The sequence below is a fragment of the Zea mays genome, chromosome 1, assembly GCF_902167145.1.
Source record: "Zea mays cultivar B73 chromosome 1, Zm-B73-REFERENCE-NAM-5.0, whole genome shotgun sequence".
Taxonomy (NCBI): Eukaryota; Viridiplantae; Streptophyta; class Magnoliopsida; order Poales; family Poaceae; genus Zea; species Zea mays.
The window spans coordinates 110514-182602 of record NC_050096.1 but is presented as its reverse complement, the minus strand read 5'-3'; the positions used below and the strand labels follow the sequence as shown (position 1 = coordinate 182602).

General features: G+C 47.0%; 2 long non-coding RNA genes across 4 annotated transcripts; one reads left to right on the top strand and one right to left on the bottom strand.

Moving 5' to 3' along the window:
* Positions 1-9038: 9038 nt before the first annotated feature.
* Positions 9039-11805, bottom strand: LOC103630159 (uncharacterized). Its single transcript, XR_554886.3, has 4 exons — positions 11329-11805; positions 10950-11244; positions 10673-10758; positions 9039-9411 (listed from the first exon to the last, which is right to left on the bottom strand). It is a non-coding gene; the product is annotated as an uncharacterized lncRNA (long non-coding RNA).
* Positions 11806-36810: 25005 nt separating this feature from the next.
* LOC109942621 (uncharacterized) lies at positions 36811-53836 on the top strand. Of its 3 annotated transcripts, XR_004852475.1 has the most exons (6): positions 36815-37192; positions 38026-38202; positions 38286-38451; positions 52655-52785; positions 52929-53266; positions 53549-53811. It is a non-coding gene; the product is annotated as an uncharacterized lncRNA (long non-coding RNA). The 3 variants fall into 3 exon arrangements; XR_002265323.2 differs by lacking the exon at positions 52929-53266 and having other exon boundaries at positions 36811-37192; positions 53549-53836; XR_004852474.1 differs by lacking the exon at positions 52929-53266 and having other exon boundaries at positions 36829-37192; positions 37474-38202; positions 53549-53836.
* Positions 53837-72089: the final 18253 nt, after the last annotated feature.

Sequence of the window (72089 nt, the reverse complement as noted above, 5' to 3'; positions counted from 1 at the left end):
TTTCTGTTGCAGGAGAAGTATTCTTTCTTTTGCGACCCAATACCGGATAGTGATAGTCAGGGTAGACAAACCCGACTGCGTCAAATACCCGGTTGAGTCTTTTCTTCTTTCGGCCTCCGAAGGCTGCTGATAATGCAGTGTTCTCGGCCTTCGAATATGCCCCAAGCAGTTCGTCACTTAATGTTTCAATGCTTTTCAACCAGTCGTCATCAGGTTCAACAAATTTATCCCCGTATTTGAATGTGTATTTTAGTCTGACAAGTCCGCCTTCGTCGGACTCTTTGATGGTCTCCTTCGGCATTTCCCACTTTCCTGCAAGTGGCCACACCCTGAAGGCAATATGTTCTTGAATCAAGTCCCTTGTCCCAATAAAAGAGCAGACTACGCCGAAGGCTCTTTGGCATTCCTCGGCTGCTTCATCCATTTTAACCTTCGGCCTTCGAAGTCCGAAGCGTTGCCAGATGGGGCGCATAATGATACTCTTGACATCTTCTTGCGCTGTTAGGTCATTCTTTACATAGAACCATTCAGTCATCCAGGCTCCGGGCCATCTCTTCCGAAAGGTCGGCACGGGGCAGCTTGACCCGGAGCGGGCAACGAAGCTGTAACACCCAAAGTTGTTGTGATATTGTTCTTTCCCTCAGGGCTTCGTCTCATATAACAACTCATGAATGTTGCAAAAGCTTTTGGCATTTGGTTCTAAACCTTGGCTTCTCGCAGCCCAGACAAACATCCCCGTCCTTATGATAGCTTCGGGAGTAATTTGATGAAGGTAGATTTGAAATGTTTTCAGAACTTCAACAACAAAGTTGCTTAGGGGGAATCGAAGCCCAGCCTTGAGAAAGTTTCGGAAGATTACGACTTCATCTTCTTCGGGGGTGGGAGAAGTTTTTTCTCCAGCGTCAGCTCTCACAATAGATATATCTCGAAAATACCGCCCCCTCATATTATCAATATGACTCTGCTTAATGGTGGTTTTCCCGAAAACTGCGTGACTTGGCCGCCATGGCCGATCTTCGGACTCTTCCCCACCACTTTCTACATCGTAACTGTCGCTGTCACCAGTATCTTCAGACAAGGCTTCCAGGATCTCCTTGGTGATTTTTTCCGTATTGGTCTCCGCCATCGCTATAAGGAACCCCAGGTTCTTCTCTTCAGAGAGACTCAGCTTCATCTCGGGACCGGCCTTTTTGTCTTCAGACATCTTCGGAAATGCTAAAAACTGTTTTCAATGCCGAAGCTTCAAAACTAAAAGCTCAGTAAATTTTTGCGCGCAAGAGCTAAAATTGAGTAAGCGGGGGCAGATGGCAAGTGTGCGTACCAAAATGAGTTTGTGGTATGATCTTATTTATACGCCCAGTGCGTTGAAAATTGAAAGACCCGCTTGTCAGTGAATGTTGCTATTCTAGCAAAGGGAAGGTGTTTTTTCGGACCTTCGGCTTAAGGCCTTCGTCCATATCGCAATCTAAATTTATCACTAACAAATTAATATTGCGAGGGGCTACTGTTGGGGGCCTTCGTCCTCCGAAGGTCCTCAAAAACATGATTTGACAATATTTTCCAAGTGAAATGTATGAACAGGTATCTTCGGACTCAGATTATGAACATGAAGTACGATCAGGACGAAGCTTAAGCTAGACGAAGGAGGATTGAGATGAAGGACGGGCTGATCACCAAGCTGTACGAAGGATGGTGCATAGCCGAAGCTATGCGCAGGGGAGCTTCGGCATGGTGGCAGAAAGGGGAACCGACTTAAAGATGAAAAGACTACTTAGGCCTTGACAGATCCCCATAAGTCATTAGCAAATGTAGTGGACATGAATGTAATTTTACATGGGCTGCGTCCCACGTCTATAAATAGATGAACAGTACTCCCGTACTGTTCATGCTGACTTGGCATTTGCTTTTGCGTCACACTTGTATTTTCATCTCCTTCCAAGTCGAAGGTACATTTGTAATTCGATATTGTCTCTATTTTTCTATGATGATATAATAAAGTTAAATTGATGATGTTATATGATTATTCATGCTATCTTTTATGTTTCATATGCTTCGTCTTTCATTAATGTATACTGTGATGATGAAGGTTCATCCTTCATGACCTTCGTCTGAAGATCGTTATATCCTAAGGGAAATAATGCTTCAAAGGACGAAGGACTTTATCGTTTAACATTCTCTGTGTTGCCTTGTTCTTAACTCATAGCATTTGAGAACAAGTCCCCAACATTGGCGCCCACCGTCGGTGAACTCACTTCCACTTCGAGTTTTTTGAACACCTTCGGAAGCCATAGACCCTCGCTATGGCACCGAAGAAAGCTTCAGCGACTGGGGCTGCAGCTCTGCAACCGCTGGACCCTAACCAGGAAACTGTCTCTCTTCGGGAGGCCCGAAGCCAGAAGAGGAAGGCCGTCAGCCTGACGCTTCAGGAGGATGAGCTAGACCAAGAAATCAGGGATATGGAGATGCTACATCAACAGGTGCAGAGGAAGAAGGAGAAGATGGCCCGACTAGCTGAGTTGCAAAGGCAGATAGACGAAGCCTCTGAGGAAGTTCGCCATCTTTCTCACGATGAGCAGAACCGAAGGCCTCAGCAGAAAGACCTTCATCAGGAGGGCTTCGTCAACGAAGATGACTGGTATGACAATTTCCATCAGGGAAATTTTGTTTTCGATGATGCTTCTCCTCTGTCTGCTGAACTGCAGGCTACACCTTGGCCCCCGTCCTATAAGCCACCCCAACTTCCCATCTTCGACGGCCATTCAGACCCGAAGCAGTTCTTGATGAGCTACGAAGCAACAGTGTCTTCGTATGGTGCCAATGCTGCAGTCATGGCAAAATCTTTTGTTATGGCTGTCAGGAGTGTTGCTCAGACCTGGTATTCCTCCCTTCGACCAGGAACAATCACTTCATGGCAGGAGCTGAAGGATATGTTGTTAACCAGCTTTCAAGGGTTTCAGACGAAGCCGGTCACTGCTCAAGCCTTGTTCCAGTGCACTCAGGATCATGAAGAATACCTTCAGGCGTATGTCAGAAGGTTCTTGCGTTTGAGGGCGCAGGCACCAACGGTGCCCAATGAAATTGTCATCGAGGCCATGATCAAGGGGCTTCGTCCTGGACCTGCAGCTCAATATTTTGCTAGGAAGCCTCCTCAGACTCTGGAGAAGCTGCTCCAAAAGATGGACGAGTACATTCGTGCCGACAATGATTTTCGCCAAAGAAGGGAGGAGGCTTTCAGATTTTCTGAGATGACCAGGGGCTTTGGAGGAAGATCCTATCCGAGGCATGTCAGGTCCATCCATAACTCTACTCAAAGTGATGATAAGGGGAGTCAGCAGCACAGGCCGCAGCCCTCCTCACAGGCTTCGGGGCAACAACAAAGCTTCTTCCGGCCACCAGCTCCAAGAGGTAGAGGCGCCAGGGGCTTTGGCGGAAGATTTGGAGATCAACCAAGGAGAATATTTTGCTTGTTTTGCGGTGAAAACAAGGGCCATACCACCAGGATGTGCCATGTTACCATCCAAAAGCAAAAGGAGATAGCCGAAGCTGCAGCACAACAAGCTCAGCCGAAGCAGGTCATGCATACTGCTTCGTACCATGTGCCTTACATCCCAGAATACGGAGGTAACCACCCTGCAGTTTCTGTTGCTTCGGCAAGTCAACCTCAAGCTTCCTGGCAACAACCTCCGCCTCCACCACCGCTGCAACAAGGCCAACAGCCAGAAGGGAGCCAATATGCTCCACACCAAAGGGACTTCAGAGAGCAGTCCGAAGCTCGTACAGTCAACAGCATCGTGCCGGAGTCAAAGCACATTTATTGACAAGTATCCTACCTTGATAGCAGTCTTTTCCATTTAGTTCTATTTTCTGTATAATAAAGAACATTTCGATTTTCATGTAATAGTTTTGTGGTTGGTTATAAGGGAAATATATTTTCTCCGAAGGCTTAAGTTGCTGAAGCTTGAAAGTTTGCGGAGGATCTTCGAATTATTAAAAATCCTTCGAAGTAACAAAAAGCCGTTCCAAAGGGAGCGCAGTGTAAGTTTTTTGCTCCAAAGACGTTCCTAAGGGAATGCAGAGCATACAGCGAAAAGTCAACGCTGATACCGCCTAAGTAAAAGGCGAAGAAGCTCCAAAGACGTTCCTAAGGGAATGCAGAGCTTATACCGCCTAAGTAAAAGGTGAAGAAGCTCCAAAGTCGTTCCTAAGGGAATGCAGAGCTTACAACGAAAAGTCAGCGCTGATACAAAAATATTGTGTGGGGATATGTGTGTATCTTTCGGAACAAATGTCATCTACATAACATATCATCACATCATTTTGCATAGCATAAGCATCATACATCATGTTGCATATGGCATAAGAAGGGGACACAATATTGATCTTCGGAAGTATGCTTTGAAAGAGTGAAAATCGTGTTAAGTCACAAGGAGACACAATCTTCATCTTTGGAGTATAGCTTCGTAGAATGTTTTCACGAAGCTTGGATATTCTTCATCAGAGCACTATGGACATTGTTGTGATACATAAAAATTTTTCTTCACGAAGCATGAAAAGAAGGGAAGGTGTTTTTTCGCCAAAGGCTCAAAAGCGGTACGTATGTAAAGTTTCATGCATCGTAAAGAATTGAATAATGAAAAGAGACTTGTATATTACATTCAAATGTACAAAATATTACATAAATCACACTTCAAATGTTTTTCCTAATAACACCTAGTCTTCTCTTAATACTACTTCGGCAGCCTCATTTAGAAGCTGTTCAACAACTTTAGCCACGATAGTTTCGGCCATTTGTTTAATTTCGTCATCCCCTTTTGTGTGAGGGTCAGCAGACGATCCAGCAGGTTCTGAGGGAAGAGGATATTTTTGCATTACTATTACAAACCGCGAGCAAAGTTTGAAATAAAAATTACAACACGATATAAACTATTAATTAATACCTAATTGACCTTCGGGCTCTGCGCTCTTTTCAGCAGCCTTAGCCACTTCTCTAGCATCGTGAATGCCCTTTTCACTTCTTTGAATAATTTCTCCTGCCATTTCTCGGCCACCATTATCCCAGACGTCGGTGAAAAATTTTCCACCAACTTGGCTAGCTTCGGTCGAGGGGTCTTTAATATCTTCAGCGGATAAAGTGGCTTCGGATTGCGCAAGCAGCTTAATATGATCACAACCTTTCTTCTCTAGAACAGTAGCAACTCCTCTGGCGCCCGAAAATGCGCAGATATCACCGCGGCTGCTCAGGATTTCCTCGAAAGCTTCTGCTTCATGACTAATCCATTCCAATGGACCTTCGGGATTGCCTCTGGAAAAACTTTCTTCACTAGAAAATGCGCCAACGCTGGCGAAGCTGGATTTTATCTTTTTGACGCATTCTATAGATTTAACATAGCATTTCCTCTGGGATGCACGAAGCTCCTGAGCACTTAACTCTAAATGATTAACCAACTGATCACTAAGCTCTCGTTTTGTTTCTTCAAGCACACGTTCCTCTTTAGCTCTAGCTAGCTGTTTCTGAAGATCTTTAATCTCACGTTTTTGGGCTTCGACCTGGATCTTTGAGGCAGCTTCGTCCTTTTTTACCTTGTCTATCAATGTAAGCAGAATTTTATCCTTTTCCAGAGCTTCGTTTCTCAGTTTAATAACTTCTGACCGAAGGTTGTTGAACGCAATTTCATAGCTCTCATCTTCGGCACTCTTTTGTGCTCTTAATGCGTTGCTTAGGATTAAACCCTATATGTAAAGACTTGGTATAAGAATAAAAGAATGAATTACGTATTGTAAAATTTTTTCAAAACGTCTAATTCCCATACCTTTAGGCTGTTATACGCAAGACTGTCCGCGAGATCCTCCTTCGTCATAGCACATAATCCAGCTTCGAGCTTCGGGAACCCCATACTTCTAGCCATCTCCCGGCAGACAGATAATTCTTTGTTATCAGGGAGGCAATATAAGAAGTCATCCTCATTTGTCCCATTGAACACCACTGCTCCCTTTGGATATTTTAACTCTCTGGCATAGTGATTGGCTTCATAAGTCTCTTCTTCAGATAATTTTTTCCCCGAAGCATGTCGTATGATATAATCGCATGTGCTGGCAGGAGCTTCGGGGACGGCAGTGTCAATCTCCTCAACCAAAACTGGTTCTGATGTTTTTTCGGTTTCCAAAGATCGTTCCTTGGTGGGCTCTGAAGGCCCAGCTTCAGCTTCAGCTTGTTGCTTCGAAGCTTCAGTAGACGCTTCAGCAAGTTCAACAGTCTTCTTTGGAGTTGTGCTTGAAGACATAATTGTCTCCAAGACATCTAATACGTTCACCATTCTTTTTCTTTTTGGGGTCACCAATGGGCCCTTTTGGGTTTTTCTTGTTTCGACATTTGCTGAAGGACTTAAGATTTCCAATATTTTTTGTCCTTCAATTCTCGGTTTTTCCGCCTTCTCTGCTAAAGGCGCTTCAGATTTCTCTTCTATCTTCGGCACTGGAGCTGGTTCTGTAGCTTCAGAGGCCAAGGAAACTTCACCAATAAATTCTGGCACTGTGGCCGGCTCAATAAAGCGCGCTCGGTGGGTGAGCACCTTCATCTTTTTCCTTTGCGGCGCTGGCTCATTAGTGGCACTTGTGGTAGTTTCTGTTGCAGGAGAAGTATTCTTTCTTTTGCGACCCAATACCGGATAGTGATAGTCAGGGTAGACAAACCCGACTGCGTCAAATACCCGGTTGAGTCTTTTCTTCTTTCGGCCTCCGAAGGCTGCTGATAATGCAGTGTTCTCGGCCTTCGAATATGCCCCAAGCAGTTCGTCACTTAATGTTTCAATGCTTTTCAACCAGTCGTCATCAGGTTCAACAAATTTATCCCCGTATTTGAATGTGTATTTTAGTCTGACAAGTCCGCCTTCGTCGGACTCTTTGATGGTCTCCTTCGGCATTTCCCACTTTCCTGCAAGTGGCCACACCCTGAAGGCAATATGTTCTTGAATCAAGTCCCTTGTCCCAATAAAAGAGCAGACTACGCCGAAGGCTCTTTGGCATTCCTCGGCTGCTTCATCCATTTTAACCTTCGGCCTTCGAAGTCCGAAGCGTTGCCAGATGGGGCGCATAATGATACTCTTGACATCTTCTTGCGCTGTTAGGTCATTCTTTACATAGAACCATTCAGTCATCCAGGCTCCGGGCCATCTCTTCCGAAAGGTCGGCACGGGGCAGCTTGACCCGGAGCGGGCAACGAAGCTGTAACACCCAAAGTTGTTGTGATATTGTTCTTTCCCCCAGGGCTTCGTCTCATATAACAACTCATGAATGTTGCAAAAGCTTTTGGCATTTGGTTCTAAACCTTGGCTTCTCGCAGCCCAGATAAACATCCCCGTCCTTATGATAGCTTCGGGAGTAATTTGATGAAGGTAGATTTGAAATGTTTTCAGAACTTCAACAACAAAGTTGCTTAGGGGGAATCGAAGCCCAGCCTTGAGAAAGTTTCGGAAGATTACAACTTCATCTTCTTCGGGGGTGGGAGAAGTTTTTTCTCCAGCGTCAGCTCTCACAATAGATATATCTCGAAAATACCGCCCCCTCATATTATCAATATGACTCTGCTTAATGGTGGTTTTCCCGAAAACTGCGTGACTTGGCCGCCATGGCCGATCTTCGGACTCTTCCCCACCACTTTCTACATCGTAACTGTCGCTGTCACCAGTATCTTCAGACAAGCCTTCCAGGATCTCCTTGGTGATTTTTTCCGTATTGGTCTCCGCCATCGCTATAAGGAACCCCAGGTTCTTCTCTTCAGAGAGACTCAGCTTCATCTCGGGACCGGCCTTTTTGTCTTCAGACATCTTCGGAAATGCTAAAAACTGTTTTCAATGCCGAAGCTTCAAAACTAAAAGCTCAGTAAATTTTTGCGCGCAAGAGCTAAAATTGAGTAAGCGGGGGCAGATGGCAAGTGTGCGTACCAAAATGAGTTTGTGGTATGATCTTATTTATACGCCCAGTGCGTTGAAAATTGAAAGACCCGCTTGTCAGTGAATGTTGCTATTCTAGCAAAGGGAAGGTGTTTTTTCGGACCTTCGGCTTAAGGCCTTCGTCCATATCGCAATCTAAATTTATCACTAACAAATTAATATTGCGAGGGGCTACTGTTGGGGGCCTTCGTCCTCCGAAGGTCCTCAAAAACATGATTTGACAATATTTTCCAAGTGAAATGTATGAACAGGTATCTTCGGACTCAGATTATGAACATGAAGTACGATCAGGACGAAGCTTAAGCTAGACGAAGGAGGATTGAGATGAAGGACGGGCTGATCACCAAGCTGTACGAAGGATGGTGCATAGCCGAAGCTATGCGCAGGGGAGCTTCGGCATGGTGGCAGAAAGGGGAACCGACTTAAAGATGAAAAGACTACTTAGGCCTTGACAGATCCCCATAAGTCATTAGCAAATGTAGTGGACATGAATGTAATTTTACATGGGCTGCGTCCCACGTCTATAAATAGATGAACAGTACTCCCGTACTGTTCACGCTGACTTGGCATTTGCTTTTGCGTCACACTTGTATTTTCATCTCCTTCCAAGTCGAAGGTACATTTGTAATTCGATATTGTCTCTATTTTTCTATGATGATATAATAAAGTTAAATTGATGATGTTATATGATTATTCATGCTATCTTTTATGTTTCATATGCTTCGTCTTTCATTAATGTATACTGTGATGATGAAGGTTCATCCTTCATGACCTTCGTCTGAAGATCGTTATATCCTAAGGGAAATAATGCTTCAAAGGACGAAGGACTTTATCGTTTAACATTCTCTGTGTTGCCTTGTTCTTAACTCATAGCATTTGAGAACAAGTCCCCAACAATAAATCACGGTGATCTTGTTGTTTTATAATGTTTGGCATGGTCTGCAAGCGTATATTACAATTGAAGAAATCGTAAAATCCTAACAGCGTTAGCGTAAGAATCATGATATTCAGTGACACGTGAGTTTCTACCATTGGATTCCCGATATTTTACACAGTCATTTTGTAAAAAATAAATAAATAATGATTTTACACTTAAAACTGGAAATATTTATACTCATCCTACAATGGTTTTACACCGTTGGAAAGCACTAGCTAGAGGCAAACTCCTTTCGTTGACAGAGCATAAAAAGATATGTTCGCAGTCACAAATTCTCTTCATTGTAATACTCATAGGTTTTGAAGGACCGATCATATATTTCTTCACATTTGCTGTACAATTTGGCTCTCCACATAGCTTGCAAAAAATGGTATAATAAATGTAGATGAACACCAAGCCATTGAACCACTTCATCTCAGCGGAACCATGCCAGAAGAGAAAGTCGCTGTCGCCGAGCCCTGTCCTATGTTGCCTCCATGGCCGCTGCTCGTTCATCATCACCTTGTCAGTTAATCATCTGTAGTACTGTGATAGAAATGATTGTATAATGAATTGGTATGAAAAATAATTAACTATACATTGCCAGTTAATCATTGGATACACAAAAAAGAGTTTGGTACTGCATAAACATCTACTGTTAATTGCCAGACTGCATCAAAATCAAAGGATAATAGTGCAATGATGGACATAAAAAGGGCATTGATATGCATAAATAGTGCAATGGTAGGCATAAAACAGTGCAATGGTGTGCATAAATAGTGCAATGATAGTCATAAATCGTGCAATGGTAGGTATAAAGGTGTTTTGTAGGACTGCTAAAGTAACTAGCATGTAAATTAACAAGAAGAAAAAAACATAATTCTACAAAAATGAAAGTATAACAACATTGAAAGTATAAAAAAACTCTGGGTCAATCATAAAAAAGTTAAATTGTTTTTTCTGAAATTTGAAAAGGATAGTGCCAAGATTGCTAATCAGCTTCTCTAGAACTCACATGACCATGCATAGAAACCATACATTAACATAGATGTCAAAGGAAGGGGAGAGACGAGTCATCCGAAGTAGTGAGCTGTTAGTATAGAAACAAAGCAAGCAAGAGCAATCTTGGATCCAAAAAAGAAAACGTGACCACGATATAAAAACCTATATCCGAGAGAATAGTAACGTCTATGGTTCTTTTTTTCCAAGGAATCTACAACGTCAAAATTGAACCAAACAGGTCTGTCTGTTCTAGTTCCGTCGAGTTATCAACATATAAGATGTATGGGTCAAGTATAAAAACAACCAAACATGCTAACGTATAAAAACCCAATGGCATGATCTTATCTCAAATGAGCTTTCCACCTTTTTTGAATTATGGTACTATCAAATCATCACCAGCTTAAAGCATATGGGCATAAACAACATTGAGGGCAATTATAGAACTAGCACAATTCTTAACAAGCTAGTCCACAATTCGATAAGGGTAGAAACCATTGAAACAAATGTTCTGCAAGTATAGAAACATGATATCACTATCATGATAATTATTTATTCGAAAAATAACCTTCAACAATCTAGCATGCTAATTATCGGTTGACGAGTTTTCACGAGTATAGGAATATAACCTTCAACAATCTAGCATGCTAACCTTCAACGTTGGACCAGGGCTTCTTCTAACTATTGAGAGTCTAGGGCTCCTAATATACAACCTATATTAACTTGGAGCATGAATTGATCAATCCGAGCAAGTGATAATGGTTCAAACTAGGACAACATGAAGGGGATGAAGAAGAGGTAGCCTTACTGTTTGCAATGGCAGGACTATCGCATAGACGCGCCGACGATCAAATGTCTTCTATGCTTCTCGCGGTTCCATTCCCACCACCCAACCTTGCAACAAAAAGGGCATAAAAGGCTATGAGGAAAATCATAGAAATTGATTTTTTTTTCAATTTTATCACCCAGATAGGCGGCAGCGGGTAGGCGGATTCGAATGCCGATTGGGGGATAGCGGTTTGAGGTTGATATAAATCAATACAATCGTAAAATGCAGGTTGAGTATGGGGAGAGAGGTAACTTACAATCGTCCGGCTTATGCAGACGACAAGGTGTGGAGAATGGTGACTGCCGTCGAAATGGGGTACTACAATTTATGCACAGGTCTACGAGGACACAAAACAAATTCGGTGGGAGTGAATCGTTTGACGCTCCTGTACTTGGGAATTCAGATCGAGCACCGTCCGAATAGCTTGAGATCGAACGAAATAAAACAAACAGGCGAACGAAATAGCTTGAGATCAAACGAATTCAGAACTACCCCGTTGAATCCATCCTGGCAATACCTCAGTCAAAATAAAACAAACAGGTGAATGGATCCTGTAAAACAAAATCTTTAACTTCAGATCTAGCAAATATTGTTGTATATACACACAAACGCATCAGAATATATTTATTGCTCACCTTCACCACATCTCAGGCAGGGTCGAGGTACCACGTCGGGCTGGAGTCGTACGCTGGGAATCAAACCCCCATGCCAGCCATGGGCGAGGACAGATGGGGCGACGCTGAACGCAACGCTTGGCGATGGAGGGAGGTCGGGGCTACGGTCTGCGTCTGGCCGATGGATCTCGGCGTTGGCGGTGACATGGGGATCTCCATCGCAGGATCCATGATTGGAGATGGCTGGGGAACGGGACAGGAGATCGAGGGAGGCGTCACGGGAGGAGATGCTGGGGCTAGCGTCGGGGCCGAACGAGGAGGCAGGGTAGCCGAAGGCTACCCCTAGCGCGGGTGCCGGGGTTGTTGGGGGCGCCGGCGTGACAGGCAGTTTCAGGTGAGCACGGCGGTGCACGCGTGCGGTGATTGGATTGAGAAACTGCAGTTTGGAAAGACGGAGGAGAAAATGGCACCGCGAATAATGGAACGAGCAATTAAGGAGGTTGCGAGACGTGGTGTAGGTCCATCAGATATGTGAACTGGTTGCAGACCAGTCTATTATGTGGAACCGGATCGCACCTTTTGGACCAGGGCTTCCTTTGTTTGTTGGAAGCCCAGGGCTCTAAATATTTTTTTTTCTCGAAAAACGCAGGAGAGCTGCGCATCATTATATTAAGAAGGGGAAATTAAGGTCCAAGAGGACCAGTACAAAAAACCACCCTATGGTGGCCAGCAACAAGCATAAATAAAACTATCCATAGGACTAGGATACAAAAAGACGACCAAGGAAAAAATTAGGTCGGGCCTGCTGCGCCTAGAGCAGCAGCAAGCCCAAGGCTTCCGAGGTGTTTGGCACCAGCCAGCACCCATAAGGATAGCTCGTCGATGAAACTTCTATGCACCTTGCCAATGGTTGGTAACTCTCCATCGAAAATAACTCTGTTTCTATGCAACCAAAGGCACCATGCTCCCAAAATAATGGCACTGTTGACTCCCTTTCTCTTGCTTCTGTGCACCTGAATGGTCACTAGTCCCCACCAATCTGCAAAATTAGTATCTTCTGGTCCTGGAGTTAAGTGGCCCATACCAAAGGGGGAGAGGATGCTATGCCAAAACTGCCTGGCGAAGACACAACCAGTCATCAGATGCTGAACTGTTTCTTGCTCTTGATCACATAAAGGGCATGCTTCCGGATGGGGAAGACCTCTTTTTTGCAGCCTGTCAGCTGTCCAACACTTATTCTGTATAAACTATATATATATATGTGTGTGTGTGTGTGTATATATATATGTGTGTGTGTGTGTATATATATATATGTGTGTGTGTGTGTGTGTGCCAAAACTGTCGGTGTTTGGTACCGACCGCGCACTACAGGGTATCCCACGTAGTGCTTTTGGAGGATGGCGACGTCGATCGCTGCTCGATGGTACGTGCAGGGCATGTCAGAACACAGGGAATTTAGACAGGTTCGGGCCGCTCGATCGCGTAATACCCTACGTCCTGCGGGTTTGTGGTGGTTGTATTGCTCTGGGTTTGAGTATTACAAGCGATTACTGGAGGTTGAAGATGACAGTGGCCGATGATTCTAGCTGGGTCTAACCTTTTTGTAGAGATGCCCCTTCAGCCTTATATAGCCGACTGAGGAGATATCCCTGAACAGACCGGAGCACTTACGTGGGTTTATCCACTACCTGCTACAATTGTGTCGAGCCCTTCGGTATTAGGTTGGCCTTTTACGCAAGGCCCCGCCCGTCCGCATGCGCCGACCGAGTCTTGCGGAATTCAGTTGGTTTCCGTTACGAGCCCTACGCATGACCATGTGCACGTGCCGCGTCTCTTGGAAATCCTTCCGATCCGGCGCGTGGGCACATTAGTCGGCTTTGATTGCCTCCTGTCGAAGCCCACAATGTGTCTCATGAGTCATGAATGACTCACTGGGGGCCTTACGGGCGGCCCATGAAGCATATTCGCGTCTTGGTGATCCAGGGGATATCCGTCCCCCATAAAAACATCTTATAGTTTGGAATGAAGGGAGTATTTTTTTATTTATTATTGTTATTGTTTATTGCAGCTGATAGTACAATTAATCCCATAAGTTGTATGCTCCCTTGAAGTGTGGCCTGTTATAGTGACGCTGAATAATTTCATACATTATGTACCATCTCCTCAGAAGGTCTCAAGGTTAACAATCACAGTCATCTTGTTCCAGTGCTGGCTACATGTATCAAGGTGATTTGGATAGCATGAGAAACTTTTTTTCTGATTTTTTGATTTGCAACAAATCAATTGCGTGTACATATCTTCCAGTGCGGCAACGATGGGAAAGGTGCCATCGTTGTGGGCGGGTTCGTGGCACCAGCAGTTCCACACACGCACCATGACCCACGTCGACGACCTCCAGGAGGTCTTCTTGGGCAGGGGCAGAACCAAAATTACGGCATAGGAGGGCCGGACAATTCAACAGTACTATAAAGTGAAAAAATACTGTAGGATATTTTCACATGCGTATACTAATTTGCGTATGGCATAGATAATAAGTTTATAAAAAAACTAGCACCATATAATTATATATTAATTAACTCCAACAAAGATCAAAATAAGTTGCCTCTATGATGATCGGCCAAATTAAAAACTTCGATTATATCATAAGAGTTGATCTTAGTTGTCAATTCTATCTAAATACAGATGATCAAGTATCTTCACATCTCCTATTTTATTTCGTAGATGTGTTTTAATAAGTTGTATATATCAAGGTGATAATTCGTTAGTTTGCGTAGGTATAGGACAAATTCGTTGCGCACGCAACAACTATCCGGTGACAACTTTGGACTAAAATTCATCGATTTCATTAATTAACGACGAATTTAATGCTTCAAAAAATATGTCAAATTTTTACTAAGATAGACAAGTTTATTTTAACCAAAGGAAATTACATGATTCATATTGTGTGTCTATATATATATATATATATATATATATATATATATATATATATATATATATATATATATATATATATATATAATTTATGTATTAGGAGCCCTGGGCTTCCAATAAGTATAGGAAGCCCTAGTCAATTGAACCGAACCGCAATCCGAACCCACGTTTTCCCCCCACGCCCCACCCGGTCGATTCACCATTGACCTAGTACACGTACGCGCAGATCCGTCCGCTCCCATTCCCCGTCCCCATCATCTCGCGGCACCCTCGCCCCGCCCCAACTGCCTGACGCGTCGTCATGCGGAAGAAGCGAGTCGCTGGTCGCGGAGCTCCTCGCCGACGGCGCCTTCTCACGCAAAGCATCTCCACGAGCGCTGGTGTCAGGAGCACCGATGTCAACATGAAGCATTCTGTTGTCAGAGCGAACACAGGAGATGAGGCGCTGCATCGCGGTAGCAGGCCGAGGAGTCGTAATGTCAGGATAGCTGGGCCGGAGTGGGCTTAGGCGTGAGTGGGTTCGTGGCCCATGTGGCTTACTGTATTAAGGCGTTGCCTGATGAGAAATAGGGAAGCAAGAACAGAATACGCAAACACCTTCTTCCTTTCCAAGTCTTCTTCGTTCTTCCTTGTTCTTCCAATCTCCTTCCTATTCCTCTGTTAGGGTAGCCAGTAGCTAACAAGTGGTATCAGAGGCAGCGATCCTTGGCGGTGGAGTCCTGGAGTCTTCGATTCACCACACTCATCTGACTCGTTTCCGCCGACGCCAAATCCTCATGAATCCGGATACTCAGGTGATTTTTGGAAGAAATGGCGCGGCGATTCGCGGAGAGTGACGCGAAGTGGGATCGGCGTATGGCAGAGCAAGAAGCCCGCTGGGATGCGTCGTTCGCTGAATCTTCCAAAAGTCGTGTTCAAGCACCGGAGAAGAACGCTGGCCAGATCGAGGACTGGCATGCTTCCATGGAAGGGGTGGTGGATGATCTTCGTTTGGAAGTGGGCAAGATCTCCAAAAATTGGGAACGTGCCGTGGTGGATAATTCGACTACCATGACGGGCGTTCTCGCACCTTCTCCACCGGCTGTCGCACGCCCATCTGCCGGAGTCACAGCCGATCTGCCCCACGGGCACCGCGTCGAGCTTATCACCGGGGAGGATGGATTTGGGTCGGTCACCACCCTTCTCCATCCCCCGGTCAAGGGTACGTACTCTACTGCATCCCAGCATCAGTTGTGTGCGGGTTCTAAATTCCATTTGCCGGGTGCTGCTCATGTCAAGGGTGATTTTACTCGGGTTGATGGTTCTGGAGGAGAGATTAGAGGTCGTTTGCCTAAGTTAAACTTCCCTACGTTTGATGGAGAAAACCCCAAGCTGTGGATTAAACGCAGTAGAGATTATTTTGACATGTATGCAGTAGAGCCGCAAGTGTGGGTGCGCGTCTCAACCATGAATTTTGTGGGAGCGGCTGCTTGGTGGTTGTCTTCCATAGAAGAGTCATCCCAATTGGCTAGTTGGTCTATTTTTTGTCAAGCTTTACTGGAGAGATTTGGTAGGGATGAGCATACGGTGTTTATTCGCCAGTTGTTCAGTATTCGGCAAACCTCATCGGTTGCTGAGTATGTGGAGCGCTTCTCGCAGCTGCGTGATAACTTGGTGGCGTATGGTCGACCGATGGATCCCCTCTACTTTGTTCAGCGTTTTGTTGATGGCTTACGCGCCGACATTCGTGCGGCCGTGTTTGTGCAATGTTCGTCTTCCTTCGATACTGCTTGTGTTTTGGCATCGTTGCAGGAGGAGGTGTCGGGGCCGCTGAAGCGCCTGGAAGGTGTTCGATCGTCGTTCTCGGTGGTGCCCAAGGCGCCGGTGTGGGGGCCCTTGCCGCTGCCACTACCACCGAAGATGGATCCGATGGGTGGCAGAACCGAAGAAGCCCAACGAGGCGATCCGTTTCGTCCTCGTGTAATCGATGATAAGCTCGTAGCGCTTCGGGCCTACCGTCGTGCTCGCGGCTTATGCCAGAAGTGTGCTGAAAAAGTGTCCAAGGACCACCAGTGCCCTCCGACAGTGCAGTTACATGCGCTGCAAGAAGTGTGGGATCTTTGTCAATTGGATGAGGAGCAGTTGTCTGTTACTATGGATGTCGAATCTCCTGTTGATGGTCAGTTGTGCTTGGCAGTTTCAGTTGCTGCAATACAAGGCAGTCCTGCTGTTTACACCATGAAGTTGCAAGGTACTATTCAAGGCCAGCCAGTACTCATTCTTGTTGATTCAGGTAGTTCTCATTCGTTTGTGAGTTCAAGAGTGGCAGCTAGGCTATCTGGTGTTTCAGAGATGCAATGCCCAATGATGGTGCAAGTGGCAGATGGAGGAAGACTTTTGTGTTCTCGTCAGCTCTTGGGGGTCACTTGGTCTGTGCAGAACTGTGAGTTCCTTTCGGATTTTCAGGTCCTGGATATTGCAGCGTATGACCAGATTCTTGGTGTCGATTGGTTGGCTCAATATAGTCCTATGAAGGTACACTGGCTACAACAATGGTTGTTGATTCCTTATCGAGGTTCATCTATTCTGCTGCAAGGTTGTTCAGTTTCCTCTCCACAACATACTGTGGTAGTGAAGTCTGGATCTAAATCTCTGGTTGTTTCTGTCGCTGGAATGGGACTTCCAGAGCCTATGGAAACTTTATTATCTGAGTTCAGTTCGGTGTTTGACCCACCATCTGGCCTTCCACCGTCGAGGGATTGTGATCATGCCATTCTGTTGGTGGCTGGGGCGTCTCCGGTGCATGTGCGACCCTATCGTTATCCTCCACTTATTAAAGATGAAGTTGAGCGACAGATAGCTGTCATGTTAAAATAAGGTATTATCCAACTGAGCACCAGTCCATTTTCTTCATCAGTATTATTGGTTAAAAAGAAAGATCATTCTTGGCGCTTCTGTGTGGACTTCCGTCATTTGAATGCAATCACTGTCAAAACTGTGTTTCCGGTTCCTGTGATAGAAGAACTATTGGATGAGCTTGGTCAGGCGTCCTGGTTCACTAGCTTGGACCTGACGGCCGGTTACCACCAGATTTTGTTACGTCCAGAGGACACATACAAGACGGCGTTTCAAACTCATTCCGGTCACTATGAATTTTGTGTCATGGCATTCGGTCTCACAGGTGCACCGGCCACGTTCCAAAAGGCGACGAATGCTACTCTATCTTCCTTGCTGCGCCGTTGTGCCTTGGTTTTTTTTGACGACATCTTAATTTACAGCTCTAGTTTTGAAGACCATTTGCAGCATGTGCGTGCCGTTCTGGAACTCTTGGTCCGGGATCATTGGCAAGTAAAATTGTCCAAGTGTTCTTTCATGCAGCAGCAATTGTCTTATCTTGGGCAAGTTATTTCGGCAGCAGGAGTGGCCACGGACCCGGCTAAAATCAAGGCTGTGGCAACGTGGTCGATGCCACGTTCAGTAAAGGAATTGAGGAGCTTCTTGGGGCTAGCCTGGTATTACCGTCGATTTGTGAAACACTTTGGCATTATCGCTAAGCCCCTGACAGCTTTGCTCAAGAAAGGATCCGTGTTTGTGTGGACTGCTCATCATGCAGAAGCTTTTCAAGCTCTGAAGGATGCTCTTGTGTCAGCTCCGGTTCTAGCACTGCCAAATTTTTCCCAGCCGTTTTGCTTAGAAACGGATGCTAGCAATTTGGGTGTGGGTGCAGTATTAATGCAAGCGGGGCATCCGGTCGCTTATTTGAGTAAGGCACTGGGACCAAAATTGCAAGGGTTGTCCACGTACGAGAAAGAGTATTTGGCGATTTTGATTGCGGTTGATCATTGGCGTCATTACTTGCAACTCAAGGAATTTCACATACTCACAGATCATCGTAGCCTCGCCCAGTTGGATGAGCAAAGGCTGCACACCCCATGGCAGAAGAAGATGTTTTCCAGGTTGCTGGGCCTTCAGTACCATATTGTGTATAAAAAGGGAACTGACAACAGTGCCGCTGATGCTTTGTCTCGCCATCCTCAATTGTCGCAGTCATGTTATGCAGTGTCTTCTTGCACACCTCAGTGGCTCACTGACATTGTGGACTCTTATTCTCAAGATGTTGCAGCTGCGGATATGATATCTAAGCTGGCTGTGGACGCGGCAGCAATTCCTCATTTTACATGGAAGGATGGTCTCCTACGTTACAAGAATCATATATGGGTAGGCCAGTCTCATTCTTTGCAGACCCGGTTGATATCAGCGTTCCATTCTTCTGTCATTGGTGGACATTCTGGGGTGCCAGTGACCTATGCTCGCTTGAAGCAGTTGTTTGCTTGGAGGGGCATGAAACATTCAGTTCAGCAGTTCGTCAGCCATTGTCTGGTATGTCAGTAGGCTAAGGCCGATCGCTCTCGATTGCCGGGGCTTCTCCAACCGCTACTAGTGCCTGAGTCCTTGTGGCAGATAATTTCAATGGACTTCATTGAAGCGTTACCGCGATCACAGTCATACACTTGCATCTTGGTGGTTGTCGATTTGTTTACAAAATATGCTAATTTCCTTCCACTTCGGCACCCGTTTACAACTCTGACAGTGGCGAAGCTTTTTCATGACCAAGTCTACAAACATCACGGCCTGCCTCAGTCGATTGTGTCTGACCGTGACCGTGTGTTCCTAAGTAACTTGAGGAGGGAGTTGTTCCGTTTGGCCGATGTCCAGCTTCGTATGAGTTCCGCTTATCATCCTCAAACGGACGGCCAAACGGAACGCATCAATCAGTGTTTGGAAACCTTTTTGCGCTGCTTTGTTGATGCGTGCCCAAACCAATGGAGTCTCTGGCTGTCTGTTGCACAGTTCTGGTACAACTCGTCTCCTCATTCAGCGATTGGACGTTCGCCTTTTGAGGCTCTATATGGGTGTCGTCCAAGGCATTTTGGTATTGATTCTGATGCTGTTATCAGTTCGGCTGATCTGGCTTCCTGGTTGCATGAGTGGCAGTTGATGTCCGATGTGATTCGTTTGCATTTAGAGCGAGCCAAGTTACGCATGAAGTGTCAATCTGATAAAGGTCGTTCGGAACGCCAGTTTGAAGTTGGAGATTGGGTGTTTCTCAAGTTGCAGCCTTATGTGCAATGCACTGTTGCTACTCGGGCAAATCAAAAGCTGGCATTCAATTTTTTGGTCCCTTTTAGGTTATACAACGGATCGGTGCTGTGGCCTATAAATTGCAGCTGCCATCTTATTTAAAGGTTCACCCGGTTTTTCATGTTTCGCAATTGAAGAAGGCGTTGGGAGATGGAATGGTTGTTTCTCCATCTTTACCTACTGACAAGTATATGCTTAGTGTGCCTGAAACCATTTTGCAGCGACGCACGGTCTTGCGAGGAACCAAATCATGTGAGCAGGTTTTGGTGCGATGGTCATTCATGCCTGACGTGCTGGCCACCTGGGAGGATGCCATCGACTTGAAGCAACAATTTTCGGAAGCTGCTGTTTGGGGACAACCAGCTCCTTTAGCAGGGGGAATGTCAGGAGCACCGATGTCAACATGAAGCATTCTGTTGTCAGAGCGAACACAGGATATGAGGCGCTGCGTCGCGGTAGCAGGCCAAGGAGTCATAATGTCAGGATAGTTGGGCCGGAGTGGGCTTAGGCGTGAGTGGGTTCATGGCCCATGTGGCTTACTGTATTAAGGCGTTGCCTAATGAGAAACAAGGAAGCAAGAACAGAATACGCAAACACCTTCTTCCTTTCCAAGTCTTCTTCGTTCTTGTTGGAGGCTCCTTAACTTACAGGAGTACCGCCAGGAACTGCTGACCTGCTGTTTGGGGACAGAATTTTTGAATAAAATCTGGTCTTTCCCCTCACATATTCAAATAACTATTGTAGTGTTGCTGTGGAGGTGGTGGTCAGCAAGGAACGAAGCCAATGCTGGTGAGAAAAAATTAACAGGTCCTGAAGTTATTTTTGTTGTAAACTTTTATGTTCAGGACTTTGCAAAGCTGCAGAAGAGATCTGAGAAGGGACAAACAACCCAAATTTCAAGATGGGAACCTCCACCGCATGGAGTCTACAAAATTAACTCTGATGCAACTTTCTCAACTGAAACAAATAAAGGAGGGTGGGGTTTTGTGGCTAGAGACAATGCTGGAAATTATCTTGATGGTGGTTGTGGTAACCTTCAACGGGTGGCCAGTGTTAGAGTATATGGATTAGGCCCATGTGGCTAGGCCCATGAGGCCCATGTATGAACTATATACAGCCACCCTCACTAGGGTTGGCCCAATTAATCATTCTCTCCAACATGGTATCCAGCTAGGGTTTGGTCTTCTCCCACCCGGCCGCCGCCCCTGGTCTTCTCCCACCCGGCCGCCGCCCCTGGTCTTCCCTCTCCCTCCCCTGTTCTCGAGCGCGCCGCCAGGGACCTCCCCAAGCCCACCGCGCCAGGCAGAGGAGTGGTCGCACGCCCTGCGCCCAGGAGCCGCGCCAGGACCGCCTGCCCCCGCCGGCCGCGACGCCCACGCGCTGCCAGCCCCGCGCCAGGCCACGGTGCGGTCGGGCCGACCGAGCGCCCTCTGCGCCCAGGTGCCGCGCCAGGACTGCCCTTCCCCAGCGGCTGTGACGCCCGCACGCTGGCCGCCCCGACCGGCGCCCGCGACCCCTGCCTGCGTGCTCCGCACCGGCCGCTCCGCCCACTGCCCGCGCCCCACGCGCCTGGAGCCGTGCTGCCGCCTGCAACCCAGTGCGCCGCGACGCGCCAGGACCCGCGCGGGGCCCTCCATGGCCGGCGAGCAGCAGCCTCCTTGAAAGGGAATTAGGCTTACACCTAGTTCCTAAATAATTTTGGTGGTTGAATTGCCCAACACAAATAATTGGACTAACTAGTTTGCCCAAGTGTGTAGATTATACAGGTGTAAAAGGTTCACCCTCAGCCAATAAAAAGACCAAGTTTTGGATTCAATAAAGGAGCAAAGGGGCAACCGAAGGCACCCCTGGTCTGGCGCACCGGACTGTCCGGTGTGCCACCGGACAGTGAACAGTACCTGTCCGGTGCACCAGGGGACTCAGACTCAAACTCTTCACTCTCGGGATTTCTCGGAAGCCGGCGCGCTATAATTCACCGGACTGTCCGGTGTGCACCGGACATGTCCGGTGCTCCAAGGAAGCGCGGTCTCCGGAACTCGCCAGCCTCGGGTTCGCGTGGCAGCCGCTCCACTAAAATTCACCGGACTGTCCGGTGTGCACCGGACTGTCCGGTGTACCAGCGGAGCAACGGCTCTTTTCGGCGCCAACGGCTCCCTGCGGTGCATTTAATGCGCGCACAGCGCGCGCAGACGTCAGACATGCCCATACCGGTGCACCGGACATCAAACAGTACATGTCCGGTGTGCACCGGACACCCAGGAGGGCCCACAAGTCAGAAGCTCCAACGGTCAGAATCCAACGGCAGTGATGACGTGGCAGGGGCACCGGACTGTCCGGTGTGCACCGGACTGTCCGGTGCGCCATCGAGCAGACGCCTCCAGCCAGCGGTCAAGTTTGGTGGTTGGGGCTATAAATACCCCAACCACCCCACCATTCATTGCATCCAAGTTTTCCACTTCTCAACTACTACAAGAGCTAGGCATTCAATTCTAGACACATTCAAAGAGATCAAATCCTCTCCAATTCCACACAAAGCCCTAGTGATTAGTGAGAGTGATTTGCCGTGTTCATTTGAGCTCTTGCGCTTGGATTGCTTCTTTTCTTTCTCACTTGTTCTTGAGATCACAACTCCATTGTAATCAAGGCAAGAGGCACCAATTGTGTGGTGGCCCTTGCGGGGAAGTTTTGTTCCCGACTTTGATTTGAGAAGAGAAGCTCACTCGGTCCGAGGGACCGTTTGAGAGAGGGAAGGGTTGAAAGAGACCCGGCCTTTGTGGCCTCCTCAACGGGGAGTAGGTTTGCAAAAATCGAACCTCGGTAAAACAAATCTCCGTGTCTCACTTGCTTATTCGCTTGGGATTTGTTTTGCGCCCTCTCTCTCGGACTCGTTTATATTTCTAACGCTAACCCGGCTTGTAGTTGTGTTTATATTTGTAAATTTCAGTTTCGCCCTATTCACCCCCCCTCTAGGCGACTATCAATTGGTATCAGAGGCAGGTTCTTCATTAGAGCCTAACCGCTCGAAGTGATGTCGGGAGATCACGCCAAGAAGGAGATGGAGACCGGCGAAAAGCCCACTACAAGCCACGGGAGCACTTCATCGGAAGAGTCCCGCACCAAAAGGAGGGAGAAGAAGAAGATCTCCTCCAACAAAGGGAAGGAGAAGAAATCTTCTTCTCACCACAAAGAGAAGAAGGAAAAATCTTCTTCCCACAAGCCGCATCGGAAAGGCGACAAGCACAAGAGGATGAGGAAGGTGGTCTACTACGAGACCGACACTTCATCAACATCGACCTCCGACTCCGATGCACCCTCCGTCACTTCTAAGCGCCAAGAGCGCAAGAAGTATAGTAAGATCCCCCTACGCTATCCTCGCATTTCCAAACATACACCTTTACTTTCCGTCCCATTAGGCAAACCACCAACTTTTGATGGTGAAGATTACGCTAGGTGGAGCGATTTAATGAGATTTCATCTAACCTCGCTCCACAAAAGCATATGGGATGTTGTTGAGTTTGGCGCGCAGGTACCATCCGTAGGGGATGAGGACTATGATGAGGATGAGGTGGCCCAAATCGAGCACTTTAACTCTCAAGCAACAACAATACTCCTCGCTTCTCTAAGTAGAGAGGAGTATAACAAAGTACAAGGGTTGAAGAGCGCAAGGAGATTTGGGATTTACTCAAGACCGCGCATGAAGGTGATGAGCTCACCAAGATCACCAAGCGGGAAACGATTGAGGGGGAGCTCGGTCGGTTCCGGCTTCGCAAAGGGGAGGAGCCACAAAACATGTACAATCGGCTCAAAACCTTGGTGAACCAAGCACGCAACCTCGGGAGCGTAAAGTGGGATGACCACGAGGTGGTTAAGGTTATTCTAAGATCACTCATTTTCCTTAACCCTACTCAAGTTCAATTAATTCGTGGTAATCCTAAATATACTAAAATGACCCCCGAGGAAGTTATCGGGAATTTTGTAAGTTTTGAGTGCATGATCGAAGGCTCGAGGAAGATCAACGAGCTTGATGATGCCACCACATCCGAAGCTCAACCCGTTGCATTCAAGGCAACGGAGGAGAAGAAGGAGGAGTCTACACCAAGTCGACAACCCATAGACGCCTCCAAGCTCGACAATGAGGAAATGGCGCTCGTCATCAAAAGCTTCCGCCAAATCCTCAAGCAAAGGAGGGGGAAAGACTACAAGTCCCGCTCCAAGAAGGTTTGCTACAAATGTGGTAAGCCCGGTCATTTTATTGCTAAATGTCCTATATCTAGTGACAGTGACCGAGGCGACGACAAGAAGGGGAGAAGAAAGGAGAAGAAGAGGTACTACAAGAAGAAGGGCGGCGATGCCCATGTTTGTCGGGAATGGGATTCCGACGAGAGCTCAAGCGACTCCTCCGACGACGAGGACGCCGCCAACATCGCCGTCACCAAGGGACTCCTCTTCCCCAACGTCGGCCACAAGTGCCTCATGACAAGGGACGGCAAAAAGAAGGTTAAATCTAAATCCTCCACTAAATATGAATCCTCTAGTGATGACAATGCTAGTGATGAGGAAGATAATCTGCGCTCCCTTTTTGCCAACCTTAACATAGCTCAAAAAGAAAAATTGAATGAATTGGTTAGTGCTATTCATGAAAAGGATGACCTTTTGGATTCCCAAGAGGATTGTCTAATTAAAGAAAACAAAAAACATGTTAAGGTTAAAAAGGCTTATGCTCTTGAAATTGAGAAATGTGAAAAATTATCTAGTGAGCTAAGCACTTGTCGTGAGATGATTGACAACCTTAGAAATGAAAATGCTATCTTAAATGATAAGGTTGATTCACATGTTTGTAATGTTTCAATTCCCAATCTTAGAGATGATAATGTTGACTTGCTTGCTAAGATTGATGAATTGAATATATCTCTTGCTAGCCTTAGATTAGAGAATGAAAATTTAATTGCTAAGGCTAAAGATTTTGATGTTTGCAAAGTTACAATTTCCAATCTTAAAGATAAAAATGATATTCTTCATGCTAAGATTGTGGAACTTGATTCTTGCAAACCCTCTACATCTACCATTGAGCATGTCACCATTTGTGCTAGATGTAGAGATATTGATGTTAATGCTATTCATGATCACATGGCTTTAATTAAACAACAAAATGATCATATAGCAAAACTAGATGCTAAAATTGCCGAGCACAACCTAGAGAATGAGAAATTTAAATTTGCTCGTAGCATGCTCTATAATGGGAGACGCCCTGGCATTAAGGATGGCATTGGCTTCCAAAGGGGAGACAATGTCAAAATTAATGCCCCTCCTAAAAATTTGTCTAACTTTGTTAAGGGCAAGGCTCCCATGCCTCAGGATAACGAGGGTTACATTTTGTACCCTGCCAGTTATCCCGAGAGCAAAATTAGGAGAATTCACTCTAGGAAGTCTCACTCTGGCCCTAACCATGCTTTTATGTATAGGGGTGAGACATCTAGCTCTAGGCAACCAACCCGTGCCAAGTTGCCTAGAAAGAAAACTCCCAATGCATCAAATAATCATGCTATTTCATTTAAAACTTTTGATGCTTCTTATGTGTTGACTAACAAATCCGGCAAAGTAGTTGCCAAATATGTTGGGGGCAAGCACAAGGGGTCAAGGACTTGTGTTTGGGTACCCAAAGTTCTTGTGTCTAATGCCAAAGGACCCAAAACCATTTGGGTACCTAAAGTCAAGAACTAAAATTGTTTTGTAGGTTTATGCATCCGGGGGCTCAAGTTGGATACTCGACAGCGGGTGCACAAACCACATGACAGGGGAGAAAAGAATGTTCTCCTCATATGAGAAAAACCAAGATCCCCAACGAGCTATCACATTCGGGGATGGAAATCAAGGTTTGGTCAAAGGATTGGGTAAAATTGCTATATCTCCTGACCATTCTATTTCCAATGTTTTTCTGGTAGATTCTTTAGATTACAACTTGCTTTCTGTTTCCCAATTATGTCAAATGGGCTACAACTGTCTATTCACTGATGTAGGTGTCACTGTCTTTAGAAGAAGTGATGATTCAATAGCATTTAAGGGAGTGTTAGAGGGTCAGCTATACTTGGTAGATTTTGATAGAGCTGAACTCGACACTTGCTTAATTGCTAAGACTAACATGGGTTGGCTCTGGCACCGCCGACTAGCCCATGTTGGGATGAAGAATCTTCATAAGCTTCTAAAGGGAGAGCACATTTTAGGATTAACAAATGTTCATTTTGAGAAAGACAGGATTTGTAGCGCATGCCAGGCAGGGAAGCAAGTTGGAGTCCATCATCCACACAAGAACATCATGACGACCGACAGGCCGCTTGAGCTACTCCACATGGATCTATTCGGCCCGATTGCTTACATAAGCATCGGCGGGAGTAAGTATTGTCTTGTAATAGTGGATGATTATTCTCGCTTCACTTGGGTATTCTTTTTACAGGAAAAATCTCAAACCCAAGAGACTTTAAAGGGATTCTTGAGACACGCTCAAAATGAGTTCGGCTTAAGGATCAAGAAAATAAGAAGCGACAACGGGACGGAGTTCAAGAACTCACAAATTGAAGGCTTCCTTGAGGAGGAGGGCATCAAGCATGAGTTCTCTTCTCCCTACACTCCACAACAAAATGGTGTAGTGGAGAGGAAGAATCGAACTCTATTGGACATGGCAAGAACCATGCTTGATGAGTACAAGACACCGGACCGGTTTTGGGCCGAAGCGGTCAACACCGCCTGCTACGCCATCAACCGGTTATATCTTCACCGAGTCCTCAAGAAGACATCATATGAACTCCTAACCGGTAAAAAGCCCAACATTTCATATTTTAGAGTTTTTGGTAGCAAATGCTTTATTCTTGTTAAAAGAGGTAGAAAATCTAAATTTGCTCCTAAAACTGTAGAAGGCTTTTTACTTGGTTATGACTCAAACACAAGGGCATATAGGGTCTTTAACAAGTCCACTGGACTAGTTGAAGTCTCATGTGACGTTGTGTTTGATGAAACTAACGGCTCTCAAGTAGAGCAAGTTGATCTTGATGAAATAGGTAATGAAGAGGCTCCATGCATCGCGCTCAGGAACATGTCCATTGGGGATGTGTGTCCTAAGGAATCCGAAGAGCCTCCAAATGCACAAGATCAACCATCCTCCTCCATGCAAACATCTCCACCAACTCAAAATGAGGATGAGGCTCAAGTTGATGAAGGGCAAAATCAAGAAGATGAGCCACCTCAAGATAATGGCAATGATCAAGGGGGAGATGAAAATAATCAAGAAAAGGAGGATGAGGAAGAACCAAGACCGCCACACCCAAGAGTCCACCAAGCAATACAACGAGATCACCCCGTCGACACCATCCTCGGCGACATTCATAAGGGGGTAACCACTCGATCTCGTGTTGCACATTTTTGTGAACATTACTCTTTTGTTTCCTCTATTGAGCCACACAGGGTAGAGGAAGCTCTCCAAGATTCGGATTGGGTGGTGGCGATGCAAGAGGAGCTCAACAATTTCACAAGGAACGAGGTATGACATTTAGTTCCACGTCCTAACCAAAATGTTGTAGGAACCAAATGGGTCTTCTGCAACAAGCAAGATGAGCATGGTGTGGTGACAAGGAACAAAGCTCGACTCGTGGCCAAAGGGTATTCACAAGTCGAAGGTTTGGATTTCGGTGAAACCTATGCACCCGTAGCTAGGCTTGAGTCAATTCGCATATTATTGGCCTATGCTACTTACCATGGCTTTAAGCTCTATCAAATGGACGTGAAAAGTGCCTTCCTCAACGGACCAATCAAGGAAGAGGTCTATGTTGAGCAACCTCCCGGCTTTGAAGACAGTGAGTATCCTAACCATGTTTATAGGCTCTCTAAGGCGCTTTATGGGCTCAAGCAAGCCCCAAGAGCATGGTATGAATGCCTAAGAGATTTCCTTATTGCTAATGGCTTCAAAGTCGGCAAGGCCGATCCTACACTCTTTACTAAAACTCTTGAAAATGACTTGTTTGTATGCCAAATTTATGTTGATGATATTATATTTGGGTCTACTAACGAGTCCACATGTGAAGAGTTTAGTAGGATCATGACACAGAAATTCGAGATGTCGATGATGGGGGAGTTGAAGTATTTTCTAGGATTCCAAGTCAAGCAACTCCAAGAGGGCACCTTCATTAGCCAAACGAAGTACACTCAAGACATTCTAACCAAGTTTGGGATGAAGGATGCCAAACCCATCAAGACACCCATGGGAACTAATGGGCATCTCGACCTCGACACGGGAGGTAAGTCCGTGGATCAAAAGGTATACCGGTCGATGATTGGTTCATTGCTTTATTTATGTGCATCTCGACCGGACATTATGCTTTCCGTTTGCATGTGTGCAAGATTCCAATCCGACCCTAAGGAATCCCACCTTACGGCCGTAAAACGAATCTTGAGATACTTGGCTTATACACCTAAGTTTGGGCTTTGGTACCCTCGGGGATCCACATTTGATTTGATTGGTTATTCGGATGCCGATTGGGCGGGGTGTAAAATCAATAGAAAGAGCACATCGGGGACTTGCCAGTTCTTGGGAAGATCCTTGGTGTCTTGGGCTTCAAAGAAACAAAATTCGGTTGCTCTTTCCACCGCCGAAGCCGAGTACATTGCCGCAGGACATTGTTGCGCGCAATTGCTTTGGATGAGGCAAACCCTGCGGGACTACGGTTACAAATTAACCAAAGTCCCTTTGCTATGTGATAATGAGAGTGCAATTAAAATGGCCGACAATCCCGTCGAGCATAGCCGCACTAAGCACATAGCCATTCGGTATCATTTTCTTAGGGATCACCAACAAAAGGGAGATATCGAGATTTCTTACATTAACACTAAAGATCAATTAGCCGATATCTTTACCAAGCCACTTGATGAACAATCTTTTACCAGACTTAGGCATGAGCTCAATATTCTTGATTCTAGAAATTTCTTTTGCTAGCTTGCACACATAGCTCATTTGAATACCTTTGATCATATCTCTTTTATATGCTATGACTAATGTGTTTTCAAGTCTATTTCAAACCAAGTCATAGGTATATTGAAAGGGAATTGGAGTCTTCGGCGAAGAAAAAAAGGCTTCCACTCCGTAACTCATACTTCGCCATCACTCCGAGCAACTCTCTATTCTTTGGGGGAGAAATGAGCATCAAAGAAAAGGACTTCATCCTTGGGGGAGAGAGTAAAAGCTCAAAAGCAAAAGGACCGGACTTCGTCTTTGGTATAATCTTAACTCATTTACTTATGACCAAAGGGGAAGAAATTACTTCGAGGGCTCTAATGATTCCGTTTTTGGCGATTCATGCCAAAAAGGGGGAGAAATGAGCCCAAAGCAAAAGGACCGCACCACCACCTAATTCAAAAACTTAGTGCTTTCCAAAAGTATTTATCATTTAGTATCCTATTGTGTTCAAAAGGGGGAGAAAGTAGTATTTCAAAAATGGTATATCAAAACCCTCTTGAACACTAAGAGGTGGATCTCTTTTAGGGGGAGTTTCGTTTAGTCAAAGGAAAAGCATTTGAAACAGGGGGAGAAAATTTCAAATCTTGAAAAAGCTTTGCAAACTCTTATTCATTTACCTTTGACTATTTGCAAAAGATCTTTGAAATGAATTTACAAAAATTTTTGCAAAAACAAAACATGTGGTGCAAGAGTGGTCCAAAATACTAAATAAGAAAGAAACATTCCATGCATATCTTGTAAGTAGTTATATCTGGCTCAATTCCAAGCAACCTTTACACTTACATTATGCAAACTAGTTCAATCATACACTTCTCTATTTGCTTTGGTTTGTGTTGGCATCAATCACCAAAAAGGGGAGATTGAAAGGGAATTAGGCTTACACCTAGTTCCTAAATAATTTTGGTGGTTGAATTGCCCAACACAAATAATTGGACTAACTAGTTTGCCCAAGTGTGTAGATTATACAGGTGTAAAAGGTTCACCCTCAGCCAATAAAAAGACCAAGTTTTGGATTCAATAAAGGAGCAAAGGGGCAACCGAAGGCACCCCTGGTCTGGCGCACCGGACTGTCCGGTGTGCCACCGGACAGTGAACAGTACCTGTCCGGTGCACCAGGGGACTCAGACTCAAACTCTTCACTCTCGGGATTTCTCGGAAGCCGGCGCGCTATAATTCACCGGACTGTCCGGTGTGCACCGGACATGTCCGGTGCTCCAAGGAAGCGCGGTCTCCGGAACTCGCCAGCCTCGGGTTCGCGTGGCAGCCGCTCCACTAAAATTCACCGGACTGTCCGGTGTGCACCGGACTGTCCGGTGTACCAGCGGAGCAACGGCTCTTTTCGGCGCCAACGGCTCCCTGCGGTGCATTTAATGCGCGCACAGCGCGCGCAGACGTCAGACATGCCCATACCGGTGCACCGGACATCAAACAGTACATGTCCGGTGTGCACCGGACACCCAGGAGGGCCCACAAGTCAGAAGCTCCAACGGTCAGAATCCAACGGCAGTGATGACGTGGCAGGGGCACCGGACTGTCCGGTGTGCACCGGACTGTCCGGTGCGCCATCGAGCAGACGCCTCCAGCTAGCGGTCAAGTTTGGTGGTTGGGGCTATAAATACCCCAACCACCCCACCATTCATTGCATCCAAGTTTTCCACTTCTCAACTACTACAAGAGCTAGGCATTCAATTCTAGACACATTCAAAGAGATCAAATCCTCTCCAATTCCACACAAAGCCCTAGTGATTAGTGAGAGTGATTTGCCGTGTTCATTTGAGCTCTTGCGCTTGGATTGCTTCTTTTCTTTCTCACTTGTTCTTGAGATCACAACTCCATTGTAATCAAGGCAAGAGGCACCAATTGTGTGGTGGCCCTTGCGGGGAAGTTTTGTTCCCGACTTTGATTTGAGAAGAGAAGCTCACTCGGTCCGAGGGACCGTTTGAGAGAGGGAAGGGTTGAAAGAGACCCGGCCTTTGTGGCCTCCTCAACGGGGAGTAGGTTTGCAAAAATCGAACCTCGGTAAAACAAATCTCCGTGTCTCACTTGCTTATTCGCTTGGGATTTGTTTTGCGCCCTCTCTCTCGGACTCGTTTATATTTCTAACGCTAACCCGGCTTGTAGTTGTGTTTATATTTGTAAATTTCAGTTTCGCCCTATTCACCCCCCCTCTAGGCGACTATCACTCCTCCTCCCCCTTCCTATTTCCAGGTGTTTCCTCCCCTCACCTCTTCCTCCTGGGTACGCGCAGCAGCCCCTGTCGCTCGTGCCGCGGCAGCTCTGCCCAGCGCCGGATCTCCCTCAGTTGCTGGGGCCAGTGCTGCCGCCGGTGGGGGCGCCCTCTCCGTCGCGCGCGCGCCGTGCGCCCCCCCGGCCGCCTCGTTCCCTCCCCACCTCCTCCCAGCCGCTGCCGCCTACCCTGCGGGCGCGCCGGCGCTGGTGGCAGGGGTGTGGGGGACGGGAGCCGCCGCCACCTCCCCTGCGCTCGGGCCGGCGTGGGGGGCAGGGACTCACGCCGTCGGTGGGGGAGGTACCCTCACCGCCGCGAGCGCCGCCTCTGCCCTTGCTACTGTGGCCGGCGAGGCTCCCGCGGGGGTTGAGGGTCAGGAGGACCTTCCCCCTCCGGTCCCCCCTCCGCCGGTCGTCGATCCGCCTCCTGTCGTTGATCCGCCGCCTCCTCCACCTCCTACATCGGTCTCCCAGCAGGAGTACACCGTCGCTGCCCTCGCCGCTGCCCGCGCGGAGCACGCGGCGCGACAGGCCCGCTTGCGGGAGGCGGCCCTCATGTGGGAGCGCGAGCGCGAGGCCACCGACGCTATCGCTGCTCAAATTGCCGCGGCGGAGCAGCTCCTCACCTCACCAGCGGCCCACGACGGCGGGGCCACCTCCTCCCATACCGCGGGTGTCGTGTACGGCGTCCCGACTGCGCCGGCCGTCGAAGCCGGACACCGCACCACCTCCGCCACCACGGTGCACTGGCACGACCCGGCCGACCCGCTCGTGGCTCAGCTACACCTTCAGGCTGGGAGTGTCCAGAACATTCGCCTGATGGTCCCCGTCGTCCTGGAGCCAGAGTCGCCGTCCTACGCTCGCTGGCGGGACCTGCTCCTCCTCACCCTTCGTCGCTACGCCCTGGACGACCACGTCCTCTGCGACCCCACCGGCGTGGCGCCGACCGCCGCTGGGTGCGCCTCGACATCATCGTGCTCGCCTGGATCGTGGGGACGATCTCCATCGACCTCCACAGCCTCCTCCGGAACCTTCCTCGCGCTCGGGCTGCCTGGCTGGCCATCGAGGGCCAGTTCTTGGGCAACGCTGAGGCCCAGGCTCTCCGTCTCGACGCGACCTTCCGCACCTTCGTCCAGGGGGACCTCAGCGTCAGTGAGTACTGCCGCAAGATGAAGACCATGGCGGACTCACTTGGCGATCTTGGTTGTCCCGTGGAGGATCGCGCCCTCGTCCTCAACGTCCTCCGCGGCCTCAGCGATCGCTACACCCACCTCCGGTCGTTGATCATGCGCCAGCGCCCCTTCCCCACCTTCCACCAGGTCCACGACGACCTTGCCCTCGAGGAGATCACTCTGGGTGCTCAGGCTGCATCGATCTCTGGCCCGGGGTCCTCGTCTTCCTCGACTGCGCTGGCGGCAACCGCCCCGACCCGTGCACCCGGCCCGGTCGGGGGCCGTGGTGGTAGAGGCGGGGGCGGTGGAAGCCGTCGCCGCCGTGGTGGCCGCGGTGGCGGTGGCGGTTCCGGCGGGGGCGGTGCTGGCGGTGGTGCCCGTGGCAACGCTCCGACGCCGGGACCCCAGCAGGGTGCGCCTTGGCCCACTTTCCACCACCCGTGGTCCGGGCGCATCTCCATGTGGCCGTTCCAGGGGTCAGGTTCTGAGGCTCGTCCCTCGGCGGCCATGTTCGCCGGTGCGCAGCCGGGGTTCACCTCGTCGCCGGGGTTCGGTTTCGCCCCTCCGTCGCCCTGGACCTTGACGCCTGCCGCTTCGCCGTGGCCCACGTCGCCGGCTGCTCCACCGTCCGGGCACGTTGGTTGGGACGCGGCCGCCCTGGCTGCTGCCTTCCCGACTCCCACTCTGACTCCGCCGATGGGTCCCGAGTGGATCGCGGACACCGGTGCTACCTACCACATCACCCCCGACCATGGTATACTCACCTCTGTTCGCCCTCCGTCTTCCTCTCTTCCTTCGTCCATCATCTTGGCGAATGGCTCGTGTCTTCCTGTCACATCTGTGGGTGCCGCCGGCACTCCCGGCTCTTTTCGCATTCCCGATGTTCTTGTCGCTCCTTCTTTGGTCCACAATCTTCTTTCTATTCGCCGTTTACCACTGATAATTCTTGTTCTGTCGAGTTTGACTCTTCTGGTCTTACTGTGAAGGACTCGGCAACTCGGCGCCCCCTCCTCAGATGTGACAACACCGGCCCCCTCTACACCCTTCGGCTTCCGCATGCCACCTCGTCTTGGTCTTCGTCGCCTGACACAGCTGCTGTTTTTGCTGCCACCACACCTTCTACTACCTGGCATCGTCGCCTTGGTCACCCCGGACGCGATGCCTTGGTGCAACTTACTCGTAGTGCCACTATCCCATGTACTACTAGATCTCATGATGAGCATCTTTGTCATGCGTGCCAGTTAGGCCGCCATGTTCGTCTTCCTTTTCCTTCTTCTTCTTCGCATGCTACCCATGCATTTGATCTTGTACACTGCGATTTGTGGACTTCACCTATTACCAGTATGTCCGGCTACAAATACTATCTTGTGGTGCTTGATGATTTTTCTCATTATGTGTGGACTTTTCCTTTGCGTGCCAAGTCTGAGGCTTTCCCCACCCTCCGCCACTTCTTCGCCTGGGTGTCCACTCAGTTCAGCCTCACCATTAAGGCCGTTCAGTGTGACAATGGTCGGGAGTTCGATAACTCCACCTCCCGTGACTTCTTTCTCTCCCACGGGATGCAGTTGCGGATGTCTTGCCCGTATACCTCCTCCCAGAACGGCAAGGCTGAGCGCATGATCCGCACGACCAACGACACCATCCGCACTCTTCTTCTCCAGGCACACCTACCGGCACGCTTCTGGGCCGAGGGCCTCCACACCTCTACCTACCTCCTCAACCGTCTCCCTTCCACTGCGTGCCCGGCCCCTACTCCTCACCAGGCACTCTTCGGTACCCCTCCGCGCTATGACCACCTTCGTGTCTTCGGGTGTGCTTGCTACCCGAACACCGCTGCCACTGCTCCTCACAAGCTCGCCCCCCGTTCCACCCTCTGTGTGTTTCTCGGGTACTCCCCGGACCACAAGGGCTACCGCTGCTTTGACCTCTCCTCTCGTCGGGTCCTCATCTCTCGCCATGTGGTGTTTGATGAGTCTGCGTTTCCCTACTCCACCACCACCACTCCACCCTCCTCCGACCCTGACCTTGACCTCTTCACTCTCTTTCCGACTGACGAGGTGGTCACGCCACCTATACTTCCTCTCTCTGCGGGTACTCGCTCGCTGCCTGTCGGTTTTACTCCCGGCCCGGTGCCTTGCCCGGGTCCGGTGGTGTCGCCTCTCCGCCGGGCCCCGTCTCCGTCCGCCCCCGGACCGAGCGAGGGTGGCGGGACTGCTCCGCCTGCGGGACCGTCGGTATCGACCCCTCCGTCCCGCTTCGCACAGCCGATGCGGGTCTACCAGCGCCGGCCCCCGGTGACCACGTCGCCGGCCGCGGGACCACCGACGCCGGTTCCTCCGGCACGCTTCGCCCAGCCGGTGCGCGTCTACCAGCGCCGGCCGCCGCCGCCGGGGTTCGCACCACCTCCGGCGCCGTCGCCACCATCGTCGCCGTCCCCACCGGTGCCCTCTCCTCCGGCGGCGCCGACGGTGGACCAGTCCCCGCCAGGGACACCTACACCTCCGCCGCGGCCACCCGCGGCATGTGTCGAGACGCCGGTGTACCACCCACCGCTCCTTCACCGCGACCCGCGGCACGTCCACCCGATGGTGACGCGGCACGCGGCTGGTACCCTGCCGCCCCGGGTCCTGGCGGCCACGCCCGGGGACTCGCAGGTTTCTCCGGTACCCTCCTCCGTCCGCAGCGCCCTGCTGGACTCCCACTGGCGTCGGGCGATGGAGGAGGAGTACGCGGCGCTCGTCGCCAACCAGACGTGGGATCTGGTGCCCCGTCCCCCCGGCGCCAACGTCGTCACCGGCAAGTGGATCTGGACGCACAAGCGGCGGGCCGATGGGACCCTGGAGCGGTACAAGGCTCGCTGGGTTCTTCGGGGCTTCACTCAGCGCCCCGGAGTCGACTACGATGAGACCTTCAGCCCGGTTGTGAAGCCGGCCACCGTCCGCACGGTGCTCTCGCTGGCCCTCGCTCGTTCCTGGCCAGTTCACCAACTTGACGTAAAGAACGCCTTCCTGCACGGCGCCCTCACCGAGACCGTCTACTGCTGTCAGCCGGCGGGGTTCGTGGACTCCTCTCGCCCTGACATGGTCTGCCGGCTCAACAGGTCCCTTTACGGCCTCAAGCAGGCCCCCCGGGCGTGGCACTCCAGACTGGCTACGTTCCTGGTGACACTGGGCTTCGTGGAGGCCAAGTCAGACACTTCTCTGTTCATCCACCATCATGGAGCAGAGACTGCCTACTTGCTTCTCTACGTGGATGACATCGTCCTCACCGCCTCCAGTCAATCACTTCTTCGCCGCCTCATCGATGCGCTTCAGCGAGAGTTTCCAGTCAAGGATTTGGGCGTGCTTCACCATTTCCTGGGGGTTACTGCTGAGCCTCGCCCTTCAGGACTCCTACTTCACCAGCGGCAGTACACTCTTGACATTCTGGAGCGGGCCAAGATGCTTGACTGCAAGCCCTGCTCCACCCCAGTCGACACGCAGGCGAAGCTCTCTGAGGCCGAGGGTGACCCAGTCGAGGACCCCACCGGGTATAGGAGTCTTGCTGGTGCCCTTCAGTACCTCACCTTCACCAGGCCGGACATCTCCTACGCCGTGCAACAGGTCTGTCTCCATATGCACGACCCCCGGGAGCCCCACCTCGCGGCTCTCAAGCGCCTCCTCCGCTACCTCCGGGGAACCGTCGACTACGGGCTGCTTCTTCACCGGTCTACCTCCTCCGAGCTGGTCGTCTACACCGACGCTGACTGGGCCGGGTGCCCAGACACTCGGCGCTCCACCTCCGGCTACGCCGTCTTCTTAGGCGGCAACCTGGTGTCCTGGTCGTCGAAGCGCCAGCCAGTCGTCTCCCGCTCGAGCGCCGAGGCGGAGTACCGTGCCGTGGCCAACGGCGTGGCGGAGGCTGCGTGGCTCCGCCAGCTCCTCGCCGAGCTCCACAGTCCCCTCTCCAGGAGCACGTTGGTCTACTGCGACAATGTCAGCGCCGTCTACCTCTCCACCAACCCGGTGCAGCACCAGCGGACCAAGCATGTGGAGATCGATCTCCACTTCGTCCGAGATCGCGTCGCCGTCGGCGATGTTCGGGTACTCCACGTCCCGACCACCTCCCAGTTTGCCGACATCTTCACCAAGGGTCTTCCGTCCTCGACCTTCGCCGAGTTTCGCTCCAGCCTCAACATCATTAGTGGCTAGTTGAGTCTGTGGGGGGATCCTATGGTGTGCTGTACTTCCTCCTGTACTTCCTCTTTTCGAGCCCAGTCTGTGAACTTCGCTGCGACGTAAGTTCAGACTGCGGGGGGTGTTAGAGTATATGGATTAGGCCCATGTGGCTAGGTCCATGAGGCTCATGTATGAACTATATACAGCCACCCTCACTAGGGTTGGCCCAATTAATCATTCTCTCCAACAGCCAGGCCTCTTCAAGGAGAAGCTTTGGCTGCCCTGTTTGCTTTGGAACGTGCAACGTTTCTGGGAATGTCAAGAATTATTTTGGAGACTGATGCTATGGAGTTGAAGAAGGGCCTGACAACGACGACCCTAGACCGGAGTGTAGATGGCAGCTTGTTCAGACAAATCAGAGAATTCATGAATGTGTCATTTGATTGTTGGGAGGTTCAACATTGTCCAAGGACGTGCAACAAAGTGGCAGATTGCCTTGCGAAGTATGGGGCGAGCGTGGTTTGCTCTGGTTCGAATGTTTTCATGAGCCAAGTCCCCGCCTTTGTTTCCAATTTAGGGTCTGTTTGGTTGGGCTGTGGCTGTGAAAAAAGTTGCTGTGGGTTGTGAGCTGTGGAAAAAGCTGCTGTAGGCTGTAAGCTGTTAAAAAGCTAAAAACCGTTTGGTAGAAACCACTAAAAGTCGTTAAAAATCCTTCGATATATGTTTTCATAGTTCCATCCGAAAAGCCACTAAAAGCAGGTCCAGAGGTGCTTTCAGATTTGCACTACAAGAAAGTCGGCTTTTAGAAAAAGCTGCTTCCTGGATCCAGCCCTTTGGTTGGCTTTTGGCTTTTAGGGGGGCAAAAGCCAAAGTCAAAAGTTAAACCAAACAGACCCTTAGTCTCCGGCGATCTGCCTGGAGATGTTGTTTAACAGTCTCTATGAGTCTGTGTTTCAAAAAAAAAGTCTTCTTCGTTCTTCCAATCTCCTTCCTATTCCTCTGTTAGGGTAGCCAGTAGCTAACAGCTAGGTCCTGCTCTGCTGGTACGCTGTCATCCTGGATCTACCGCGCGTCATCCTCCTTGCCTAGGCGTAGCGCTCGGGCGGAACCGAGCTGCGGCCTTAAGCATCGACACCGTCCTCGACTTCCCCACCAGTACCTACAGTGAAGGCCGACCAGATTGAAGTGAAGCGCCAACGCCGACCTGTAGATCTCGCCTCCACCGCCGCTAGTGCCCTCCATCCCCTGTCCGCGAGTCTCGGCAACCAAATCTGGTATGAAGCAGAAACCGTGCAAAAGATGTTTCTGTTTTTTTAATCTTCTTGATTCATGGGTGGTAAATCCCATAGTTATTGGGCTACATTTCCTATATGCCTAATTAGGGTTTCAGATTTGGTTGCTGATATCATTTGTTAGCAGTAGAACTTGACTGATTTGATTAATGATACTGTTGTAGAAGTCTGTGATCATAATCCTTAGTATTAATCAGTAATTGTTTTAACTCAGTTGTATTCTGTAGGAAAACAAGTATGTTGAGGTTTTCCCCTTTTTACAGGCCAGAAATGGTTCTAGGCTGGTATCACTCACATCCTGGCTTCAATTGCTGGATATCTGACGTTGATATCAATACTCAACAAGTCTTTACAAATCCGCTTGTGTTCTGAAAGGGATGTTTTGATTCAGTCTATCAAAATAGGATAGCTGTTGTTGTTGCACTGTATTATATGTCATGTCGTTATAAATACTGATGTGTTTTTCTTAATAAAACATGGATATGATATTATGCTACACTATAATTGATCAACTGGAAGCGCTAGGCAGCTCCCCCTCCCCTCCCCCGTATTGCCTATGTTTTCAATTTCACTACCTTCATTGTGTAGGCTCCATGTCTTCCCTGAAAATTATTGGTGAACTTATCTTGTTGGCAGTTCAGTTAACCTGCATGTTTTATTTATATAAAAGAAAAATGGGAGACATTTGCTAATTATTGATCCCAACTCACTGGAGTTCTTCTTGTGACTACATTTTGTACTTCTGTTCTGTATCTTATATAAGTTCCAAGCACTGCACTCATAGGTCTAAATCTGTTCAATATATAATTATGCAGAGTTTTGAAGCTTTGAACCCCAGGGCGGTTACTGTTGTCGTAGACCCCATATAGAGTGTGAAGGGGAAAGTAGTTATTGATGTATTCCGCCTAATTAATCCTCAGACCATGATGCTTGGCCAGGAGCCACGGCAGACGACATCAAAGGTCGGGCACCTAAATAACTCATCGATTCAGGTAAATACTTAGTAATATTGTATCATATGAACTTGTTTTGTTCCGTTATTAAAAATAATTTGACACTATCTGTCCTTTATCAGGCTCTTATCCATGGGCTGAACAGACACTACTAATTTGCAATCAATTACCGCAAAAATGAGCTCGAGAAGAAAATGTTGTTGAACTTGCACAAAAAGAAATGGATAGATGGGCTAATTTTGAAGAGGTTTGACACTCACTCAAAAAACCAACGAGCAAACTGTCCAGGTGCCTATACCACTCAGCTTCCTTTAGCGTATACTGAGATGATGGTTTTCTTGTGTTGATGCTTTATACTTGAACATTTCTTTTGTCTGTTATTGACAACTACTATAAACTTGATAAATTTTCCTTTCCCCCCTCTCCCCTTTATGCAGCTGTGTTCCTCTCTACAATTTCACTGAATACTTTTTTATGTAAGCATAGGTCCAAATGTCTGGGTTTTCTCCATAACTTTAGAGTTAACCCCATTTTCAGTAGCTTTTCCGTACCCTTCTATCAGGTTGAGCTTTGCTCTATAGCTCCTCTTCCTTCAGCTTTAGCACATTGCAACTTTTAAGATGTTTGATCTACATGAATATGATTGCTTATGAGAACATTTGGATATCATGGAGTATGCTACCTCTGGATTTTGTCACATGATAAATCTATGTCATGTGTTCTACATTATGATCAAAGGGCTGCATGATGGTATAGTTATGATGTTTGTTTTTTTGTTGGCTTTCTGCTGAAATAGTTCCCTGAGAGTTGTGACTCGTTTTTATTTATACATAAGAGTATTTTTATTGTTTGTATCCAATATCATCTTTGTGGCGGAACCGCCCGAATTATTCCAATTTAAGTGCCTAAGTCCCGCCTTAGAGGCTAGACCACACTTAAATAGGAATAACCCGTCAGTCCCTCGGATCTAGTCCGATAAAGCCACTTAACCAGGATCGAATACCAGTAGCTCACTCAAAGGTGAGGCACAGAGAAATACAATAAAACATAATACCACAAATTTAATAAGTATCATTAGTAATTACATTATCGGAGTTTCAGAAATAATAACCATAAATTTTAATGCAGCGGAAATAACTAACGGAGAAAACCCGAGTAACATGGCGAAGCCTGGCCACGCTACTCCTCCTGGTCCTCTCCTGCGGAAGCAGTAACCCACTCGGCCGTCTATCCCGGTGGCAGGGATGGAGGCCAAGTCACACCAGCAACCAATCATCCTAAAGAGTACCTGCAAAAATTGTGCCACAAGCAAGGCTGAGTATACTAATACTCAGCTAGACTTACCCGGTGTGAGGAGTCTACTCCTCTACCTCTAGACATGCAGCTGTTTGGCTGAGGGGTTTGGTTTGCCAAAAGCACTAGCTGAGTCTAAAATCAAGTTTTAGCTTTTCAAGTTTTAGTATGATCCTTTTAAACTAGATGAGTACCTAGCTACTCATACATGATATCAAACATTTTTAAGCAATCAACCTTTTTGCCAGTCAACTCATTTCCACTTATTACTCAATGTAGCAGCATGGATCAAGCAGTCTCATTAGCTGCGAGAAGCAGACGATTCGAATCGAGTTTTATCCTTGCAAGGTAAACCTAAACACACGACATGTAGGGGCACTCCGTCCCCACACACATCAACCGTCCCCATCGATTCCCCGTCAGCAGAGAGGGGCTCACCGCCTTGGCGTACAATGCCTCACTGACCCCGATTGGCCGTCGTGCAGTGACCGCACTTGTACCCACCATAACCGGAATGGGAGACCTCGTCTCAGGTCGCGTGAGGAGGGCAATCTGCTGCCAGGTTCAATCAGGTACTAGGCTTACCGATTTACCATATTTCTCGGTATATGTTTAGTACGTTCAAACGCTTGACTCACGGTACCACACCTTAATCCTTATTCAAATTTTTATCCCGTAGACAACCAATCCCCATGGATTGTTGCCCACAAACCAACATCATTATGATAAGAAAGTGGATACAACCAATTTCCTGACCTCGCGCGAGTGCTAGAAAAATCACTCGACTTCTACCGAGATCCCTATTTAGTAAAGCAGCTACTCGACCTAGCATACTAGTATCCATCTCAAAGGGAATCCTGAGTTCATGCAACTAGGGTTTCATTCAACTCCTACACTTAAGTGCACAGTACAAGCCTACAAACATTAAGTGTAGTAAAATAGCATATATAAACGGTTATGCATAAAACCGGGGCTTGCCTTAATTTAACACTTAGATAGTGTTTGCTGGGGGAGGTACTCGCTTGGCGAGCATCTACTGGTCATGTCCATCATTCTTCAGGTCGTCCACCAACTGCATCTTGTGGGTGGCACCACATCACTGCTCGATCATCATCTCTCGGTCCTATATGAGGTGCAAGATGCATATGTATGAATATAATGAAAGTAGCACAAAAGTAGCACAAGACATACAAGGATACAGTGGCGAACTAAACAATAAAATGGAAGACACCGTAACAACCACATGTTCGCTTTAGTTATCTACACATTATCGACGTTCAGCATTAACACCATTAAAAAGACGACAACATGTTTGTTTATTTGCGCAACACAATAACAACATCACAAGTACGCGCATTTTATTTATTTGGACACGGCTTTTCATTAGTTCTCCTATTGATCGCGCAAAAGCATCATCGAGCACACAAGTTCACTAGAGGACACAGGCATCAATGTCTATGGAAACTCCTATATCACAATCAACTAGAGAAGAAACATATAAAACAAGACACACATGTCATCTCTAGCTTAACCATGATAAGTCTACATTACTTAAGAGCAAACCAAACATTTTTAGCGAGAAGGATAAACTAAACAATTAAAAGCGCACTAGCAGAATTTTTGGACAGCAATACAGCAGTCACTTGTTTCAGTCATAACTTTTCAAATATTAATCCAAAAATATTAAACTAGGACTTTCTGGAAAGCTTATAAAGTGAACTACAACTTTGGTATTTTTACCCCCACAGGATTCAGCACTTAGCAAGGTCAAACAGTGCTAACACAACAGTTCTGTCCAGATTTGGACAGATTCAGACTTGCAACTTCAAAAATTCACAACTGCAGATTCAGACATCCAAACAAGGTAATCCTAGACTTTCTGGAAAGCTAATTAAATGTTCTACAAATTATTTATAAACATCACTGGCTGGTTTAACATGTATCAAGGGTAAAATACACTATGAAGGTTGTGCTGTCCAAAACTGGACAGATTCAGTCTTCACACTTTAAACATTCATAACTTAATCTTCAGACCACTAAAAATAGTGATCCAAGACTTTTTGGAAAGCTTAGCAAAAGTACTACATAACCTTTATAATAACTAAGAAGTGATTCCAGGTTTAATCAAATCAAACATTACAGTTTTTGAAATCTGTTCTGACAGAGGACAGAACACAACAAGCAGTTTGTAAAATCCATAACTCTTAAACTATCAGGCCTGTGTTTATGAAATTTTAACACAAGCAAGATTAGAAAAGCATCTAAAACTTTCTTATAATGACCATGAACAGATTGTAACATTAAATTAGGCAAACAATGCAGTTTCTGAAATCTGTACAGAATTTGGACAGATTCAGTTACTGAATTTGTAAAAATCCTAACTCCTAAACCGTCAGACCTATGTTTGTCAAATTTCAACATCAGCAAGATAATAAAGTTATCTACCACTTTTCTATAGCACATATCTACAGAAAACACAATTTAGTTCATCAAACATACAGCACAACTAAAACAGCGCGTGCAGCCCAAAACAGAAATTAATAAATTTCAGCTCCTATACAATTCAAGGATTGCCATGTTCTAGAGACTTAAATCATTCTAACACTTTGACAATTGTTAGAGTTAAAATAACTAAGTGAGAACTAACATGTAGACTTGCTAATTTTGATACAAGTTATTTTGCGCACTAAAAGTACCATACTCAATTAACAATGCATTATCTATAACAATCAATATCGAAGCGCTTTTCACCAATAGTTTGCATTTTAATTTAGACATCACCTAAGCACTACTACTTTTCATTCGCAACCATAACCATACACATTTAGACCACAACAAGCAATTCATCGCGACTACAAACTTAACCAAAGCCATCTAACAAGTCGGCTAGCCAGAGAAACAATATAGGCTGCTATACTTCACACGCGTCGGCTAGTCTATTATTATCGAAATCTGAGACACAACATGTATACGACAATCACTTAACGAAATCGACTCCTACTTAACATGAGTTGGTTAATCGCAGTATTGGACTTAGCGAACCATTTTAGACATCACAACTCAAAAACATGGGTTGGAGCAGATTAATCAGCTTTTCCTAATCATTGCTCAACTTAAAGTTGTTACTACACAGGTCACTTAAAATGGCACATTTTTGTGATCTAACATAGAGGCAATTACACATGGCGTAAAACTCCATAAGACTACATTTGCTACTGAAGGACCTGAAGCACTTATGTGCATATCTTAACGGATTGTTCTTCAATTTTAACACGGACCAACTTATGAACGCTACTCGCCTCCAATAATTATTGGGCTGCGATAACGCTCGTATAAGACCTCTAATCGATCAACAAGACACTTATTTATCCAAAGGGGCATGGAATGTGATGATTGACAAAGCAAAGCATCACATTGCCATACAACAAAAATCATGAGAACACCGATAGATACTATCCACTAATCGTTAAAAAAAATTAAACTTACTTCTCGCTTGCCACTACATCACTCCTTAATCACACAACCATCATGAGCATCCTTCACACGATCATATAATAGCGATCTAAGCGTCGTGTCACAATACATACATCTTTCCTCATTGCGAGTATAACCACATCGCGGCATATACCCGCACACCTCAAACAAATATCTCACGCCACCACTACTATATCACACCACGGCACTCACACACCTACGTGCACTAATTAAATCCTCACATCCCACGTATTTCCAATTTACCCATCACATTAAACAACACAACATGTTTGCTTACCAAAACGTGAAGGCAACCTTGCTACGGCCTATAACCAAAACATTTTTATACCCACACACATTCCAACACCAATGTACACCACATCGACCAAAATATAATTATACAACTACGAATCGCACATATCAACAACCGCTTGTTCTTTAACCGCAAATGCGATCCTACTAACGTGTATTGCCGAAACATATTACACACATCCACATATATACATGCATTGTCCGACATCAACCAAAGCGTATGTATTATAAACTATAATTCAATCAACCTGAACGGGTCGTGACTAGACGCATGGCTGTCCACATGGCTCGGTATTTCGTCGAACGGGCAAGGCACGACGTCGACCACTAGCTGCGAAAACACATAGTTTGTTGGCGGCAGTTCATCGAACATCACACACATTGGAAAATAAACATCGAGAACAGCGGGGGTTTCTCACCACGGTTTTCGACGGCGTCGTGGATGGGCTGCGCAAAACAGCGAGCACACGGCGGGCGTCGACGGCGCGCTGTCCATGGAAAATAAATAGGACGCAGGAATAGCAGGGGAAGGGAGGTCGTCGGCCTGCACTTGTGCTCGTCCAGGGGAAACAGGGAGGGCGCCATGGCTGCTGGAGGCGCCGAGCTGGAGAGGGGGCGGTCCAGCCATGGGAGGGGAAAGAGTCGTGCTCCCTGCTGCAGCCGTGGGAAGCAGGGCTCCCTGCCCTGGCGTGCGTGCAGGAGGAAGAAGGAGCAGGGGCGCCGCGTTTGGAACCTGCGCCAAGGGGAGAAAGGCTGGAAAATCTGGGCGCCATGGTGGAGGAAGCTCCCTGCGCTAGCTGCTGCTGCCGTGAGCAGCGAGGAAGAAGGCAGGGAGTATGGCTGGTGGCGGCTAGGGAAAAATGGAGGATGGGAGTGCAAAATTGCCAATTTGCAAGGGAGAGAGGTGTTATTTATAGAAGGGCATTAGGGCTAGGGTTTTCTTAGTGTGTTGGGCTGGATTTGGCCCAAACACGCCAAACGGGCTGCACTAAATATTTTCCGGAATAAAATGTTCCCGCGGAATTTGTCTGTACACAGAACAGAGCGAAAGAGATTTCGGCGAACGGACGATTGAGCAATTAATTCGGCCGAGAGTCTAATTAGATTTCGCTCGAAAATAATTACCTACGCGTGATCCGAAAATAAATCGTCCTGAGATTTGATCGGTTTTGGATTTTTAGTCGGAGAAGGCGAATCGTGATATTTTAAAATCGCTGTCGATACGGGGTTTTTGAGTTCGGTTCGGACATGAGATATTTGGCCGAGTCGAGTAAGAATTAATTAGAGGACGACGTACTGAGTATTCCATTTGAGTGTACGGACTCGGATAAAATAGTCAAACATCGATCGAAGTTCGAGGAACTGGATTCGGGCTCAAATCAGATAACAGTCATCGAGAGTTTGATTTTAAAGAGCTTCAGATGAGATTTATAATTCGAGAATGATCTTCGAGTCTGCATTAGTTCCGAGAATTAAAAGTTTTAACACGCTCCAAAATTGGTTGTTTCTCGCGATCGATTAACTCTGAATTCGGTGAACTTCCAAGAGAAAGCCTGATAAACAGAGATAGACACGATCGAGAAATAGAAATTTTTACTGAGCATCTGAGATTAGGATAACTCTCCCGACATAACGCGAAATAGACACCTGGGGTGTCACAACCTTCCCCCCTTAAAAAGAATCTCGTCCCGAGATTCGAACGAGGATATTTAAGGGTGGAGAAGCATGTAACTCACAGACTGAAGATAGATGCAAATTCATGAGAGGGTATCTGACAAGATACTGAAGACAGATTTGATTAGAATATCGCGACATATCGAGACAAAATGCAGCGATCATTCTGAGAGTGTCCACAAAAGATAGCACATCGGTGTAGTCTTATAATGGATCACAACTATTAACCACGATACCAGCGCGTGCCGAGCAACTCAACCATGTGTGCACCATAGTTGGCTCTCGATTTCGTCGCGGCACCATCAGTCGTTAGTCATGACACCATTACTAAACGTAACCAATGAAAAATTCACTTGGCATAATTAGATGGAGCCCATGAGAGTATGGCTCAGCAAATAAAAAAAATTTGATCAGAGTTGAAGCAGAGATTGCTGGCAAAAGAGCATCACATAAGAACTTTCTTCAACTCAGAGAACTATTTTATGATCAATACGGAGAGTACCAGGCCAAGATTAGTACGAGATGGAATACGAGAATGAAGCACTCAAGAGATCATGATTAATGAGCTTTTATAGACATGAGAGAATTAGAGTCAACAGCATAATCCATTGAATCAAATGGATCCACTGCTTAGAGATAAAATCGATAAAACGTCATGATCCTCGGAGAAGGGGGTACGAGAATGATCAGAAATGAGAGATTTAGGCGAGATCAACATCCGGTACTTGAGAACGGGTTATAGCAGATAACCAGATAACGGGGCAGAATCATTAAAGGATTAGAGATTCGGATGATAAAGCCAACATGATTCACAAGAAAAAGGATTACCAGATCCAGACAAAAGGAGAGGTAGGCAAACTGGATCAGCTAGGATGATTAACAGAAATGCTATGAAGTTTTAGGAGCAAGGATTTATGGAAAGAAACGTGGCCTTGATAGGGTTTGCGCAACTAGACACCAACAACAATTTTTTTTTGACACAAGTGCACAAGGAGACTTGGGTTGGTCTAGCGGTCAAGTTGTGGGGGTCTATAAGCTGTGCAGGTGCATGTCAGGGTAAAACACACAAGGGTTAGAAAACACTAACACAAGCATAAATATTTTTTTTTGAGGTTTTACTTGCTAACCACTAGGTTGTTTAAAGTGGGGGTGTTTTTTTTGAGGAAACAAACAACATTTTTTTTAAAAAAAAGGTTGAACAATTTCAATACCACCTAGATAGCAAGGCAAGAGAGACACATAACACGACCTAGCAAGACTTACTAATTAGGCAAGAGATAAGGTATTTCTTATATTTCATAACATAGCGATACAACACATTATTCACAAGTTTTTATTATTGGAATAAAGGTGAGAGAAGCATGTTAGTGCACAAGAGACAATTATGCGACAATCATGATGCATGCTCATTCTAGTCGTCTTCTCAGACCTAACTACTTTTTGGGTGCTTGCTATAGCATCCTTATTAATATTAGTAGTAGCCTTTATGGCCTATATAAATAGCCACCTAGCTACCCATCTATTTCCTAAGGCTTCACGTCCTAGGTCTATCCTGATCGTCCTGACGATCTATCCAACATTGGTTTCTAGCAAGTTTTACTTTTAGAAAAGGTTGGTAATCATGACTTATTGACTTCTCTGTGATGGTATTCGCTCCGATACCAGCTGTGGCGGAACCGCCCGAATTATTCCAATTTAAGTGCCTAAGTCCCGCCTTAGAGGCTAGACCACACTTAAATAGGAATAACCCGTCAGTCCCTCGGATCTAGTCCGATAAAGCCACTTAACCAGGATCGAATACCAGTAGCTCACTCAAAGGTGAGGCACAGAGAAATACAATAAAACATAATACCACAAATTTAATAAGTATCATTAGTAATTACATTATCGGAGTTTCAGAAATAATAACCATAAATTTTAATGCAGCGGAAATAACTAACGGAGAAAACCCGAGTAACATGGCGAAGCCTGGCCACGCTACTCCTCCTGGTCCTCTCCTGCGGAAGCAGTAACCCACTCGGCCGTCTATCCCGGTGGCAGGGATGGAGGCCAAGTCACACCAGCAACCAATCATCCTAAAGAGTACCTGCAAAAATTGTGCCACAAGCAAGGCTGAGTATACTAATACTCAGCTAGACTTACCCGGTGTGAGGAGTCTACTCCTCTACCTCTAGACATGCAGCTGTTTGGCTGAGGGGTTTGGTTTGCCAAAAGCACTAGCTGAGTCTAAAATCAAGTTTTAGCTTTTCAAGTTTTAGTATGATCCTTTTAAACTAGATGAGTACCTAGCTACTCATACATGATATCAAACATTTTTAAGCAATCAACCTTTTTGCCAGTCAACTCATTTCCACTTATTACTCAATGTAGCAGCATGGATCAAGCAGTCTCATTAGCTGCGAGAAGCAGACGATTCGAATCGAGTTTTATCCTTGCAAGGTAAACCTAAACACACGACATGTTGGGGCACTCCGTCCCCACACACATCAACCGTCCCCATCGATTCCCCGTCAGCAGAGAGGGGCTCACCGCCTTGGCGTACAATGCCTCACTGACCCCGATTGGCCGTCGTGCAGTGACCGCACTTGTACCCACCATAACCGGAATGGGAGACCTCGTCTCAGGTCGCGTGAGGAGGGCAATCTGCTGCCAGGTTCAATCAGGTACTAGGCTTACCGATTTACCATATTTCTCGGTATATGTTTAGTACGTTCAAACGCTTGACTCACGGTACCACACCTTAATCCTTATTCAAATTTTTATCCCGTAGACAACCAATCCCCATGGATTGTTGCCCACAAACCAACATCATTATGATAAGAAAGTGGATACAACCAATTTCCTGACCTCGCGCGAGTGCTAGAAAAATCACTCGACTTCTACCGAGATCCCTATTTAGTAAAGCAGCTACTCGACCTAGCATACTAGTATCCATCTCAAAGGGAATCCTGAGTTCATGCAACTAGGGTTTCATTCAACTCCTACACTTAAGTGCACAGTACAAGCCTACAAACATTAAGTGTAGTAAAATAGCATATATAAACGGTTATGCATAAAACCGGGGCTTGCCTTAATTTAACACTTAGATAGTGTTTGCTGGGGGAGGTACTCGCTTGGCGAGCATCTACTGGTCATGTCCATCATTCTTCAGGTCGTCCACCAACTGCATCTTGTGGGTGGCACCACATCACTGCTCGATCATCATCTCTCGGTCCTATATGAGGTGCAAGATGCATATGTATGAATATAATGAAAGTAGCACAAAAGTAGCACAAGACATACAAGGATACAGTGGCGAACTAAACAATAAAATGGAAGACACCGTAACAACCACATGTTCGCTTTAGTTATCTACACATTATCGACGTTCAGCATTAACACCATTAAAAAGACGACAACATGTTTGTTTATTTGCGCAACACAATAACAACATCACAAGTACGCGCATTTTATTTATTTGGACACGGCTTTTCATTAGTTCTCCTATTGATCGCGCAAAAGCATCATCGAGCACACAAGTTCACTAGAGGACACAGGCATCAATGTCTATGGAAACTCCTATATCACAATCAACTAGAGAAGAAACATATAAAACAAGACACACATGTCATCTCTAGCTTAACCATGATAAGTCTACATTACTTAAGAGCAAACCAAACATTTTTAGCGAGAAGGATAAACTAAACAATTAAAAGCGCACTAGCAGAATTTTTGGACAGCAATACAGCAGTCACTTGTTTCAGTCATAACTTTTCAAATATTAATCCAAAAATATTAAACTAGGACTTTCTGGAAAGCTTATAAAGTGAACTACAACTTTGGTATTTTTACCCCCACAGGATTCAGCACTTAGCAAGGTCAAACAGTGCTAACACAACAGTTCTGTCCAGATTTGGACAGATTCAGACTTGCAACTTCAAAAATTCACAACTGCAGATTCAGACATCCAAACAAGGTAATCCTAGACTTTCTGGAAAGCTAATTAAATGTTCTACAAATTATTTATAAACATCACTGGCTGGTTTAACATGTATCAAGGGTAAAATACACTATGAAGGTTGTGCTGTCCAAAACTGGACAGATTCAGTCTTCACACTTTAAACATTCATAACTTAATCTTCAGACCACTAAAAATAGTGATCCAAGACTTTTTGGAAAGCTTAGCAAAAGTACTACATAACCTTTATAATAACTAAGAAGTGATTCCAGGTTTAATCAAATCAAACATTACAGTTTTTGAAATCTGTTCTGACAGAGGACAGAACACAACAAGCAGTTTGTAAAATCCATAACTCTTAAACTATCAGGCCTGTGTTTATGAAATTTTAACACAAGCAAGATTAGAAAAGCATCTAAAACTTTCTTATAATGACCATGAACAGATTGTAACATTAAATTAGGCAAACAATGCAGTTTCTGAAATCTGTACAGAATTTGGACAGATTCAGTTACTGAATTTGTAAAAATCCTAACTCCTAAACCGTCAGACCTATGTTTGTCAAATTTCAACATCAGCAAGATAATAAAGTTATCTACCACTTTTCTATAGCACATATCTACAGAAAACACAATTTAGTTCATCAAACATACAGCACAACTAAAACAGCGCGTGCAGCCCAAAACAGAAATTAATAAATTTCAGCTCCTATACAATTCAAGGATTGCCATGTTCTAGAGACTTAAATCATTCTAACACTTTGACAATTGTTAGAGTTAAAATAACTAAGTGAGAACTAACATGTAGACTTGCTAATTTTGATACAAGTTATTTTGCGCACTAAAAGTACCATACTCAATTAACAATGCATTATCTATAACAATCAATATCGAAGCACTTTTCACCAATAGTTTGCATTTTAATTTAGACATCACCTAAGCACTACTACTTTTCATTCGCAACCATAACCATACACATTTAGACCACAACAAGCAATTCATCGCGACTACAAACTTAACCAAAGCCATCTAACAAGTCGGCTAGCCAGAGAAACAATATAGGCTGCTATACTTCACACGCGTCGGCTAGTCTATTATTATCGAAATCTGAGACACAACATGTATACGACAATCACTTAACGAAATCGACTCCTACTTAACATGAGTTGGTTAATCGCAGTATTGGACTTAGCGAACCATTTTAGACATCACAACTCAAAAACATGGGTTGGAGCAGATTAATCAGCTTTTCCTAATCATTGCTCAACTTAAAGTTGTTACTACACAGGTCACTTAAAATGGCACATTTTTGTGATCTAACATAGAGGCAATTACACATGGCGTAAAACTCCATAAGACTACATTTGCTACTGAAGGACCTGAAGCACTTATGTGCATATCTTAACGGATTGTTCTTCAATTTTAACACGGACCAACTTATGAACGCTACTCGCCTCCAATAATTATTGGGCTGCGATAACGCTCGTATAAGACCTCTAATCGATCAACAAGACACTTATTTATCCAAAGGGGCATGGAATGTGATGATTGACAAAGCAAAGCATCACATTGCCATACAACAAAAATCATGAGAACACCGATAGATACTATCCACTAATCGTTAAAAAAAAATTAAACTTACTTCTCGCTTGCCACTACATCACTCCTTAATCACACAACCATCATGAGCATCCTTCACACGATCATATAATAGCGATCTAAGCGTCGTGTCACAATACATACATCTTTCCTCATTACGAGTATAACCACATCGCGGCATATACCCGCACACCTCAAACAAATATCTCACGCCACCACTACTATATCACACCACGGCACTCACACACCTACGTGCACTAATTAAATCCTCGCATCCCACGTATTTCCAATTTACCCATCACATTAAACAACACAACATGTTTGCTTACCAAAACGTGAAGGCAACCTTGCTACGGCCTATAACCAAAACATTTTTATACCCACACACATTCCAACACCATTGTACACCACATCGACCAAAATATAATTATACAACTACGAATCGCACATATCAACAACCGCTTGTTCTTTAACCGCAAATGCGATCCTACTAACGTGTATTGCCGAAACATATTACACACATCCACATATATACATGCATTGTCCGACATCAACCAAAGCGTATGTATTATAAACTATAATTCAATCAACCTGAACGGGTCGTGACTAGACGCATGACTGTCCACATGGCTCGGTATTTCGTCGAACGGGCAAGGCACGACGTCGACCACTAGCTGCGAAAACACATAGTTTGTTGGCGGCAGTTCATCGAACATCACACACATTGGAAAATAAACATCGAGAACAGCGGGGGTTTCTCACCACGGTTTTCGACGGCGTCGTGGATGGGCTGCGCAAAACAGCGAGCACACGGCGGGCGTCGACGGCGCGCTGTCCATGGAAAATAAATAGGACGCAGGAATAGCAGGGGAAGGGAGGTCGTCGGCCTGCACTTGTGCTCGTCCAGGGGAAACAGGGAGGGCGCCATGGCTGCTGGAGGCGCCGAGCTGGAGAGGGGGCGGTCCAGCCATGGGAGGGGAAAGAGTCGTGCTCCCTGCTGCAGCCGTGGGAAGCAGGGCTCCCTGCCCTGGCGTGCGTGCAGGAGGAAGAAGGAGCAGGGGCGCCGCGTTTGGAACCTGCGCCAAGGGGAGAAAGGCTGGAAAATCTGGGCGCCATGGTGGAGGAAGCTCCCTGCGCTAGCTGCTGCTGCCGTGAGCAGCGAGGAAGAAGGCAGGGAGTATGGCTGGTGGCGGCTAGGGAAAAATGGAGGATGGGAGTGCAAAATTGCCAGTTTGCAAGGGAGAGAGGTGTTATTTATAGAAGGGCATTAGGGCTAGGGTTTTCTTAGTGTGCTGGGCTGGATTTGGCCCAAACACGCCAAACGGGCTGTGCTAAATATTTTCCGGAATAAAATGTTCCCGCGGAATTTGTCTGTACACAGAACAGAGCGAAAGAGATTTCGGCTAACGGACGATTGAGCAATTAATTCGGCCGAGAGTCTAATTAGATTTCGCTCGAAAATAATTACCTACGCGTGATCCGAAAATAAATCGTCCTGAGATTTGATCGGTTTTGGATTTTTAGTCGGAGAAGGCGAATCGTGATATTTTAAAATCGCTGTCGATACGGGGTTTTTGAGTTCGGTTCGGACATGAGATATTTGGCCGAGTCGAGTAAGAATTAATTAGAGGACGACGTACTGAGTATTCCATTTGAGTGTACGGACTCGGATAAAATAGTCAAACATCGATCGAAGTTCGAGGAACTGGATTCGGGCTCAAATCAGATAACAGTCATCGAGAGTTTGATTTTAAAGAGCTTCAGATGAGATTTATAATTCGAGAATGATCTTCGAGTCTGCATTAGTTCCGAGAATTAAAAGTTTTAACACGCTCCAAAATTGGTTGTTTCTCGCGATCGATTAACTCTGAATTCGGTGAACTTCTAAGAGAAAGCCTGATAAACAGAGATAGACACGATCGAGAAATAGAAATTTTTACTGAGCATCTGAGATTAGGATAACTCTCCCGACATAACGCGAAATAGACACCTGGGGTGTCACAATCTTATTGTTGCTAACCACTATTTCCTTGCATCCTGGTGCTATCGATATGACTTGTACATATAATCCTATTTTTTCTATATTCTACATGAAATGTTTATTTAACTTGTTAACTACATAATTATGTTTCTGTTATTTGTACGCGGTTATTGTTCTTCTTTATTACCATTTTTATTAATATCCAACTTTTAACGCTTGTAGGTTCCATCCGTCTTGTATGGGAATGACCATTGAGCAAGCCAAAAAATTACATGTGCTCGGATTGTGCTAAAGAAAATGGTGCAAAGAGACCCTCAAACTCATACCCAGTTTCACCAAACTCTGATTCTAAGGTAGTGTGTTTTTCTTTTTATCACATGACTGCATAAATTGTTATTAATCATCTGTTTGCATATAGTTTCTTATTTCTGTTTTGAGATGATATTTTAGGCTAAATCCTATAATAAGATCTGATTTTCAAGTGACATGTTTGCAGAATTGGTAGTTTTGCCTGCATTTCCACTCCCAAATTATATCATGAGCAGTGCTTAGTTTTGGGCGGTCGATTACAAGTGCTCTTTATGGAAGCATAGGTCCAAATGACTTCTTTGTTCAGCTGTATACCATCTAGACATTGGAACCCTTCAGTGCAGTGCTGGCTCATTTCATTGTGAACTAAAGATTGCATGCCCTCGGGGTGCTCGGCTGTGTGATGTGCATTGCAGGGTTTGTGGTCATTGTTGTGGCTACTCTTGCTAGGGAATGTGCTGAATTTTTTCTCATTATTCTGGTTATGAGTGTTAAAGGTCTTGGTACATCATTATTCAGGTTATGGTATGTGAAAAAATTGCTTTATACTAATTGCTTTATACCAAGTGTCATGTTTATATTATTAGTTTAGATTACTGGGATTTATAGTGTTACTACATAATTGTTAACATGATCTTTGTAGTCATGTTTATAGTCATATCAAGAGATTTTTCTTTTGGCAATCTGATCTCCTAACTCAAGTTTGCATTCATTTTAGACTATAGGTTATGTTAGTCATAACAAGCTAGAAAAGATGATCATATTAACGAGGAAAGATCATATTAACAGTTCATGTTACGTTTGCAGATATGGACCTCGGTGGTTTTCTCCACGTTAGGAAAGCTGGAAGAGTCTTTTCTACTCAGTTTTATGATAACAGTGGTGTTATGGTCAAACAAAGTCTTGCGTGTATGTACCAACAGCTAAACTGTAAACACGACATTACCATAGTTGATTACATGAATAATTATCTTTTATATCTTATTGTAAAATCTGAAACAGTTGTCATGTAGATGGTTAGCTTGCATTTTACGCTACAATTACTTCAAATCACTTCTTGTTTCATTTTACACCAATTTACGACATTTATTGATGCGTTTTACGTCAATTTACGACATTTTCTTATGCGTTTTACGGTAATTGTAGCGCGATTTTCTTATCCGCCGAGCCAGAACTCAGCGCGTGATTTTCACGCCCTAATTTTAGGCCCCATTCGTCGTTACGAAACCGATCTACAATTTACGCTAAAATTCGACACATTTACGCTGTTTTGGTTCACGTTTTACGCTGGAATCCGTCCGAGCCAGAACCCGCGCGCGATTTTCACGCCGTAATTTTAGGCCCCATTTGCCGTTACAAAACAGATCTACGATTTACACTAAAATTCATACACATTTACGCTGTTTTGGTTCACGTTTTACGCTGAAATCCGCCCAAGCCAGAACCCGCGCACGATCGAACGCGCGCCGCGGGGTATACCTAGCTGGGGCTTCCTGGTACTAATGGAAGCCCTGGGCTTCCATTACCTCCTCCCTATATATATATAGTTTATGTATTAGGAGCCCTGAGCTCTCTCTAACTAGGAGAAGCCCTAGTCCAATAATGTCTTCTTGTTCAGCCGTACCCTTTTCAACTGATCCGCAAACCGGTGTCCATCTCCACCTTTCCACCCGATTGATTCACACACCACGTCGGCCCTAACCCTATCCCTTTCAACGGTTCCACTTTCACGCCACCCCAACCCCATCCGTCGTTGCCCGCCGCCGGCGCGACAGACGTCAATCCTGCCGTCACACCCAACCCAGCCCGACGTAGATCCACTCTCCCCCGCAGGCCCCTCCCTCCTCCGTCCGCCGGCGCGCTACTGCCTAGGAACGAAGGGCGTGCTGCGGGTCAGCTAGTGCTGCACGCTCGGCGGCGGCGGAGGAGGTTTTTTCACGTGCTTGGTGCGTCTGAGCTGTCCGGGGCCGCGCCAGCCAGACGCGGCGCTCCCGCTCCATCAGCGCGCCTGGGCCCCGCGGCGCCTTCTTCGCGCCGCCGCCGGTATCCTTTGCCTTGTCGTCGTTTGAAGTCAACCTGATAGCTAGCGTTTTGATGGATTTATGGCTTCTCTTGTTTTATATTTCTTACTTATGGGGAACTAATCTGTTGCGAATGGAGCTGGATCTGGGAATCATACACCCTCACAATTTCCAGGACAACATTTGAGGTCTATATTTTCTTCCTTGTTAATTCAGTTTGCACTTAAATACGTTTAAATGGTTTCTTGCAAATAGATCAGATATTGGGTCTCTTGGATCAAAGATTTATGCAGTAATACCTTTATATCCTCTGATTTGCACAGTCCAAAGTAGGTGGAATAGGTTGAAGTACATTTTCTATGTTGAGCTACGAAGTCCTCAGAAATTTGGTTGTTTACACTAGCACACCAGTACCAAATGCACAAGTTAAAATACCTTATTTTAGTTGGATCTAGCAACACTATCTACTATTTTGTTTATGCAATTTAACTCATTCAGTATTTTGCAGAACAACTACTTCCTTAAGTTAAACACAAGGCATGTTTTTAGTTTGTTCGGTGACCATTCTCTTACATCACTACAATTTATTTCAGTTCCTATTCTTTACCAGCCCGAGCCACACAAATGGTCGAGTAACTTTGCATACCTACTGTTCAGTAAGTTTGCACTGGGACAAGCCCCAGCCGCACAAATGGCGGAGACCAGCCCAGCGGCGCGGCACCAGGTTAGTAAGTTTGCATACCTAATGTTTTTCACTTTGCAAGTTTGGGAGTGACAAATGATGGAGTGCTATGATATTTTCTGTTTGTTACATCTTGAGAACATGGGTAGTGGACACTTGGGAATTATATTGAATGAAAATGCTTCTCAGGACAAGTTAGATGTCACCAGATGGATATCTTTTTAGAATTTTGTTGTTGTGAATGTGCTTTGCCAACTATTCTAGGTATATCTGTCATGTGAAGAAAAAATCAGCCTCTGTGTTCACATACTGAATGTGGCTGCATCACGACAGCCGACCGTTGAAGAATCCGAGAGAGCCGTTGAAACCCTGGATGGTCCATTGAAACCCTGGTCGGGCTTGGAATTGTGAGTTGTGTCATTATTCACAAGTCACTGAGGCTAGTCTTGCAGAACTTAAACAAGAGTTGTCATTTGTTTACTACTCCCTTCGTCACAAATTAAAATTCGTTTTAAATAATTAATAGGTTCATACAATACTTTATGTATGTGCTCTATATATGTGTCTAGATTCATCACCATCTAGTTGAATATAGACATAAAAATCTAGAGCTAAAACGAATACTATTTTGGGACGGAGGGAGTATGATTTAGGACATGGTCTGCTTCTTGTTTCTTGTATACTCGAAGAATCTAATGTAAAATGTATTTTACAGTCTACTGGCCCCTTTGTCGCAAATTCGTGTTAACAAGTAGATATTCAAACTAAATTTTGTACGCATCTATTGAGGATGGGAAAGCTGCAAGCCGTCATGAATCAGGTCATACTACTACATCCCTACTACTAATTAAACGTGTAACGTGGGCACCCGCGATACCGCGGCTAAGCCCTGTCTCACCACCCGCGCTGCCATCTGGGCCCGCCCCGCGCCCACGCTTCGGCGTCGTTCCCTCCGCTCCCCCACGCCCCCGACTCCGCTGCCCCCGCTCCCCCCGCCTCGCCGACGGCTCCACCAGCCTCCCCCTCCACCCGCCCGCATCCCGCACCGCAGCCGCAAACCCCACCATCGTTATCCCCCAGCTCGCAATCCGCGTGCCTCCAATCTCCTCCATCCACGCGGACGCAATCTCCTCCATCCGTGCCATTCCATCGAACATGGAAATCCAAATCGAGACCGCAATCACCATCCATCGTCGATTCCCACCTTCCATCGCCGATTCCCACCTTCCATCGACGGCCAGAGAATGGGAACCATCCTCGGCGCCCTCGATGACATCAACTGCTATTAAAGAACACGTCCAAGTCGAGGGCGCCACCCCATCCCCCATCAGCCTCGGCGCTCGTGTTCTGTTCGCTGCTCGTGACGATCACCTTCCTCTTCAACCGCTTCGACGCCAGTGAGTCCTCTTCAAATGCTGGTATTCTGGTACAACATGATTTTGCCTAAACTTCTTTCAATCACTGTCAAAATTTGTGTAGAGTCGTGTTCTATGACGTGTGTTATAGAGAGACCGAGACAGGTAGTGCGCGTTTTGGGGTTTTGTGGCCTCTTGACTGCTGTAACACCCCTGGTGTTACCAGAACTAAAATTTGGCATGGCATCATATGCATTGACATCTTTGTGTTGTAATATACTTAGAATGCATTCACTAGGAACAAGAAACTCTAAGTGTAATGTTGTGTTTAGCAGAGAATAGAAAACCCCGTTTTGAAAAGCTCCAGTTTTGACCCCAAAAGTAAAACTTATGATCTGGCAATGTTTTGCCAAAAGTCAAAATACCAAAGTTATAGAGTTTTCCAAGCCCAACAACTTTTATGTGTGGAGGTTTTTCAAATTTTATAGAAAAAAATAGAGTAAAACTTAAAACTAAGTTTTGAATTAGGGTTTTGATTTCTGAAAAATATTAGCAATTAGCTATCTTTGGGCCTTAGTAACTTTTGATCTATGGTCAGTTTGAAGATGGCCATTTTAACAAAGTTGTAGAGCTAACATAAGTGTACAAACTTGATTAAATCACTTAGCCCTAAAACCATATGGAACTAGTTGAAAATTTTGCTCAAAGATGGAATGTTAAGTTCTGAAATCTCAGGCTCGGAAAAATTCAGTTTTGCAGTTTTTACAACCTGAAGCAATTTTGGAAGCCTATTAGTGGCTGATACATATAGTTATGGACCAAGAGTGCTGCACCAAAGTGGTAGACCACATACTGGTGTACAACTTTGATTAAAAACCCTACCCCTAAAGACATTTGGAACTGGTAGCAAAAGTGGTCCAAAGATCCTATGTTTGATCTGGAATTCCAGAGTGAAAAACCAGAGGCTGAAATTGTGAGTTTATCTCAACTTTGGAACTTTATTATGACAGATCCATAATGTTTTGGACTAAAATGTTTATAGGAAGTTGGTAGACCATATGAAGGAGAACAAAATTGCTGTGGTGTGTAAGGTTTAGTTCTACACAAAATAGAGAGTAAAATGTCCTCAAAAGTACCCTGTCGGGCTGTGAAACTTGAGCTTGATTCAGATAACTGAACTTTTGGTTCAGTGAAATTTTGCTCAACTTTTGGGCACGATAACTTTGGTTCTATACATTTTTGGCCTGGGTATGCTTTAGTAACATGGAAGAGCTATGTGTGGTGAGTCACTTTGATGTAGTGAAGTTGGCTTGTCATTATTTTGGAAACTGGAGAAAAGAGGGGAGAAAGGTTGGACTGCTTTCAGCCTGATGAAGATCAGTGCAGTTCAAACAGTTGCAAATAAATTCTTTCGTTGCTTCTAGTGTTTGACACCCAAGGGGGGGGCTTGGTGCTGGCATGTTGTAGAAGGGAGGGTACATGCCACAAGTTCAAAATGTCTAGAAGTGAGTTGAATAGGTGGCAAATTCATTTATTAGTGAACTATTCTATTTACTGTTTTTGTGTTGCTGTCCTAGGGCTGTGGCCACACCTGTTCTTTCCCTGTGCCTTGCCCATGCCTGGTAACCTTGCTGGAGGTGAGGGGAACACTCTAGCCCTTGTTGGCCATGTGTTAAAGCCAGTAAAGACCCTAGAAGTCTCAGCCCTTGGTTGGTTTGCCCTAACCATTCTAAAGTCACAAACTGAACTCCACTGTCCCTGGTCGACTTCATAGTTGTTCCATCATGCTCTGCTGTTCTACTACACATATATCACACCCTCAACCTATCCCAATCCTTGGATTCCACTGGAACACCATGAGCGTGTGGTGAACACAGACAGTGGTGACCACGCAAGCCGACTGTCCATCTCACCGTGGCCAGTCCATCCTGTGGTAAGGCACGCTCGATCAGTTGATGTTTTGTGATCCTAGTATGTCAGTGATGCTCACCGAGCCGTTGTTTTGAATGCTACCACTGTAGATCGCCTGGAATGCCGCCACGCCACTAGTGAACGCCACCGTGATTGAGCTTCACGTCGACCGGCCAAGCCATCCTTTCTCCGCGCAAACCAACGTGAGCACCATGTATTAGATATGTTACTGATGCTCATAGCATCCTGGAATCGAACGCTACCGCATTAGGGACCTCGGCCGACCTCGTCGGAGTTCGTTTCTCCGCTGTTGTCGTGGCCAGGGCAGTTCTAGGTTGTTTGAGACCGATTAACTTAGGGGAAGTAGTGTGTTAACTTCGGGAAGCACGATGGTGGGCTCGACTTCGCCGGAGATGGCCGCCGCCGGCGGGTCCGTGCGATGGTTGGCCGCGGCTCGTCGGAGGAGGCTCGGGTCTGAGAAAATGTAAAAGCACCAAAACCCAGGGGTCGGGGTGATATTGTCAGCTACTGTTAGAAATAGTGCGCGAGACTCTTAGTTTATTGTTTAGTTGAGCGGGGGTCGGAATGAAAAACCGCGCGCGCGGGCGCGGGTGACCGGCGCTGGGCTGGTTTTCCCTGTACTCGTGGGCCAGGTTCGTCGATTCGGCCCAGAACTGTATATAACTTTTCTTTTTCTTTTTACTGGCAGCTTGTAAAATTCACCAGAAAATTTATAAAAATGCAAAAAATACCAAACTAATTTTTTAAAGTCCGAAAAATTGTATAGTCTCTGTTAGAATCATTTTTAATATTTTTGAAATAAAGAATAAATTATAGGTCATTTAAAAGTGTCCTTAGAAGGCTTTAATGAATTTTAGAATTAAAACTAGAGCACCAAAATGATGAAAATTTGTGGAAAAACTATTTAGCACTATATTAGCTCTTGGTAAAAGTTTGAGCTTATTTGGAGCTAGTTTGACCAGAAAACCTTTGAATAGCTAAATAGAGTTATTTAAATCCATGAAATCAATTTCTAATATATGTTTAGAAGGAGACTTAATTATATAAATTAATGAGTAGCAAGTTTAGGAGACTTTAGAATAATTGTTTCTCGGGTTTGTACAAACAAATTCAGTTTGGTCCCTTTATCAAATGTTTAGTTATGTAGCAACATGTATAAACTGGTCATGTGGTTGTTTTACAAGTGTTTATGTTTTCCCACCTCTCCCTTGTGAGAGTTTACATTGCATATCATTACATAAGCATTCATGTACTTGTAATTGACTTGTAGAACACCTAGAAGAAGAGGTTGAAGTGGAAGTGGGAGAGGAATCAGTTCCTCAATCAGAAACTTCTCCAGCTGCAGTTCCTCCTGAAGGTACTCTAGTAGGTTACCCGGTTAATTGTGATATTCTTGTGGAAGAGCCTGACACTCCTCCTCATCAAGGCAAGCCCCGGTGCATTTAACCCTTTCCTTGTGTTTTAAAAACTTTTATCACTTATATGCTGCATTAGGTGGTAGGAGTTGTGTGAATAAACATTTGATGCATTCCCATTCCTTGGAATATTGATTATCATCCTTGATACCTGTTTTTCAAAGCTAGAAATGCTTAGTATGCTTATAGATTAGGAACAAAATGTTTTTGATTTATGAATCATGTTTTTACAAAAGAAAAAGGCTGGGAATGATGAAGGCGTCAAAGGCCTTGATGAATTCATCATTCCAGCGGATTACCTCTGACAAGTACAAGTTTCTGAGAAATAGTTTAAAATGAGACCAGACGTTGAGCAGGAAAGGTCGTCCGTCTATGTCGTTTAAGGACCGTAACGATTATTGGCCTACATGATCTAGGACCTTTTAACTGGCCACATGCCTCATCATGGGTAAGCTTAGCTTCGGCTGGACCAATACCAGAAAGGCCGGCCCGCACTAGGAGTGGAGAGATGGCGAGAGTATCGTGTACCCACCTGGCAAGAGGTTGGACGGTGGGGTACTGAGCTCTCAGGTGGCGGGGACCCGTTCTGGTCTTGAGAAACCCGGGTGCGAGTTGACATATGCAAGGGTTAAGTGCTACATATGTCGTGTGGTTGGAGATCCTCAGCTGGGTACTAATCGATTCGAATCGCCATTACTTCTCGGATATGGAGACTAGATCACTGACCATCATCGTAGATAACAAGTAAAACAAGATTTGATTTTAAAAGAAAACTAGATTAGGCCAAGTGACTGAGCTAGAATAGGCCAATCTAGATAAAGGTAAGAACTTAACTTGAAAAGTAAAAGATGGCCTAAGGACCAAGTATTAGTAAGCTTTTATGCAAAACTTGAGTCTTTGAACATTGATAGCCTTTACCTTGATTTCCAAATCAACTAGCATACCCTTGAGAGTCTTTTGTTTAGTCGGGTCAGTCTTGCTGAGTAATTCCATACTCAGGGTTTTATTCCCTATGTTGTTGCAGGTGAAGTTCTTGATAAGTTTGATTTCTGTTAGGCTCACTTATGGAGACTTATTTACTTATGCCTAACTTGTGTGTGCTTGTGGGAAGCTGAGATCTTCTCATGTGATGTAATAAGTTAGCACTTTGACTCTACCTCGGGCATGTAATAATAATAACCACTTGGTTTTGTAAAATTAAAAGTCTACTAATGTTTATTATCTTATTGTAAAGTCTTCCGCTCAAACTCCTATGTCTATGTTTATGTTCATGTTTCAAGATGTATGATTATTGTAATGTTCTCAATCACGGATGAATGATCTTTGGGAATGAACGAGTTAATCGAAACTCGGCACCCCGAGTAAGTTATCTGGTACACTTACATAACCATGTAAGGCCTTAAGGGCAAAGATTGGTGTAAGTGGGCCCGATAATTTGGTTGTGTTGTGACAACTGCTCAGTTTTGTTTGTCTACAAAATCGCCGGGTGCTTTTGTGGGTCCTTGATTGTTCAGTTTTGGAAATGGCTTATGATTTTTGGAAATGGTTTATGATTTTTGGAAATGGTTTTTGACGACTTGCCGGCAGCAAAAGGATATCCGCTACAAATTAGCGTTTAGCATGGCAATCTAAAAAGATCCAATAAAAACAAATAAAAATGCATTACAGTACAATGATTTTTTTGAAGAAAATAGCAACCCACCTTACCATGACAGCCTAAGCTCTAAAAAACCAACAAAAAGCAATTTCATTGCATTATAGGGATTTATTTGAATAAGAAAAAACTCCTCTGTTTAAGAAAAATATGGATTCTAAACAGAACAGTTAAGAAAATCCAGTCCAGTGATCTAAATGGATCAAAACTAACAAGCTAGGTCCATTCTCATCATGTCCAGCAATTAGGAGAGACACTCCAAATGGTCGTGACTGCACAACTAGATAAGCATATCAGAACACCCACTCCATATGCATGAAATGATTATGACTTTAGCACACCCCTCTACGAGCTATTTGTATGGAAATAGTATAAAAGTAGACTGGTGATGCAGGAAACTGTGGGTGTATAAATGCTGGGAAAACTAATAGTGGGTCGCCAACTCGCCATATCAAAATAGTTGGCAAATGGGAGAAGCTTTCGACCTTTTGCATTGTTTTTTGCTGGGTTTGTGTTGTTAGTTCCTTTTTGTCATTACAAGTTCAGTTCTGGTGGCTGGTGCTGCTGCCATGCTTTAGTACTCAGGGGGATGAATCCTGTTCTATGTTTAGTGAAACATGAATCCTGTTTCAGTTTAGTGATGAATCCTGTTTCAGTTATTGCTATCAGTGATGAATCCTGTTTCAGTTTGTTCTTTCAATCACATCATGTTTCACTTCCTTGTAAGTTATTAGATTCAGTTCTGAACAAATAGATAGGCAATACATTGTTTTGTGATGAATCCTGTTTCAGTTTAGTGATGAATCCTGTTCCAGTTAGTGTACCATGTGATGCATGCTGAAACTTTGATGATTAATAGATACCCCACTAACCATTCCAGTATTAAGATGCATGTTTAGTTCCCTTTCTATATCCCCCAAAAAGATCTCAGACAAACAAGCAAGTACCTTTTGTTAATAGATAGAAAAACCTTAATAGAAGCAGCACACGATCCACTCAGTATGGTTGCTACTTTAAAGATGAACCAACACATGTGACATCAAGCTGTCTACAATAGTGCAAGCATAATAATTTGACACTTCAGCATGCACCACCTTCTGTTTAATTTGAACAGAGAACATAGAAAACAGATGGACAAGTATCAAATGCACAAACAACTAAGAACCAAGCACTTAACACTTCATCACATTTTTCTTCTCTATTTCAGTTCTTCTGCCAGTTGAACTTTGCTAATCGAAGCTACAAAAGGAACTTTGATAGATCAGCAGCACGGTGAGTGAAAGCCACACGTTTACCTTTTCCTAAGTGAGTATGTAGTGACTATGTGATCTCTCTTATGCATTTATGCATTAAATTTGACTGAATGCTTCTTGAGAAGAACATGTGGATGGGCTAAAGCATGCTGAATTAATTTGTATGACCTTTACAATTACATACTAGATCATTAGCCATTACCATGTGATGCATGCTGAAACTTTGATGATTAATAGATACCCCCACTATCCATTCCAGTATTAAGATGCATGTTTATTTCTCTTTCTATATCTGATTCAAATTCAAATGAAGAAATTCAAACATGTTTCTGTTTTGTCTGGATCATTATCATGTGAGTCTTATTATTATCCTTTCAAGAAGTTGCCAAACTTTGTTCAGTTCAAGTAAAAACATTTAGAAGAACTGTAACTCATTACATAATCAAATAAAGTTATGTGCCAAGAAAAAAACACTACACTTTCTTGGTGTCACTAAACAGATACATGCATTCCACTAAGTCTCAACTCTCAACTACCTACTCAATGCCATGGTGTCACTAAACAGATACATGCATTACACAAACTTTGACAATGGCCTACATGTTTCAGTAGTTGTTTACAGACATGGCTGCTTTTTTTATCTCTCCAAACAACATGGCTGTTTCGTTGTTTAGTTCAGGACTCAGGTGTTGATTCGTTGTTTACAAACATGGCTGCTTTTTTTATATTGGCAAACAACATGGCTGTTTACAGACATGGCTGCTTTTTTATCTCTACAAACTACCAGTGCTGATTCGTTTGTTTTTGTTCTGCTATCCATAGGTTTTCTTTCTAAAAAGGGACTGTTAACACTTTGTATTGGAAGCTGAACCCATACCCTAATCAGGGGTTGGGAGTGACATTAAATAGAGAGAGTAACTGGGCCAAGGCCCATTACACAGGGGTATAACGGTCATTACACAGGGAATAACACAAACCCTAGACGGGTAGTCTAACACCCCCCCGCAGTCACAACTCTATCCTGTACAGATGTTGAGACTGGATCGGAAGTCTAAAAAGACACTCGACGGTAACCCCTTGGTGAAGATGTCGGCGAACTGAAGCGTGGTGGGGACGCTGAGAACGCGGACGTCGCCGGCAGCGACACGCTCGCGGACGAAGTGCAGGTCGATCTCCACATGCTTCGTGCGCTGATGCTGCACGGGGTTGGTGGAGAGGTAGACCGCGCTGACGTTGTCGCAGTAGACGAGGGTGGCGCGCTGGAGGGGACTGTGAAGCTCGTGGAGGAGCTGGCGCAGCCAGGAGGCCTCGGCCACGCCGTTGGCCACGGCACGGTACTCGGCCTCAGCGCTGGAGCGAGAGACGACGGGCTGCCTCTTGGCGGCCCAAGAGACGAGGTTGGCGCCCAGGAAGACGGCGTAGCCGGAGGTGGACCGGCGCGTGTCGGGACAGCCAGCCCAGTCAGCGTCGGTGTAGACCACGAGCTCCGACGTCGGGGATGAACGGAGGAGGAGGCCGTAGTCGAGGGAGCCGCGGAGGTAGCGTAGAATCCGCTTGAGCGCAGTGAGATGGGGCTCCCGCGGAGTGTGCATGTGCAGGCACACCTGCTGGACGGCGTAAGCGATGTCGGGCCTGGAGAACGTGAGGTACTGGAGCGCGCCGGTGAGGCTCCGGTAGGACGTCGCGTCGGCGACCGGAGGCCCGTCGTCCTCAGAGAGCTTCGCCTGAGTGTCGACAGGCGTGGTGCAGGGCTTGCAGTCAGACATGCCAGCCCGCTCCAGGATGTCGATGGCGTACTGGCGCTGGTGGAGGAAGAGACCCTGAGGCCGACGTTCGGCGGTGACGCCGAGGAAGTGGTGGAGGGGCCCCAGGTCCTTCATCGCGAACTCCCGCTGAAGGGCGACGATTGTGCGGTGAAGGAGGTCGGCGGTGGATGCCGTGAGCACAATGTCGTCGACGTAGAGTAGGAGGTAGACGGTGTCGTCGCCGCGCCGGTAGATGAACAGGGACGTGTCCGACTTGGCCTCGACGAAGCCGACGGAGGCCAGGTAGGAGGCGAAGCGGCTGTACCAAGCCCGTGGCGCCTGCTTGAGGCCGTACAGGGATCGGTTCAGCCGGCAAACCAGGTCCGGACGGTCAGCGTCGACGAAGCCGGTGGGCTGGCTGCAGTAGACAGTCTCCGTCAGAGTGCCGTGGAGGAAGGCATTCTTGACATCGAGCTGATGGATCGCCCAGTCGCGGGAGAGGGCGAGGGAGAGGACGGCGCGAACAGTGGCGAACTTGACGACAGGGCTGAAGGTCTCGTCGTAGTCCACTCCGGGGCGCTGGGTGAAGCCCCGAAGGACCCAACGGGCCTTGTAGCGGTCGAGGGAGCCGTCTGAGGTCAGCTTGTGGCGAAATAGCCACTTGCCGGTGACCACGTTGGTGCCTGGTGGACGCGGCACCAGGTCCCAAGTGTGGTTGGCCAAGAGGGCCGCGTACTCCTCCTCCATAGCGCGACGCCAGTGTGGGTCGGCGAGGGCAGTGCGAACGGAGGAGGGTACCGGGGAAGCGTCGGGTGGAGTGCTGGTCGTAGCGGCTGCCAGGATGAGCCGGTCGACGGGGCGGAGAACGCCAGCAGCGCGTCGAGTCACCATCGGGTGGACGTGCCCGGGGTCGCGATGGATGGCGACCGGGTGGTATACGGATGACTCGGAGTGAGTCACCGGAACGTCGGGAGCGGCTGGAGGGGCCGACTCACGGCGGTGATAGACGACGGCGGGGTCGGCGAAGCGGGCCGCGCTCGTCGATGGGCACGCGTCGGGGGGTGCCGAGGTAGTGGCGTGGCCGCGGCGATGGTAGACGAGGGCGGGGTTGGCGAATCGAGCCGGAGTCGACGGGGCCGCGCGCGGCGCAGGCGGGGTCGACGGGGCCGCGCGTGGCGCAGGCAGGGTCGACGGGGCCGCGCGTGGCGCAGGCAGGATCGCCGGGGCCGCGCGTGGCGCAGGCGGGATCGCCGGGGCCGTGCGTGGCGCAGGCGGGGTCGACGGGGCCGCGTGTGGCGCAGGCGGGGTCGACGGGGCCGCGTGTGGCGCAGGCGGGGTCGACGGGGCCGTGCGTGGTGCAGGCAGGACCGACGGGGCCGCGCGTGGCGCAGGCGGGGTCGACGGGGCCGCGTGTGGCGCAGGCGGGGTCGACGGGGCCGCGCGTGGCGCAGGCGGGGTCGACGGGGCCGCGCGTGGCGCAGGCGGGGTCGACGGGGCCGCGCGTGGCGCGGAAGAGGTCGTGGGGGCCGCACGAGGAGCAGGTAACGGCGCAAGACGCGGAGCCGGAGGTGGGGGAGGAATCGGATCGGACTCGAGGAGGGAGTCAAGATCGATGGGTGGGGTGGAGCCAGCAAGGGGAAACACATCTTCGTCGAAGACGACGTGACGAGAGATGATGATGCGGTGGGAGGTGAGGTCCAGGCACCGGTACCCCTTGTGGTCAGGGGAGTAGCCGAGGAAGAGACAGCGAGTGGAGCGAGGAGAAAGCTTGTTAGGGGCGGTAGCGGAAGTGTTAGGGTAGCAGGCACAGCCGAACACGCGCAGGTGGTCGTAGGAAGGGGCTGTGCCGTACAGGGCGAAGTGAGGTGTGGGGTGGCTCACCGCCTTCGAGGGAAGACGGTTGAGGAGATGTGTGGCGGTATGAAGGGCCTCTGCCCAGTAGGTGGCAGGGAGAGACGCCTGAAAGAGAAGGCAGCGGATCATGTTGGTGGTGGTGCGAATCATGCGCTCGGCCCGGCCGTTCTGAGCAGAGGTGTAGGGACACGAGAGACGCAACTGGACGCCGTGAGTGAGGAAGAAAGAGCGGGAGGCGTTGTTGTCGAACTCGCGGCCATTGTCGCACTGCAGGGCACGGACCGGGCGCCAGAACTGGGTGGATACCCAGGCGAAAAAGTGAGTGAGGGTGGTAAATGTGTCGGACTTCAGCCGAAGGGGGAAAGTCCAAAGGAAATGGGAGTAGTCATCGAGAATGACCAGGTAGTATTTGTAGCCGGAGAGGCTAAGGACAGGAGATGTCCAGAGATCACAGTGGACAAGATCAAAGGCCTGGACAGCCCTGGATGTGGAAGTAGAAAAAGGAAGACGGGACTGGCGGCCGAGCTGACAAGCATGACAGAGGCGCTCAGAAGAGCCCCGAGTATATGATATGTCAGAGTGGCCGGAAAGCTGGGACATGACGTCAGGTCCAGGGTGCCCGAGGCGACGGTGCCAAATGGCGGAGGAGGTGGTGGTAGTAGCAAGAGCATGTGAAGTGGTGGTAGTAGTAAGTACAGGAGATGAGGCTACGCTGGTGTGGGGAGTGGAGGGCAAGTGAAGAGAATAGAGGGGGCCGGAGCTGTCACAGCGAGCGAGCACAGCATGTGTGGGAAGGTGGCGTATGGTGAGGCCCCAGGGGTCGAACTCCATAGAGCACTGGTTGTCACTAGTGAAGCGACGAACCGAGAGGAGGGGATGAGTTAGTCCGGGAGCAACAAGGACGTCGTTAAGGCAGAATGGTCCTGGAAGAGCCGATGTACCTACTGAGGTGACCGGGAGGGTGGAACCGTTGCCGACGACGATGGAGGTAGGATGTGAGGGGTGGGGTGGATGGGAGTGGAGTAACGAAGTAGTGGTGGGGGTAGTGTGGAAGGAGGCCCCGGAGTCAACCACCCAATCGGTGGTGGTCCGGGGAGGTGGAAGTGTCGAAGGTACGTTGTGAGCGGAGAGGGCCAAAGAAGGTGCCCCGACAGAGGCACTAGGAAGGGAGGGAGATGACACGGGCTCAACCGCTAGGGAGGCGATCGCAGCACGTGGGAAGACAAGCGGTCCAGGCACGTGACGGCCCGCCTGAGGGTGGACCTCGACGCAGTCCCGAAGAATGGGGTTCCAGACGGGATCGAAGGACACGAACATGCCCCGGATGAGCTGGCCGTTGTGGAGGAGGACACGCACCGTCACGAGAGCGGCGGGCGAGGTAAAGCTCATGACGGCCGGCACAGGGAGGCGCGGACTGGACAGCCGGGCGCGGAACAGCAGAGGCGGCTGAGTGCTCGGCGTCGGGCGTGCACGGCACGGGACAGCAGGGGCGCAGCGTGACGCGGAACAGCAGGGGCGCGGGACCACCGGGCGGGTGCTCCTGGTCGGGTGAAGCAGGGAGGAGAAGGCTGCCGAGCAGTGGAGAAGGACCGGCGTCCGGAGGTGGCCGGCGGCTGGTAGGGGAAGGGGAGCTCGCGTGGGACGCCACTCCCCTGGCCGGATCTCGCCCTGCTCGCCCCTGGTCGGACGTCCAGGCCTCTGCGCGGCTGGTGGAGGGAGCCTCGGCCGTCGGCGGGGGTAGGGGCGGCTGCGTCCTGAGCAGGAGCGGTGGCGCTGCTCGGTCGCGGGCCGCTGGGCGTCGGGGAGGCGAGGCGGGCGCGACCCTGGGTGCGGGGCTGCGCGGCCCTGAACGGGCGGCTCGGCAGGGCGCCGGGGCGTGCGGCCGGACGGGGTGCAGAGCACGGCGCGCGGGCGTCGGGTCCTCGGCGGCAGGTGGCGACGAGGCGGTGCGGCGGCCTGGGCGGGTCGCGTCCTGCTCGGCTGGGCGCTCGGTGCAGGAGGGCGGGGCAGGTCCTGGTCGCGGGGAGGCCGGGGCTCGGCGCGCCTGGCCGGGTCCTCGGCGGCAGTCGGCGACGAGCGGCGGCTACGGGAGCGCGGCTCCGGAGGCAGCGGGCGGCCTGGAGCAGGCGGGCGCGCGAGCGCAGGCGCGGCCTAGCGCACGGCGTCGCGGGAGTGCGACGGATGCGCGGGTACGGGAAACAGGGGAGGGCGGCGCGCGCAGGCGGCGCGGCGAGCAGGGAGGGCGCGACGAGCAGGGAGGGAGGGAGGGAGGGAGAAGGGAAGCCGGCGGCTGGGGGGGGCCGGCGGTGGGAGGAAGGCCGGCGGCTGGGGGGCCGGCGGCGGCTGCAGGGGGAAGAGAACCCCTGGCGGCTGTAGCTGTGTGTGGAGAAGACCTAAACCTAATCTGATACCATATTGGAAGCTGAACCCATACCCTAATCAGGGGTTGGGAGTGACATTAAATAGAGAGAGTAACTGGGCCAAGGCCCATTACACAGGGGTATAACGGTCATTACACAGGGAATAACACAAACCCTAGACGGGTAGTCTAACACTTTGCATAAGGCTCTTTTTCATTTACCAGGTAAACCTAAAATGCACTGCCTCTGTTTTTATTTGGTTTTTTATATGGTGCACTCGCTACGCTTTATTATTTGTTTATGCTATATTGTTTCTTCACTGATACCATAAGCACTTAATCACTGAATCACTACACAATTTTTAGTTATTGTTCACTGCCACACTAAATCACTGCACAATTTTCAGTTATTGTTCACTGCACAAATGCATGTTCAGATAGTTTATCAAATGTTGAGTTCCGTAGCACTCATGTTTTTCGCCATCCACTTAAATCACACTCCGTCCAATATCCTTTCTCATCCCCTCATCACTCATCAATTTCCTAATCCTAAAAACATCACCTTACATTCCTTCATCAGCATAGATATTTGATACAAGGACATAGACTCCAGAACCATCAGCTCCAAGATTTGCAAGACGTTCCACTGATAACTCAGCTAGCTCAAGACAACTGTGGCTTCAGCAGGCAGCAAGAAGAGATCCCCACAATTCTGGAGTTGGTTCCATAGGCATTGTCTCTATAGCATACCTGGCCTGATCCAAATGTCTGGCACGGCCAAGTAGATCAACCAATGCACCATAATGTTCTACCTTGGGATCTATCCCAAAATCCTTTTTCATTCTGTGAAATATCTCTAAACCCTCTGAGACCAACCCAGCATGTGTGCAAGCAGTCAGCATGCCAAGTACACTAAGATCATCCACTGCAACACTTTCAGCCTCCATTCTATGGAACAGCGTAACAGCATCCATAACATAACCGTGAGTTCCAAGTCCGACAATCATCACATTCCAAGTGACCATACTCCACTTAGCCATGCTTTCAAAGATCAACATGGCAAGATCCAAGCGCCCACATTTCACATACATATCTATCAAAGACTAAAATCACTTTTAAGTCCCATAACCCACAAGTGGCTAATCCAGACAGTTAGCATTATGTTCTTTAAAACTGACTAAAATGAGTAAAGAACTGTAGCCTCAAATACAGATTACAGAGCACCTTAATTCAATCCCATCTTGTGTTTCATTTTTATTTAATCATTATATACTAAGACGAACAACTGGCACTTCATAAAACCAAATCATTCTTTCCTTGCTCAATTGCCTTAGTCTACAACAATCTTCAATTCTGTTTTCTTTCAGCAGAACATTGTAGTTTCTTCTAGTTTCTTAACCTTGCTTGCTTAATAATGAGTTGAAAAATAATCTGTGTGAACTACAAAGTAAAGAAACTAAATCTTGTTCAATGGTATATGGTGGGTATTGGTAGAATCTAACACATATGGATATTCTTCATATGTTTCAAAACATGCTTCTTCTTTTCATACATCTTACCTAATGACACTTGTAATTTCATCTATGGCCTCCTAAAGCAGCACCTCCATACCCACCAGAACACCGTAGCAAAATGTTAGCAATAAATTGTTATTGACTAAAATTATTATGTTTGATGCAACTCATTGTTGTTGGTTTGTTGATGATATTTGTGATATGCTATTTAATCCTTTTCATATTGTTGTGTGTCTTTACAATGATGCTATGATCGATACTACAAGATCAATGGCACCGTCTATAGTTAACCAAAATAGGACGGTTGCGGTCCTACCTACCTTCCCTTCAGAGTCTCCATAAGTACACATTTCACTTGTCACACCTATATGCATGGACAATCTAATCTAAAGTGATTGTTTCATGTAGTTTCATGTTATTTGATGACGTTGAAGTCATTGGCTTACCAAAAGTAAAGAGTGTCGTTGCGAGGTAATTAGAGCTATTGATAAGATTCGCAGGGGGTTTTTATGGAAGGGAAGGACAGATGTTAGAGGAGGCCATTGTGTTGTCGGTTGGTCCAAGGTTTGCAGGCCTATCAGTAGGGGGGGCCTCGGAATCCACAATTTGGAGGTGCTTGGCTGGTCTCTGAATATGCGTTGGATGTGGCTTAAAAAGACCCAGCCTGAACGGTCATGGTCAGATTTTGACATTCAGGTGCATCCAAATGCAGCAGCATTTTTCTCAGTCTCTGTTTGCTCTATTGTGGGAGATGGCCAGAATACTTTGTTTTGGACTGATAAATGGTTACATGGGAAATCTGTGGGTGAGCTTGCTCCAGTTCTCCTGAGTCGCATCCCCATGAAAATTCAGAAGAGCAGATCTGTGTACGAGGCTTTGCTAAATAATAGATGGGTGTCGGACATTACTGGTAGTTTGCCGGCCGAAGTGCTTATGGGCTTCTTTTATATATGGGATGTCACTCGGGGAATTCATTTGCAACCTGGAATTTCAGATCAGCATAAATGGCTGCCAACGGCCAATGGGCAGTATTCATCTAAGTCAGCTTATGATCGTTTCTTCGCTGGTTCCGTTTATTTTGAACCGTCCGAGCGAATTTGGCGGACATGGGCACCTCAGAAATGCAAATTCTTTATTTGGCTTGCATCCCTTAACAAATGTTGGACAGCAGATAGACTGGCTCGTAGGGGTTTGAACCATCCTGACAAATGTCTTCTTTGTGATCAGCAAGAGGAAACAGCACAACACATTCTGGTGGCTTGCGTTTTTGCTAGAGACATTTGGGCCCAGACTTTGAACAAGGTGGGATTGCTGCCTTTGGCTCCAGAAATAACAGATGTGGTTTTCCAAGAATGGTGGAGGAAGGCTGAGCAGAAAGTGCCAAATAGTAAAAGAAAGGGGTTTAATTCCCTAGTTATCTTGGTGTCTTGGAGGTTGTGGAAACAAAGGAATGCTTGTGTGTTTGATGGGGTATCCCCGAGTATCCGCAGCATGTTGCAAGAGATTCATGAGGAGGTTAAGCTTTGGGGAATGGCAGGAGCAAAAGATATTAGACAATTGTGGC